This window comes from Cornus florida, unplaced genomic scaffold (genome assembly GCF_030987335.1).
Source record: "Cornus florida cultivar Cherokee Brave unplaced genomic scaffold, ASM3098733v1 CherokeeBrave_3.0.0_Hap2_Chr05, whole genome shotgun sequence".
Taxonomy (NCBI): domain Eukaryota; kingdom Viridiplantae; phylum Streptophyta; class Magnoliopsida; order Cornales; family Cornaceae; genus Cornus; species Cornus florida.
This window is the reverse complement of record NW_026775575.1, coordinates 23,976,805-24,048,893: the sequence shown is the minus strand read 5'-3', so window position 1 is coordinate 24,048,893 and position 72,089 is coordinate 23,976,805. Positions and strand designations below refer to the sequence as shown.

Below are 72,089 nucleotides of genomic sequence, written 5' to 3'. Positions count from 1 at the left end.
TCCGACTTTATATTCTTGATGTGCATGCCATATACTTTCACATATATTATTTTGAGAATTTTTGGACAAATTTGATTTCTAGAGAAATTAATTAATTAGGTTAATCATTTTTTACTTAGCGTTCTAATGAATTAGACTTGTAGTTCATGAGGCTTTTGTCTTTTTATCGTGTATCATGACTTGCTGCAACTTAGCTTCATTAACGTAGTTGATGAACTTGCACCCTTACATTGGAGTGATTTAATTGTTCAAGTGTTATTAAACAAATCATTAGATCATTAATCTTATACTAGTGGTATGTTTACATAATGGATTCTATATGCTATATATCCTAGTTTGTAGTCTATGTAGATGCATACTATGATTCCTTGACATTTCACATGCCATGATAGTTAAGAACTTAGGCATGACTTGTATGTTTCCAAAATCTTGGTTATACATGAAATGTGTTTAATGCATTACTTGTATCTGATGCTATCTTAACTTACACAACTTGTTGATTTTGGAAACTCGGTGATATCAATCAAGAAGTGACATGGTGTAATACCCCTAGTTTCAAAAGGATATATTTGGCAATTAATTATTTTATTTTATTATATTTTAGTTGTTTGTGTGTGCTTAAGTGTTTTTAATTAGTGTTCTTAAGTGTTTTTAATTAATTATTTAAAGGTTTTTTAAATTATAATTTTGACTATTTGCTTGACTGTCTAAATGTTTAATTGGTTAATTGAATTGTTTGTTTTAATTGAAATATGCGTTTAGGTGACATTTGAATGTGCAATTAAATGTGTTATTTTATTTATTTATCTTTAAAACGAGATTGGGCTTGGATAGGATTAACGGACTGTTTGAATAATGTAAATGGGTACAGTTTTTACCCATGGAAGTATATACATGTATATATGGTTATATATGTATATAGGGTAGTTTTAATTATTGGTATTTATTAATAATTAAACTAGTATTGTTTATCATAATTTAATATATGTTATAATTTTAGGGTTACGTGTATATTCTCACGTATTTAGCCGACTTGGATTATAACTTTTGTGATCATTCTTTTCTTTTTAGGATTAAAAGTAGAATTAGGGTTTTAGTTTTCTAAACCTATAAATATATTATTAGATGTCGGCTTAGGGTTAGGAAGCAATAAAACTTCATTCACCAACACTCGTTCACAAACAGAGAGTTATAGAGAGAAAACAGAGAGAAAGATTGTAAGGAAAACAGAGGGATTTGTCGTCAGGGTTCGGCTGCAGATTAAAGGATGGACCTAAGAGAAGGGAAGGTGGAGCAATAGGAGATTGACAGTGAATAGGACGTCGTCAAAAAATCTAGGAAGACGGCGACAAGGTTTTTATTCAAAAACCATAGAGGCAAGTTCTTTCCTTCCTCTTTCCCATTGGCTCGTGTTCTGTGCACTTAGATAGTCTCTAGGATTTAATTAATCATTAACTAAGTTTTACATGTATAAGATATGCTATATTGATGATTTGTATGTGTCGCAACTCACTCTGTTACAGTTCATGTTTGTTTAAGTTCCAATGTTATTCTTTAAGCAACTAAACTAGTATTGTTGAAATTAATGTAATTGCTTTTAATCACTGTAAACAATCCATGGGGATGCTACTGGGATTAGATAAGACTCCTAAGTTTAATATTGAAGAGGAACATAGGGGTTGGAATGGTCGGAGATGGAGCAGATGGGCTGAAACGGAGTGCATCGGAGCAGGAGGCTCTCAGAGGAGGTGAGAGTCGGCTCCATAGAAGTGGGAGCCGGCTCCCACACATATAGAGCCGGCTCCAATGTCCTTGGAGCCAGATCCAGGTTGATTGGAGCCTGCTCCCAAAGTTTTGGAGCAAGCTCTCTCTCAAAATTTGTTTCTGATGGTTTTTTTTTAACGCACTGTTTTGAACTGTGCAAGGCTTCGACGGTTCTGATGGTTTTGGGTCTTCACAGAGGACTTAAGAAGATGGTTTTGGGTACCATTAAGACCTTAAATTAATTAAAATTCAGTTCTAAGTACTTGGGACAAACCGTATCGAATTAGCGTAATTGTGTTAAACTGTTACCGGATGGAAGAGATTAATTGCTTAAACTAAATTTTAGCAATTTAATGGGAAACAATATGATTATAAAACTTGTTCTAAATGCATTGTAGGGTTATTGATGTATTGAATTTGATCTATGCATGCTTTGGAGGCTAATTGTTGAAATTTTAATATTTTTCTGTAATTACTTGGACTATGGATTTGGATTTTAATTGCTGGACTATAAAACTGTTTATGCAATTACTTGGATTAAATGCTTGGATTTAATTTGCTAGACTATTAAACTGTTTATGCAATTACTTGGATTAAATGTTTGGATTTTAATTACTGGATTATTAAATTGTTTATGTAATTACTTGGATTATGAATTTGGATTTTTATTGTTGGACTATTAAACTGTTTTAGCAATTACATGGATGGTATTTTGGGGATTATTGTTGATGTACTGTTTCAATTCTGTTTTATCAACTATTTGGATTATGTGGATTTATGTGATGTACTGATTGAGTTGTTGTATCATTTACGGATCATATGCATGGTATGTATCAGTATGGGACGGTGGTATACGGAGGGACGGATTAGATCAAAATGCTAATTCCAACCCATTCATACATACGGAATGGATTAACTAAAATAGTTAAATCCTACATGGATGCATGTTCTATCAACTAAAACTGTTGAACGACATAACGGATGGTTGTTTATATTTTCTGTATTGGGAAGGAGAGGGATTTAATTAAAACATTTAAATCCTAATTATATGTCGTGTCTGAGCGAAGAATAGTTGATCGGCACGACATTGTATTTGGATAGAGGTTATATATTTATTTATGATACCGCGATATGAGCTTGAGTCTCAGGATCATTGGTTAGGGTGCGCATATGCAGTGGATGCATAGCTGGTTATAGTAGGTTGAGGTGTACCTTGTTAGGTCTAGGTACTCATGCCCACCTTTGGGTGCGTTTTCGCATGTTTCTTTCTATTCAGGTTGAGACCCCTACTCTAGCTCAGTGAATATCCCTTAGTGTGGATATATATATTTTACGGACTATATAGATATGGTTGAGACATCTAGGATGTATCTGCGTATCGGGTCTCTGTTTGGATTGTAGTTAGGATAGGACTTGTTCATGGGCCTGACCCACTATTATTTTTCAGGTATCGGACAGTTGCAAGTTTTAGAGCTTGTTTGTGCTGAGCAGAGACGGTCACTCATTCTTCCGACGACGTAGGAGTTTCTTCGGGATTTAGTATTGGAGTTCTTCAGTTGTTGATTTTAGTGTTGGAGTTTATTAGGAGTCCACTAGATGGATTCCCGAGTTGTACTAGAAATGGAGAGTTGGATGTATCAGAATATTTCTTTATTTATAAAATTTTATTCTGAGGTTTCAATATTTGGATTATATTCTAATTTAGTTTCAGCAATTTTATTTATTCTTGTTTTCTTAATTGTATTCTCTGTTCGTTAATTGTTAATTGGTTTGATATCCTCGGGTAATCGGGGCGTGGGCCTAGTCAACCCGCATCCGGGAATTCGGGGGTATCACACATGGTTAGGACTTGGTTCTAGTACGGGAGATAGAGAGCTCCTTACACTATCGTGCACATTAGGGGAAGGTACCATTGGGTTAGTAGCCTTAAAGTAATCCCAAGAGAACGATTTTCTATCGTGCGCATTAGGGGAAGGTACCCTTGGGTTAGTAGCCCTAAAGTGATCTCAGGAGAACAATTTTCTATCGTGCGCACTTGGGGAAGGTACCCATGGGTTAGCAGCTCTAAAGTGATCCCAAGAGTACGGTTTTAATCTGGGCGATATCTAAGCATCCACATTGTTTGATTTCTCTTTTTAAATTTCAAGTTGCTATTCCTTGAAGATTTAAAACTCTTTTCATGTTCTATGAAATGTTCCAACCTTCTTTAATTGCATTGACATTATGCCTTATCCTTGATTTCATACCTTGTCCTTGTCATGTTAATTGAATTGTTTTAATCTTGTTAAATTTCTTAGTTATCTTGTTTCATGTTACTTTATGCTATCGTGACTTAGGAATGATCCTATACATGTAACTTAACTTAGATTCTAGGTGGCATGGACCACAAGCAATGATTTATATCAACATGTAAAATCTTTAAACCCTTAGATTTTAAGTGTTATCTCTTAAGAATCTATGAACCTCATCATGTTATAAGGAGCATTTATTACCTTATTTAATTGCATAGACATTATGCTTACTTCATGTATTTAGATCTCATTCAGTACACTTGAAACTGTGTACTTGCTTCTTTGATCAAGATTCCATTTAACATACTCGTGTCTTGTATACTTGCTTTGTGTGTTTCCGATTCAGTTTAGTATACCTGTGTTTTGTAGACTTACCTCGCATGTTTTCAACTTCGTTTAGTACACTTGTAACCGGTATGCTTGTATGTCGTGTATCTCATTTCAATTGCATGAGTAGCTTAGGATGATCCCTAAGTCTCACTTTGACATAGATGTTAAGTGGCATGTCCCTTTTCAATTATTTTAAGTTAATGTAAAAATCTCTATAGAAATCGAGTTTATGCATGCTCATTCTCTACGAGTAAACTTGTTTACTCATCCCGAAGTTACTGGAGGTTTTGTTCAGGTACGAAGACTTGGTTCGTGATGCTCATCATTCCTTAGATGATTTGTAGACTTGAAGGTTTGAATTTTTGTAAAGGTTGGCTTGAAATGCCATTTGTAGCCTTTTTGTCAAATGTGTATATTTGATTCCAAACTTGTAATGTGTGCCTAAGCACACTTTTTAATGCTTATTTCGTGTGTATAATATGTAGCCAAGGGCCGAACTTCATTTGAAATCTAGTATATTGAAAAATGTAGAATTTTGCCCTTAATGAGAAAAGTATAAAACATTAGGGTTTTAACATGTCATTTTTGCACCGGAGCGTGTATTGTGTATAAAATTCATTATTTGCCATTCATTTACCATGTATGAGATGTGGCCAAGAGCCAAACACCATTTTGTTTCCACTTTTGTATTCTTGTTCACATATTGCATTTTCGGGCTAAATAGTAAAATCTGAGCCTTTAAGGATTCATATTCAAATTGGGTGGCGTAAAGTGTGTTCCGGCATATCCACTAGGACCTATTCTATATGCAAGAAGTGTGGCAAGGGCCAAATGGTCATTTGAAACCATTTGATAATTTTGGTTTTCACATTTTCCATTTCAAGTTTATTTTTGCCTTTTTGGCCGTTGGGGGGTTAGATTTTGACTTGGCCATTTTCGGGAGCCGCAGACCATTCCCACGCGCTCAAAATCACTATTTACATTTGTGTGCATGATCGTTTTCATGAAAAACTCTTTCGTTGGTGAAATGAGCCTCCTACGACTCATTTCACATTTTTCTCGCATATTTTGGTTCAAAGGTATTTTGGAGATTTCTGTTGGGGAATAAATTCTGTTCTTGACTCTGTCACATTGAAAATGTGATTTTAGGAGGAGTTTCTTCATGACATTTTTCCTAAAAATGTCATATTGATCTCGAAAACCGCATTCTAAACTCATTTTTCTGTAATTACACTGTTTCTGCTGCATTTGTACAACTCTGGTCAAGTTGAACTAGTTTAAGAACGTTGAACCGGTTCAAGATGTCAATTTTGGTCTAGCATGGGCGTACTGCCCATGTTGAACTGGTTCAAGGAGGTTGAACAGGTTCAAGTCTTGCAGAACCTGTTTGCAGGTCCAGCTTTGGTCTTCCAACTTTGAACTGACGTAACTTCTTCATTTTAACTCCGAATTGGTCTGTTTTTAAGTCTAAACTGACCGCGTCAAAATAAGGTTTCCAATGGTACCAATTTTAGCTTTAGATTATTCTCCTAACTCAAGATATCCTTGTTTTAGTGAGATGGTGTTAGATTTGGTTCGAACCAGGATAGGGTTCATCTGTGATTTATCTTCCTTTGGCCTTGGGATTTCATATGAAGTTACTAAAGGATGTTTTTGGATGTTCTTGATCTCATTTGACTTGTTGGAAGTCAAATTCCTTCCTCTTAGGATTTTGATACCCTTATCTTTATTTTGCTTCCATTGAGCCTCAAAACTCTTTAAAAGTCCATTCTTGTGTCCTAGGGATAACGTACATTTCTATGGACTTGTTTTCGTTTTGCTTCCACATTCTGGATCCGCTTCGGGTCATCACAGGACATACTGGGTTGAAAAATCCAGGGTCGTTACAATTGGCAATTACAGAAAAGAATTTTGAACTTTTGCTACATGCCATCACCACATAATAGGGTTACCATAAATTAAAAACTTTACACATTGTTAACCGAATGAAGGATTGAGAAAAACTATTTTCAATCAATTTGGATAATGTTTCTTCAAATACTTCATTTGTTGACATGTTGAAGTGTCAATTAAATTTAAATGATGCATTGTTGAGTGATGGTAATTATTTTCACATTCGGTGTTGTGCTCATATTTTAAATTTGATTATGCATGATGGTTTAAAAGAAATTGATGAATCTGTCATTAAGATTCATGAAAGTGTTAAGTATGTTAAAGGTTCTCCGGGGAGAAAACAAAAAAAATTTCGAATGCATTTCTCATGTGTCTTTGGATTCTAAGAAAGGTTTGAGGCAAGATGTTTCTACAAGATGGAACTCAACATTTATTATGCTTAAGTGTGTCATTTATTATCGTCGTGCATTTTGTCACATGGCATTAAGTGACTCAAACTCTAAGCATTGTCCATCTAAAGATGAGTGGAGCAAAGTGGAGAAAATTTGCAATTTTTTAGGAGAATTTTATAATGTTACCAAAGTCTTTTCTGGAACAAAATATGCTACAACAAATTTGTACATTTCTACGATATTTTTAGTTCAATGAAAATTGCTAACTGAAAAGGAGAGTTTAGATGAGTTCTTGTCTAGTATGGCCACTAAAATGTATTTGAAATTCTCTAAATATTAGTCAGAATTTAGCATGATCCTTGTTGTTGCTTTGATTTTAGACCCTCATTTCAAGCTTTATTTTGTGGCTTTTAGTTACACCAAGATTTATGGTATGATTCTAGAGAGATCAAAAGGGTCCGTGATAACTTGTTTAGTCTTTTTAATGAGTATTTGCATGATTCTCCTTCTCCTATGAGCACAAAAGCCATTTCACAAACAATTGAAAGTTGTTCTTATGAAACAGAAGAAGCACTTTTTTAAAAATAGAGTTGAGATATCATGTAGGTAATTTGATATTTCATTTTTTCATTTAAATATTTTAACTAGTTATACTTTATTCTTGTAAAATATTTATTTGAGTACTTGCTTTTACTTATTTATTTATTTTTTATATAGGAATTTGATAGTTTTGAAAGTGATGAATTTGCTAGTGCTCAAAAATCAAAATTAGAAATGTATTTGAATGAGCCAAAGGTTGACAGGAAAATAGAATTTGATGTGCTTGTATATTGGAAGGCCAACTAGTTCAAGTATCCAGTACTTTCTCGTATGGCTCGAGATGTATTAAGCATTCCAGTGTCTACGGTTGCTTCCGAGGCTGCTTTTAGTGTTAGTGGTCGAATTCTTGATCAATTCTGTAGTTGTCTTAAACCCGAGAATGTGGAGGCTTTGGTTTACACAAGAGATTGGTTATTTAATATAAAAGGTAATCAATTAAAATTTCTATTAACTAAATTAAATTAAATTTTATTAGTATTTATATTAATTTTTCTTTTGGTGTTTTTAAATGAAGAGAACATGCAACTTCAATTGGATGACCTTGTTGTGGAGTTTGATGATTTGACCATGAGTAATAAAGAGGGCGTTACTTCAGCACATTATTTAAACACTTGTACTGATATGGTTCAATAAGGTATTAATGATGTTATAACTCAATTTATTATTAATATTTTAGCAACTAAATTGTAATACTGTTATAACTTATGCTTTTTTTTTTTTCCAGCTCTCTATTTGGTGAAACTTTTTTTAGTGCTACTACTAATTTGGAAGTTTTCTTTTAATCATGCCTTCTTCATTTAAACGAATATCCTCTTTAGTGGGTTTTGATTAACAAAGAGCATATAATTAGAGGTGGCCCTTTTATTAGCAATCTGCATATGATAAAGAGCAATATGACTACTCATTTTTGGAGGTCTTTTTTTGAGGTTGACATTACTGGATTTTACTGCTGCTACTCTGAGTTAAAGCACTAAAAGCCCTATAAAAACACATCGTTGTTGTTGTTACTCTGACAAATACTTGTGCTGATATGGTTCAATAAGGTATTAATGATGTTATAACTCAATTTATTATTAATATTTTAGCAAGTAAATTGTAATACTGATATAACTTGTGCTCTTTTTTTTCAGCTCTCTATTTAGTGAAACTCTTTTTAGTGCTACTACTATTTTGGAAGTTTTCTTTTGATCATGTTTCTTTATTAAAGCCAGTGAATTTCCTTTTTAGTGGGTTTTGATTAACAAAGAGCATATGCTTGGAGGTGACCCTTTTGTTAGCAATCTACATATGAAAAGAGTAATATGACTGTACTGAACTACTCTCTTTTTTGGAGGTTGACATGACTATATTTTACTGCTGCTGCAACTCTGAAAGGTAAAACACTAAAAGCCCTATAAAAACATATCTTTGTTGTTGAATAAAAGTTATACTTCTGACATTTTTCTTGATTTGGCGAATATTTGTTTGTACTAATTGTAATTTTTTTCTTTTTGGGGGACATTAGCATGCAATAGTTTATGTGGAAGGGTATAAGTTTTATGGAGCAAAAGCAACCATAAATGTTTAGGAATCCAAAATACAGCGGCCCAATGAGTTCAACTTATCTCAGCTTTGGGTTTTGGGTGGTTCTTTTGGCGAGATCTTAACAACATTGAATCTGGTTTGCAGGTAATCTTCTCACTTTAATTTTCTTTAATCAATTTGAAAGCAATAGAACTATTTGCATATTTTACTCCATTATTGAGCCTGATTTCAAGTAAGCTTTCAAAATTTCTATCCATTTTAACTTTTCTAAAACTATCTATTTATTAATTTTAATCTCTCTCTCTCAAAAATTTTCAAAGCAGGCCACCAGTTGTTATAATTTGCTCTGCTCAGGCTTCATTCAGATTAATAGTGAAATAGCAATGGGTTATGGGTGCAAGCATCTCCCCAGATTCTGCCTATTGCAATTCTCCATATGATATAACCATTCTTATCTAGAAGGTAAATTCTAAAGCACCCCTTTGGCCTAAGGTTGAATATCATGCACTGTAACAGACAAATAAAATGGAGAAATGGAGGTTTTTTATTTTTATTTTTATATATGCTATTGTCAATAATGGATTTGAGAATTAATGCAATATGCAAATTGCAAATGCATCCTTGGGAGTATATGCTGTGAAAGAAATAGTCGCATATATAATTGAGGTGGCAAACAAAAAATCATCATGGTGGTTATGAGAAAAAATTGTTTTGCAATCTTTGTTTATTCTAAAATAATTTTTCAAAGTTGAATCATGCAATGTTCTGTTTTACTTTCTCTATCATAGTTATATCTATTCAGTTATTTCTCTTTTTTCCACCATATTAGGATTATAGAATCATGTCTTGTTAAAAGACTTGAACTTTGACATTTTTGAAGTTTTTTGGAGCTATGAGAATAATGTAATTACTTTTTATTTTGTTGGAACTTTTAGATGGAAGCTACTAATATTCAATTTCAAACCAAAAGAAGCTGCAGAGTCAAAAAAGGGAGACCCTCTTATGTTTGGGGATTCTTTTGATATACTTCCTCTTGAAGAAGGTAAGGAACAAAAATGCAAGTGCAAGAAGTGTGGGACAAATTTATATGTATGAAACTTTGTCAGTTTTGGGTTGAAATTATGTTTACTAGTAATGCGTTGGATGGTTTGTTATTTTGGGTTGAAATTATATATATGTGTAATGTGATTATATGTTGGATGGTTTATTGGAACATATTTTGACTGTTTGCTATCAATGCTCACCTTCAAAAGGAAATGAAATCAAACATCCGCTGCATTCAACGTCTTGCATCAGCTGCTTGATCTACTAACCTTGTGCAACATTCTTGTTGTAATATAGTGGATCTGAAATGAAGTAGTCTACCTACTTGCATTAAACTGCAACCTAAGCTTCTAATAACTCCATAATTTTTGTAGTATTTGTATTTATTTAGATTATAAATGAGTTAAAATATCAAATAACATGTAATTGGGTTGTGTCAAACCCAATATAATAAATGGGTTAATTGGGTCGTGGTGTGTTCAACCCAACACGACCCATTTATTAAGCCAGTTACACGGGTCGTGTCGTGTCACCCGTTAATAAACGAGTCATGTACGTGTTGAGCTTCCTCGACACGAATATTAATTGTGTTGTGTATGTGTCGACCCAATTAATAGAATACCTATGCCTTGACACGACACGAACATTACCCGTGGACACAAATTGCCACCCCTAACTTTCAGTTTGGTGTTATCTTCCTGTGTACTCATGCGGATATTTGGATCCTTGTTTTAGAGGTGTGTAAGTTTGGATATTTGTAGTGCGTTTTTGTTTGCCAGGTAAAAAAAAAAAAAAAAAAAAGGTAATGGACTTGAGCTAGAAATACTAAATGGGCTTGACTTTTTTTTTAAAAAAATAATGGTAAAAAGATATTACATAGGTTGCGCTAGCCCATGTATTACATGTTCATGAATTTATAAAATTATGATACCATTTTGACGAGCCCTTAAACAAGCCTATTTGCGAACATGTTCACGAATAAACGAGCCAAGTATTGAGAGATATTTGCGATTGGTTCGTTTATAAAACGAGCCTATAATAATTGTTTGAGATTGATTCGTAAACGAACACGAGTTGAGCTATTATCGAGTAAAGTTCAAGCTATTTTTTTGAACGCTCGGCTCATTTACAGTCCTAGTAAAACACCCCGCCCTTTCAATTATCCATCTTACCTTGCATCGTTTAGAACAGTTATAGAGGTGGTTAAATGGTTTTGAAGCAAGAATGGGGATTCAGATTTAAAACCCATGCAATTGATGGGCGGGGATGAGGAAAGCCCACCCCACCCCGCCCACCACGCTATACTAATAAATTATATTTTTGTCACTATAAATTTATTTTATATATAAAAAATTAACTTAAGTTATCATGTCTTAATTATTAGATATCATGTCGTATTATTCTTATCAAAGAATCTTTATATATTATTCTTATATTTCTACAATAATATTAAATTTCAAGTTCCAATTGAGAATTTAAATCTTGTTAATATCTGCAAACGAAAAAAATGAATTATTACTATAGTTGAAAAATTATTTTATTATTTACGTTTGTCAAATTTATAACACAATTACAAAAATAACTTCATAAACCCGTCTCCACCTTGTTTTGTTTAATAAATAATTTTGGACGGGATCGGAGAGCTATGTTACACGAGGCAGGAATGGGATTGGGGTACGATGCCCCAAACCCACCTATTGCCATCCACATATATTAATAAAATCCTTTATTTTTTCTATATACTAGCAAAGAGCACGTGCAATACACATGATTAAAATTTTAATTAAAATTGTTTAAATTTTACTTAATGAATTTGATGTGATGGTGATCTTAATAAGAATTGTAAATTTAGATAAATTATTTTATAAATCAGTATGTGATGGTGATATAAATATAGATATAGATATATTTTAAAATAAGTGGAGGCAAATATTTGGTCTTATATCGGATATTTGTATGATTGTGTGATAGAGAATATGTAGACACTTGAATTTTATAGCATAAATTAGGTGCATATATATTTCTTTTACTTTTTGCATTGTGATTAATTTTGTGCCCTTTTAGAATTGTAAATTGAATAGGAATTAACAATTATAATTATCTATATTATAATTATGTAAATATATATTAATTTTACATTTTGTAGGAAACTTATATTGCAAACTAGTTCTATATGTATATAGAAGTGTACCCATTGCAATTGTGTATAATATTTAAAATGACTGCTTGAAAAGTTATTACATGTTGTAGCGTTAATTCGAGTAAAAATATAAAAATGAAATCAGGAACCATATATCTTGAGAGAGGATTCTCTTTTGATTTTGTTATACTTGAAAACTAGTATTTCATGTGAACAAAACTTGCCTGCAATGTAAGTTGAAAAATACAGTCACATTAGACAAACAATGTGAATGTAATTTTGGGTATACTATAACATTATTTTCAACTGATAAGTGCTTAAATGTTGCACATTTCAGCACTTAAGTTAGGGTATTTCAGTCTTTGCATCTATCTTAATTTCATATTTTAGTCCTAATTTATGTTTATGTGTATTTCAGGGCAATAAAGTTAAAATGAGCTAAGAATAGTCCATTAAAGCCTCTTTGGAGTCAAGTAAAGACATTCAGAAAAAGTTCAAAAAAATGGCAAAAATAGGTCGTAGCCCATTACTCGTATAGTGTGTTTATTCTTCAAAAGTGGTCAATCTCGGGCCTTTAATGATGTTCTCAAAGATGAAGAAGCAAACCAATGAACCTAGGGCCAAAATGGAGCTAAATAAAGCTTAAAGAAAATTTCCAACTCTTGGGGGATCGATCCCCAGGATGGGGGATCGATCCCCAGGATGGGGGATTGATCCCCCAGGACTTGGTAACATTACAAGATTTTCTTATTTTGGGCTTATTTTTGTAGTTTATGGGCTTTAATAGGGTTTGTTACTTAAGGCCCAGTGAGCCATTAGTTTAGGGTTAGTATTATTTTATTTAAGGGAGTTTTTAATTTATTAGATTTTTAAGTTTTATTTTTTTTTTCTGTACCGAGATATCACGTTCTCTTAGGAGAAAAGCGAGGGGGAGAAGAAAGAGAGGAGGGGAGGCACAAGGGTTTCAAGAACATCTACACACTCATCTTTCTTGAGCATAAAAGAAGAGGAAGAAGGAGCAAAGCATGGAGGAGGATCCTGTTGACACCTTGATCACTACAACCATGATGGGCTAGATCTCCACTTAGGGCTTGGTTGAGCCCTAAGTTTATGTATTTCTAAACCCTTGTATTTTTATTTTTGGGAAGATTAATATATTGTTGTAGTTGATGTTATGGTCTTGTGATTATATACTTGGATGTTCCAAGATTTTTGTTGATTAATCCTTCCATTATTTCTCTATTTTAGTTGCATGTCTATGTGTGATTAATTTAGGGTTATATAATCTTTAATAAATGTTAAAGATTAATTCTTTCATTAGTTCTCTATGTTAATTGCATGTCTATAAGTGATTATTTGAGAATTATACTTGAAGGCCATGACATGGTAATTAATGGATGCAATTGTTAACTAATTTGATGGTCTATGCTTTATTCTTGATGAGTTGTACTATGATTAGACAATTCACACTTGAAATTGATAGTCCACACTTATTATGTGCAATTTGTATCATATTCTTGATTATGAATTAAATGCAAATGGTCAATGAATTTGATGAGTTAGGCTTTGTCTTGATAGGTTGTACTACACCCTAGTTTACTTGTCATTAGGTAGACAATCTACACTTGATTAATCAATCCATCATCATGATTGAAATTGGTATTATCTACTTAATATGTACTCTCATTGGATGCATTTGTTGATTGGTAAGATAGGTTAGGCCTCAAGATTGGTGTGTTGTTCTACACTTAGTTTACTTGTTGGTTAGGTAGGCAATGCATTACAAATGAATTGGATGATCATGCTTACATATGCAAATTGTGCCATTGATTGTAGCTACATTTTAATTACAACAATTTTCTCCCCACTAATAGAAAACAAATGGTTAATTGCATGAGCTTAGTGGTGATTCCAACAAACCTTAAGAATTTTCTTCTATCTCTTAAACCCCTATCTCTAGCATAGTTTATTTTCATTACATTTTAATTTAATTGTTCACTAGCTTAATCAACCAACCATCTCTTTTATTCTCTCTCTCTCTTATGGTAATCACTTGTTAAAACCAATTATCTTATTTAAATCCAAGCCAAGGGTCTCTTGGGTTCGATCCCTACTCACTATATACTTCAACGTATAAGTGTCTAGCGGTTTTATAAATTATAAAATATGATGCCCACTTGACATTATTTCAAAACCTAAAGTGTTGTGCATTATTTTGTGCATAAGCTCGAGTCGCATCATCAACTATTGCAACGTGATATGTTTGGTGTCAAGGGTGGTCTAAGATTACATATAGAGTTGTATGTTGTTATCAGAGTATTATAGGTTGTACATACAGAATATTCCTATAACAAATCACTCATTTTACATATCCTTTAAGAAACTTCATCCATGCATTAACGCTACTTTGTTGGGAAATACGGTTGTTGCCATGCATCAGAGTTTTCAGAGACATGTTCAGAGATAGAATGTGCACGTGCACCTAAAAGACATAATACATGAAGACTTGCAACTACTTGGACCATTACAACCTACTATAGTTGTGATCACTGGTTGTGAGATGAAGAATTGTGTAATCGGTTATGAGATGAAGAGTTACAACTCAAAACCAAGAACATAACGTGTTTAATGTGAATGATTGCAACCCTTTAAAGTGGATGTGCCTGGTGACGAACAGACACTTATAAGTCTTTAAATACCCCAGGCTGCCACAATTCAATAATTCATTTGAGATAGAATTCACATTTAATTCTATGTATTCTTCTCTCCCTATCTCATGAACGTAAGTGGGTTTGAGTCATGGTCAAGTGGTTCGAACCACTAGACCCAAAACCAATAATGATAAGCCATAATGATATTGGTCTGAGCCAAATGGTTCGGATTGACCCCAATTCATTCTTTATATGAAATAGATGCATTTTTTAGTCAGATAGAGTATTACACAGTGGAGGTTCGTCGTATCCATGAGTTTAAAGTGTTGCTACTGGTGCATGGGGACCGTTATATCCTAAAAGACAATCGTAATGGAGTTCTTCAGCACCATGCGGGGCGTAAGTTGTCTTAAAGATATAATATTCAATACTAGACTCGATCGAGGTTTTTTATTTATTATTTTCTTTATTTTGCATATTTAATTAAATATGGAGTTACATATTTAATTATTTATTCATTTTAGCATATTATTAATTATCATATAACATATTAGTATACGTTTGTTATATCTTAAATATCACTTGAAGTATATATTTTTCAATAATTTTAAGAGAATTTATTCCTTGTGTTTCCCCCTGGACCCCTAGGTTCGACCTTAGAATTATTAGTGTGAACCTTAATGCTACACCGAACTTAATTATGGGAATGGTTTAGTTAATTCTATATTATATGTACTATAAATGATAATTATCATATTATGAATGCGAAATGTGTTATGGAACCACTGTTGGCTGACTATTAACGCAGTCTCACAAGCATTTATTGGCATGGTTGAGTTGTTATGTAAGTGGTTTGGTTGCAGGCATGGTTGTGTTGCCTATTTTCTTATGCATGTAATTGTTGATCACATATTTATGGGTATTGAGTAGGGGTTTATATTTGTTATTGTGTTGGTTTCGTTTGAGAAAATGGGTATACCTGTTCTTTGTTGGGCTGTAGTAGAGAAGACTTCCTTGTGGGAATAACCCACCTTTTATTGACATTTCAGGTCCTAGATAGTTTCAGCTATATGGTTGAAGACTCAGATTTCCATAACTTGTCGTGATCATCCACTTTTCTCCAGTTTATTTTAGTGTAAGGTTTATTATTACTTTTTCTAAACTTTAATGGATTATGCATAGTACTTATGGATTTGGAGTTAGGGGTCTTTGGTTTACAAGATTCCCGAGTTTTAATAAATGAGATTTATGAATATAAGATTCATTTAGTGATAGCATTTCTTTCCGCCATTATTTCTTTCATTTTTGGTATATTGTTTTTTGTGCTTATTTATTATCAAGTGTTGATGACTCCTAATTTTTATGTACAAGTCTGGCTAACTTATATATGAAAATTAGGGGGTGTCACACTAGCTAACTTTTGTAGATGTGAATCTCAAATATAAATACTAGTCAAAGTGTATCACATGTTAAGTTTATAAGGCAGCTTAATAAATGGGTCTATGTGCACCCTCTCAATTCAGGATAGAATCATTTAAAAGCAATAAATAGGTAGTTAAGATACAACATAAGTCAAATATTGCATAGATCGAGGTATCTAACTAAATTAGTGGTGAAACAATGATGGTGGCTATTAAAGACTTCAAATTCAATAGTGGATATGTCTTTAATATTAAAGGTGTAGTTGTATGTCCTTAGTATAAATCAAAACTAGAAACATTGAATAAATTAAAGAGAAAAGTCAACAAACTTCACTTTGATATTTCAAAGTAAGTCTACACTTGTGCCACTAAAGAAAATGATATTGTTATAAGCAATTTTAGGACACAAAGTATATAATTGCTCTCAACGAGGGAAATTTATGCAGAGTGTAATGTTTCTAAACATAACCTCGTGGCCACATATAAAATTGAGGGTTGTACTAGAAAGCAATTGTATAAGTTATCGAGGGGAATGAGATTAAAGCCTAAAATCCATCGAGCCACCTTAATGGAACTGTGACCAGAACCCGTGGGTCTGAACCATTAACCGGGTCCTTACCCGAACCCAAGGTCACCTAAGTTAATCCCTATCATGTCTAGCATCCACATGTCATCATTGCACCTTAAATGTGTTCCAAAAAGGCTTTAAGTAACTTCTCAAGGCTCAAGGATTAAACATACAAGAGGAGGAACAAAGTGCCACAAACAGCTACATTTCGGTCGACCGAAATGGAGCTTCTGTCGGCTGGAATGAAGTCTGTACCGGTCGGTCGAAGTGGCCATTTCGGTCGACCGGTTGTGGCCTAAACAGTATTTGAAGCTAGTGGAATGTTCGGTCAACCAAAATAGCCATTTTGGTCGCAAAATGACCCTGCGAGCTCTGAACTTGTTATTGGATTTGATGAAAATGATGAAAACATTGATAGGGACTAGGAAATTGATCTAAAACCTGTTTTAACATATTGAGATATTGGTGTGTTAGCTCAGAGGGTCACATAAAACAATACACAAAACCTTGAGTTTGGAAATTAGTGTCAAGTGAGCACCATAATTTAAATTTATAAACAGCTTAACACCTATACTATGTAGTATGAGTGAGAAGGGATCGTCCCAAGGGATTGAGTTGTCATACTAGCTTGAGGAATCAAAATTAGGGTTAGTAGGTCAAGTGATCAAAATAGTGGTTGGTTGATTGAATTAAACTAAATGCAAATTAAACTAAAGTAAATAATAATGCAATAGAGAGAATAAAAGATAGAGAGAGATCTTGGGATTTAGAGATCACCACTAAGTATAGTTTTTCTACACCTTCAATGAATGATTAATGAGGGGAAAAACATGTATTGCAATAAAGTGTGTGTGTGTGGTTGTTTCAACAAGCATGGATGACAAATTAAACAGATATTGTCTAAACAACATGGTGGATAGTACAACATAATAAATTAAGCCATTAATCATTTCTTTAAGCTCACAATCCAAACACATCACAAGGTTAGAGATACATGTTACTTGCTTTTCATAAGTATGGAACATCAACAACAAGCATGGATTGTCCTCCCATTTAACAACTACAGTATAACTAAGCTAATGACATGAAATTAAACTAATTAAACTAAGGGAGAGGCACAATCCATCAAGAAATGAGTATGAACCATCAAATAAACCACAAGAACATGGCATTAAGCACTAAGTCTTGACAATCTCTAGATTTATAGCATCAACACACATAGACATGCATCAATAACACAAGAAATAGAGACAAACACATGAACATCTATTCTAGCATACATAGACATATAAATAGAATGAAATGATCAATTGAAAGCATTAAACCATATAAATCATTGAAGAAACAAGATCTATATATATAAAAGTGTCAAGACATGAATCATAATACAAATCCCTTCAAAAATATATAAATCAGGAAATAGAAAGCATGCTTAGGGCTAACTTTAGCCCCAAGAGGATGTCTAGCCACTCATGGATGATGTCCTCCAACCCTCAAGGGAAAGCTCCACGGAAGAAATCTGCTCCTTGGTTGATGAAGAGTCTCCAATGGTGTCTCTAGCCTCCTCCTCTTCTTTGCTTCCTCACTAAGAGTTCTCTAAGGTATGGTATGATATGAGATAATACAATATGATCCTCTATGTTCTATTATACAAAAAGTAATCCTTATCCTTATATAGGTAGGTCAAATGACACCCAAAATGAGCTGGAGTCGTACAGCAAATATTCCCCAATGATTGGATAAAGGACAACTTTTGTAAGCTGGAAATTAAACTTTTTCACACTGGAGAAAGTTCGATAGATCGAATCTTGGACTTGGATCGATCGAACATGGCTGAGATCGATCGAACGGAAGTTGGATCGATCCTTAATGACGGCGCTTTTTGGATAAAAACAAATCCAAAACCATATTCCCATTTCTTTCCCATTAAAGTGCATGGATGCTTCTTGCTTCATATTTTCATGCATGAGTGTATTATGCCAACATTTATCATCATACAACAATTCAAGCTTAAAACACTTTGCATACTTTACAAAAAATTCCACAGAAATACAACATACTTTCATTCAATGATAGTTTAGCATGGTAAGCATATATACATGAAATTGAACTCATACAAGCATGTTATTTCAAATAAAATCAATTAAAACACATAGTCACATATTCCACTTACAACAATTTGCTTATTTAAAGGAAAATCAACATAATTAAGCATGCTTGACAACAAAACAAGAAAGATAATTCACAAAGGAGCAAGAAGTTGTGGATTAAACACCCCTACCTTCAAATGATGAAAACCCCCCCAAAAATCCCTAGAATTTCGAAAATCCTATGGTTGGCCAAATGGTGAATGATGTGTCTAATTTTACCACTCGCAATAGTACGATTCCGTGTAGGATAGTGCTATAAAGAGAGGTGTCGAACCTACGGAGAGATGAGATTTATATTCAGTTTTCAATTTAGTTTTATTGATTTAAATGTAACTGGTTGAAGAATTTTTTGGTTGTCATGATTGAAAACAAACTAAAATTAAGGCAAAGTATTAAACTAAAGTAAATTAAATAATCAGAGAGATAAATCTTTGGGCTTTGACTTCACCACAATCATCATAATATGGTTAATTGTACCAACTCTGGGGATTTACCAATTATGTTTTTCAAATGAATTGAACTTAATAACATTCGTTCAATTTGGGTTTTAAAGAAAGATGTTTTACAAAATTCAGTTAACTATAACCTATCTGCGGTTAACGTGGACTATCCACCTACCTACTCTAACTACTTTAACTACTTTATAAACAATACACCTTTCCTAAGCATAGACTATGAAAACATTCTTTTGCAAAAAACATTGGAACACCATTATATGACCTCTATTCTCATGTCCGGCAGGGCTCCACCAGATACTGTATAATAAGATAGATTGAGAATATAAAACAAACAATTATATCTAAGACAAGGTAATAACAGTTTGCAATCTATTGAAGCATGAAAACCAATTGAGTTATCTCAATTGCTCATAGTCATATAATCAAGTAAACATAATATATTAAAATAATCCCAAAGTTAAAACAATCAAACCGTAATACTAGATTGGGTTACATCAGTGCCTTAAGAGAGGAATTAGCTACTCATGACGATGTCGGATATCATCTGTATAGGAGTTGTCTCCATCATCACGGACGACACTTCTCTTCTCAGGATCTTCACCTTCTAAGGTTGTGGAAGTCCTAAAAGCCACCACAGTATCAGCCTTCTGAATAACACGACAAAAGGACTTGGAATTTTGGTCCTCTTCTATTAAGGCTTAAGCCTTCTTTTATAGAAGAAAATAAGGATTTGGTGGGCTTTTAGGTCTTCTGGCCCATCTGGAATGAGATACGGCTTGAAAAGGAAGCAATCCCGTAACTTTAATCTGACATGTCATGGAAGGCTCGAGCTTTAGAAACAAAGGCTTGAGCTTTGAGGTTCATGCTCGCGCATAAGAAACAAGGCTCAAGCTTTTCTGGATAAATGCTCGAGCTTCAAGAATTGATACTCGATCTTCACTTTGACACTTAGCCAAATTTCTTCAATTATTTTCTGACGCGTCATTTTCTTCAATACTTAGAATATTCTTGGGATTGAAATCTTTTAACATTGCTCGATTAAAGCTCCATGGGCTCGAGTACTAGGTACTATGCTCGAGCATTTGGTTCTCAAGGCTCGAGCTTTAATGGATGGTGCTCGATCCTTGGGTTGAAGCACGAGGTTTGGGAGCTTGGAAACCAACCCTTCAAATTCCGACGCCTTGTGCTCAAGTTTAAGGGTCAAAGCTCGAGCACCCTATGGTCAAGCTCGAGCATCCTTTGTTCAAGCTCGAGCCTGAAGGTACAAGGCTCGAGCATTTACTGCCTTGTTGATTTTTGTCTTCTTTGACTTGCAAGGCTCGAGCCTCATGACTTGGGCTCGAGCTTTGGACGCTGAATTCTTCCAAACTTCACCATTTAAGCTCTCGGCTTGCTCTGGATGACCGGCAACGACTCTGTAAGCTTTGATATCATCATAAAATCCTGGTTTTAACCATTTCTCTGGGAAAGAACCTATAAACACACATTAATCATAAATCAGTCTAAAACAGGATAGATATATCACTTTAGGCTGCAATGTATGTCTATTTAGGGGCTCGAATATGCAAATATTCAGTGCTCATCAGTGAATTGCTTACATCAATGTGTAGATCTCAACAAACTCTCCGTTTTGCCGCAAACGGCACCAAAAATCTCCAAAAGGTTGAAGATTAACCAAAGATTAAAGTTTGAAGCAAAAAGAAAAGAGGGGAGAGAGCTAGTGCCAGGGAGAGAGAGAATTAGAGAGAGAAAATTGAGGCCAAAGTTGGCCTCTTGGCCTAAAAATCCCTCATTTTTGCTTTTATTTTCTACCACACACATATATATACACACAAACTATATTATAGCCACATAAAACACATTAATTAAAATAAATAAAATGAAAATGAACCCAAACAAAACCCTCACACGTAACAATTTTGGTAGCGGGTCCCACCCGGGACTTTTCAGCCCGAAAAATGGAAAAATGCCAAAATGGAAACCGTTGCATTTACAAGAGCCTCTAATTCAATGGAATGCCCCAACTAACTCTCGGACACACCTGGCACACCTTACGGTGTCCGGCACACAAAATAAAAAAATACATAAATGCCTTTGCAAAAATAGAAAATTCCAGAAAATGGAAAATGGCAAAAATCAGAAACATTACAGGAACCCTATCTATGATGACACATTACTGCCTTTCGCGTGGTTCGGGATTAACTATGCTTTTAATGACTCATAAAATGGGGTATGACAGGATACTCTTAAATAGGAAGTTACCTATGTGAGTGTGAAATAAGCTGCTTCTATTAGAACCTTAAATGCTGGGTTAATCCAAGGGCACTCGTGAATACTAAGGGTTGTTCAGGGCCAAAATGAACACAAAAATGAGAACTAACTTTGTGAAGAAGGGCACTGTGAGTTAATTGCCTTGGTTTACAAAAACGGCTAAACAATTTAAGGTATCATGTCCATGTGTTAGCTAATAAATCCGATAGCTATACACTAGAGAAGATGCAATGCCAAAAGCTATTTATCCTAGTACAATAACTTTCCAACTATGCTATATATTGTGTTTACATTATCATTTACATTTTAGCAGCCAATTTCCATTCATGTGGGGGATTGTTGGAAACTAGTTCTAAAAACTTGTATTTCGTGTGAATGAAACTTGTCTACAATGTAAGTTAAAAAATATAGTTATGTTAGACAAACAATATGAATGTGATTTGGGGTGCCCATGTATAACACATTAGGCTACAACATGTTACAACGTGATATGTCAAGTGTGAAGGGTGGTTTGAGATTACATACAGAGTTATATATTGTTATCAGAGTGTGTTATAGGTTGTACATATAGAATCTTCCTATAACCAACAAGTCGTTTAATGTATCCTTTAAGAAAATATATCCATCCATTAACGCTTCTTTGTTGGGAAGTATGGTTGTTGCCATGCATCAGAGTTTTTAGAGAGATATTCAAGGAAGGAACGTGCACATGCACCACAAGGAAGCTTCGGCAACCCCGTATCGATCCTGGTGTAAACTACGAATTGAACCTTCAAGACCCACCAAGGTTCTCCCTCTTCCTCATTCTTGCTATCAGAAGCTTCAATTTTAGATGTTTTCGTAAAGGAAGCACTGAAACAGGTAATGTCAACCCTCCTCCTTTTCCAACTCAACGCAAACCCAATTGTTTTTCCTTATTGAAGACACCTGATAACGTCCTTACATACATATATATAAAAGATGTGCCCAATTTTAACTCAGTTTCTATGACGACCCAAATTTCAAAGAACCCGGTACATTAGCGAGTAACCCAAAAACTGACCCGATAACGAGTCTGAAACATGGAAGCAATGAAAAGAGAAGAGGCCTCTGGAGATGGACACCACCTCTAAGACGACAAAGTGACCTCCTAAGAAGACACGGAACTAAAAAAGGAAACGAAAGCAGAAGTTAAAGGTTAAAACAGACCAAATATAAAAATAGGGGTAAAATGGTTATTTTTTCCTACGATAAGGAAATTTGACTCCCAACAAGTCAAATGAGATCAAAATAACCCAATGATATCCATTGGTAATCTCATATGAAGTCCTAAGGTCATTGGAAGTAAAATCCCACGAAAACCCTATCCCGATTCGAAAAAAATCCCGACACTATTCCACTAAAACGATTATATCTCTCAGTAGGAATTGAATCTAGAAATGATATTTATACCATTGGAAATCCAATGAAAAATTGATAAATTTAGGCTCAAGAATCACTTAATTTGGACTTACAATGAGTGAGATATGCAAGTTCAAAGTTTGGCTAAAAAGCTGCCAAGAAAGCACCCTGCGCCTAGGTGCGAACGATCGTAAATGAGTTATGATCGATCTTAAAGGATGAAAAATAGGCACAAAAAATGGTGCTCAGGTGCGATCGATCGTAAATAGGTTACAATCGATGGTAAATGGCTGGGCTGCAAGCTGTGATTTTTTGAAAATGTTAGAATTTTAATGCAAAAATGGGAATTTTTTGAAAAAGTTTGTGAAGCAACTCCCCCTCTCAAAATTGGTTCTAAAATCACATATGGTCCAAACCAAGAATAAAAAGCAAATTGAAATGATGGAAATACCCTCGAGTGCATGATATGTCAAAGAGATAAAAACATGATACTAAATGACATAATTCATAAACATTGAAGGGCTTGGCCCTTGGTCTCATTACATACATGATAAGTTGACATAAAAATAAAGTGTTAGGGTACATATTATACACACAGAAGGAAGCAAGGCATGTTTCTAATTACATTACACAATGTCAACTTCAAAAGATAAGTAAATCATGCTAACACTTGCATGCTATAAATATATAAAAGATGACCAACGGAAACACAAGCCGAGCTATGGATGTTGTACATTCAAGAAGAGCGTCTCCTTGCCTGAAAAACAATAATCAACTAGGGTGAGTAATCAAATTACTCAGTAGGATAATGTGTATAACCTAAAGTTTTAATGGTTTTGCAAGTGTAATATAAACGAATACACGTGGATCATGCCCCCTAACGTCTCAGTTCGAGGTGAAGCTAAGGGATCATCCTAAAGTTACATTTGAAACATTTTAATCACAATCCACAATAAGCAACGTAATTAAACAATAGGAATATACTTGCAAAAATAAAAAATAAAAACTACTACAAAGCTAGAAGGATAACAAAGTTTACACCGCTCTAAGAACTATAACTCAACCCACACATAGACTCCGCTATGATGTAACTCACGCATGTGACTTCATGATGCAATGTGATGTTATACTGGATATCTTATATAATTAAACAACTGATGCACTTTTGCATTCCACTGCCTAGTGTGAATAGGGAATTTTAGCCCTTGGACTCGATATCCACTTCTCAAGTTCGGATAGCTTATATCCTTCAATCATTTTATGCATGTCGTACATGCACAACTTATAACCTCATGAACTTTATGAACAAAATGATGACCACCATGCTCCTAAGACCAAAGTGGCACACACACACCTTGATGCATTCACATGGACAATATATTAATAAGTTCACAATACTAAAACAATGTAGACTACTCAATAGTCATTCAATCAAGTCCTTAATTTGCACACACTTAAACTAACATTATGTTATTCACATAAATGATTTAATCATGCTAGTATTGTAAGCCTTAAACATGTAACCACGCAATCCATACTCTAGGTCTTTAAAACTACAATGGCCTTTGCAATGATAAGTTCACAATGTGAATGAAACTATACTACTACAAAATTGTCAACATAGGAAATCCATTCATGCTAATATATAGTGAGTTTCAATTCCTTAATCATACAACATAGTATAATATCAACATAGTAAAATTGTCAACATAGTATCAATTTCACAACTAATTCATTGGTAAGAATCATGTAAAAAGTCTATAGTTACACTATAATAAATCACTAGATTTTAATTCTCCACCAAATGAAATAACATCCATATAAGAAGTAAATCACTTACAAGCCTTGAACAATATGAAACCCTAGGTTAGTTACATACAACTTTCATCTATATGCAACCCTAGAATTTAAATAACATGCATACAATGTATATTAACCTCAAATAACACATCAAAACACTACGGGTATAGACATAAAACACCCCCTACATCACTAGAGAATTGTATCACTAGAAACTAATGGAAAATGGAAGTAACGTGGAAATCCAAGACAATGTGTGATAGAGGAAGGTGAGGGAAAGCTTTTGTCTTCCAAGTGCAAGACCAAAAGCTTAGTGGAATAGGGTTAGAAACAACCTTTCAAGGTTAGGGTTTCAAGTCTCCAATGGTGGCTAGATGAGAGCAATGTAGAAGACAATTAAAAATCTCTAACTTTTCCACTAACTCATTGTCTTGCAAAGCATAAAAACTATACTAACACTACCTCTCTCACACACACACGCATCACACTCCTCCACTTGTCATGATCCTAGGCCTTCTCACAAGATTGAATCTCCACACTAGACTTGTCACAATCCTATGCTTCCAAGTGTCTCCAACCAAAAGTTAACAAATAGTCCAAGGAAAAGGTGACACTTATCACACTTTTCAAAAATTACAAAAAGGTCCCTATTCTAAATATGTCACAAAAATAATTACAAAAAGGTCCCTAAGTCAGAATATATCAAAAAGTTAATTACACAAATAACCCCAAAAAATGAAAATATTTCCGAAAAAATTACGCATTCTTACTCCTAGGAAATAAAATTAAATAAGCTTATTTTTCTACACAATTAATTTAAGCATTAACAATAATTTAAATTAAAGTGAATGCATGCGATGTCGGAAAACATTTCCGAACATAAAACCCTAAGGCAACAAGAAAGGAAATAAATAAATAAATAAATAAAATAATAATAATAAAATGAATGTCGACACGGTTATTACAACTTACCCTCCTTAAAGATATTTCATCCCTGAAATCAAACACGTCCTATGGAAAACAAATCAAGGACCAACATAAGGTCACATCCAGAAACACATCATCAAGTTCTAAAGGACAACTCCTAAAACCTTAAAATCAAACGAAGGAATAGGGAACTACAAAACCGTAAAAGACGTCTCTAAACGAATCAACACACAATCCAATGACACTCACGGAAAGAACTCCATGACAACAACACACCGAATCAAGGTATCTAGCTAAAGGCAACATGACATAATGAACCTGCCCACAACATACTCAAATGTATGATAGCATGACAGTGTCTAGAGCTCGCCTACACTAACTCGTCAGTAAGGTAGCATTACCGGCAACTAGTACCCACCCACAACTCACAATTTTGTACGGTAGCATGACAATATATAGCCCTAGTTTATAACATGCCCCCACTAAGTCTACCCGTGAAATTTCTCGATACAAATGACATCAATGCCACAAAACAAATATTACCAAAAGCATTGTGGTAACCAGACATCCCGTGAGAGTTGGGGTATGGTCAAAGACGTCCGGTCGGACCATCTTGGGTAATCCTAAAACTCTGACAACAATGTCATAGGCACTGTCACGTTTAAGGCCTTAAATCCTCAATACAAAGAAAATTGACAATTCATGAATCATAAAACACATAGATCATAACGCCCCACCAAATCAAGGACTCCATAAAATACCACTGTCAAATAACTCTCAAACGCAAATCCAAAGCCTTACAAGTATGTGCACTCAAGTGACAATGGATTGAACTCCACAAAATTGTAAAAACATCAGCATCTCCCAAGTCACAATGATCCTTACTACAAGACAATACACTGAAAATCCTTCACACAGAGTCTCCTTAATACAACAAGTCTCTAAATCGAGTATCACTCCTCAAACCTATCATTTAAACAAAATCTCTCTACAAGAGAATCAAAGAAAGATGTCATCACAAAGTAGTCACCTAACACCAATGTGACAAACCCCAAACGAATTAGAAAACAGAAGTGTTGACAAGTCTCCCAAAATAACTCAAAAGCCAAACTCTCTAAAGAAGCCATCAACGGTCACAAAACTAGTCTCCGTTACAAGGAATCACACCTAAACCCATACTATCCTCAACCATACCTACTACGAGGCTGCACAAGAAAACTTATAACACCAAATCAAGGTCCCTATCATAGACAACCTAATCCTCAAAAACCTAAGTCTACCACGTAGCTCACACATCACAATGCCGACAGCCAAGTTCACAAAACCCTATGCATCAGTGTATGAACAATAATATAACATGAACACCATGTAATGATAAAACCCGTCAATAAAACACCAATAAGAAAATTATAACATAGGACCATGTCCCTCATCATAAAACAATCATATATATAGTGACAACATCATAATCTCAAAATAAATGTACACTATGTATGCAACTCTAATACAACACAATGTACCCATGTATGTACTCAACACTCACATAGCACATACCCACAATATCAAATCATATAAACTAAATAACACATCACAAACACACCGCATAGCTTACATAAGGCAATCAATTAATCCACCTATCACATAGGGACCAAGTAAACAACGACACGCTATACATCATTAATGATACTAGCATGTTAAACAAATATAGCATATGAACATCATCTCTATTATCACACAACCCAACACGTAGCTATATATCCTAAACATATTTGTAAGGCATGCTCAAAATGATAAGGCATATAAACATGTAAGGGTGACTATAAATAATAATGCCACAAAACCACAAGTAAAATGGAATGCCTCTCAAAAGGACCATCTCACAGAAAATGTACCCCAAAACATAGATGAGTCTAGCCAAGACTCCACAAGTCCTAAAATGACCCAGAGGTACCATGAACACACTTCTTCAAAGGACAACTTCGTTTGAAGTGTCCCGTTCGACCACACCTATAACATCTCTTTGCCCTAACCATTGATGAAGACTAAGAAAGTGGGCAGTCAACCGCATAATGTCTAAACTGCCGACAATGAAAATAAACCACATTGGTCCACAAGGACCCCATAGGCACATGCCCAGGTGATGCTAAAGATGCCAATCTCCCATCCTTACGAAGCATTGCCAACTTTCTTTTCTCTTTCCTTTTCTCATTCTTTGTCTGTCTAATCCATTTGATCGTCAAATCCTCCATCTCGATTAATAGTGCCCTCTCAACCACTGCTGAGTAAGTATGCAAATTCCAAGCCACAATCTCTCTCCTTATACCCAATCTAAGACCACTCACAAACTTATCAACTTTTAAGGCCTCCGTTTACACCATCTCTAACGCAAAGCGAGACAAGGAGGTAAACTCTGTCTCATACTCCGTAACGTTCACCATCTCCTGAATTAACGCAATGAACCTCCTCTTTAACTCCTTTTTGACCGTCGATGGAAAATACTTATCAAGAAATAATTCCTGAAAAGTTTCCTAATTAATCCCCTCAATGACAGGAGTACTGGCGATCGACTCCCACCAAACACAGGCTACACCCCTGAGTTGTGAAACGGCGAGTCTAATCTTCGTGTCTCCATCTTTAATCTATAACATCCCAAACGTCCTCAAGATTTGATCCACTCACTGGATCACCTCCAAGGAACCCGATTCACCCGCATACAAATGAGGCTTTGACTCCAAGAAGCCAAGCAAAATGGTCCAAGCCCTATCCTTAGCAACATCCCTCGTCAACTCGTACTCGTCATATCTATACTCTACAATGACACAAGAGCAAGTGATTAATTATACCTATGAAATTAATTACTTAACTTAAACACCATCACCATTCCATGACATCAAAACCACTAAATTGTCAAAACAGACAAAAAGGCTCCCACCATGAAAACCTTGCAAAACAAATCCCTCCTACCCCAAGGAGAAATCTTAAATGACCAAAAACATATCTAAGGATACTATGGACCCCAAGAGACAGTGTCTTATCATTTTTCTCACCCAACCGAGCATGAATAATGCATAAGGTCAACACAGACACTTAACACTTAATCATGCTTAACAATTAGCATACATCATAAGGCATAAAACACGTAATATGCAATGGCCAAAACTATCAACTAGCATACTTTAGTAAAAAGTTAACTCAATATTCCAAGTATCTAACCAACTTGCATACAATCATATTAAGTCACGTAGTAAAAGCACCAAACAATTTAGCACATAAGCATACATGTCATATAAAAGATGCTTTTAAACATATAAACACTGAAGCACATAAGCACGTAAACATGTGAACATATCAAAACATGTCAACAAGAAGCATGAAATGAACCCAAAACCCGTTGTCCTAAGGTATTCGAATCCAGATGCTCTGATACCATTTGTGACGACTCAAATTTCAAAGAACCCGGTGCGTTAGTGAGTAATCCAAAAACTGACTCTATAACGAGTTTGAAACATGAAAGCAATGAAAAGAAAAGAGATCTCTAGAGATGAACACCATCTCTAAGATGACAAAGTGATCTTCTAAGAAGTCACGGAACTAAAAAAGGAAACGAAAGCAGAAGTTAAGGTTAAAATAGACTAAATATGGAACTAGGGGTAAAATGGTCATTCTACCCCAAAAGAAGGAAATTTGACTCCCAATAAGTCAAATGAGATCAAAATAACCCAATGATATCCTTTGGTAACCTCATATGAAGTCCTAAGGTCATTGGAAGTGAAATCCCATGAAAACCCTATCCCGATTTGAACAAAATCCCGACACTATTCCACTAAAACAATCATATCTCTCAGTAGGAATTGAATCTGGAAATGAAATTGGTACCATTGGAAAGAAAACAAAATTTAATAAATTTAGGCTCAAGAATCACCTAATTTGGACTTAAAATGCAAGTTCAAAGTTTGGCTAAAAAGCTGCCAAGAAAGCACCCTGTGCCTAGGTGCGATCGATCATAATTGGGTTACGGTCGATCGTAAATGATGAAAAATAGGCACAAAAAATGGCTCAAGTGTGAATGATCGTAAATGGGTTACGATCGATCATAAATGGCTGAGCTGCAAACTATGATTTTTCGAAAATGTTTGAATTTCAATGCAAAAATGGGACTTTTTGGAAAAAGTCCCATTTTTGTAGCAACCCCCCTCAAAATTGGTTATAAGATCACCTATGATCCAAACCAACAATAAAAATCAAAATGAAATTATGGATATACCCCTGAGTGCATGGTATGTCAAAGAGATAAAAATATGATACTAAATGACATAATTCATAAACATTGAAGTGGTTGGCCCTCGGCCTCATTATATACATGATAAGTTGACATAAAAATAAAGTGTTAGGGTACATATTACACACACAAAAGAAATAAGGCAAGCTTCTAATTACATTACACATTATCAACTTCAAAAGATAAGTAAATCATGCTAACACTTGCATGCTATAAATATATAAAAGATGACCAAATGAAACACAAGCCGAGATATGAATGTTGTGCATCCAAGAAGAATGCCACCTTGCCTAAAAAACAATAATCAACTGGGGTGAGTAATCAAATTACTCAGTAGGATGATGCGTATGCTTATAACCTAAAGTTTTAATGGTTTTGCAAGTGTAATATAAACGAATATACGTGGATCATGCCCCCCAACGTCTAAGTTCGAGGTGAAGCTGAGGGATTATCCTAAAGCTACCATTGAAACATTTTAATCACGATCCACAATAAACAAAGCAATTAAACAATAGGAATATATTTGCCAAAAAAAAAAAAAAAATCTTACCATAAAGTTAGAATGATAACAAAGTTTACACCACTCTAAGAACTATAACTCAACTCACACATAGACTCCGCTATGATGTAACTTACGCATGTGACTCCATGATGCAATGTGATGTTATGCCGGATATCTTATATAATTAAACAACTGGTGCATTTCCACACCCCACTGGCCTAGTGTGAATAGGGAATTTCAGCCTTTGGACTCGATATCCACTTCTCAAGTTTGGATAGCTTATATCCTTCAATCATGTTATGCATGTCGTACACGCACAACTTATAACCTCATGAACTTTATGAACAAAATGATGACCACCATGCTCCTAAGACCAAAGTGGCACACACACACCATGATGCACTCACATGGACAATATATTAATAAGTTCATAATACTAAAACAATGTAGACTACTTAATAGTCATTCAATCAAGTCCTTAATTTGCACACACTTAAAGTAACATTATGTTATTCACATAAAGGATTTAATCATGCTACTATTGTAAGCCTTAAACATGTAACCACACAATCCATACTCTAAGTCTTCAAAGCTACAATGGCCTTTGTAATGACAAGTTCACAATGTGAATGAAATTATGCTATTACAAAATTGTCAACATAGAAAATCCATTGTTAAATATATAGTAATACATATATATGTACTTATATATATATATATATATATATATATATATATATATATATATACGTGACTTTTGGTTTTAAGTTGCAACTATTCAGATGATACGTGACTTTTGTTTTGCACCTTTGAATTGGTTGCAACTATTAAGACGGTACATGACTTTTAATTTGTACCTCCTGAATAGGTTACAACTATTCAGAAGATATGTGACTTTTGGTTTGCACCTCATAAATAGGTTACAACTATTCAGAAGATATGTGACTTTTGGTTTGCAACTCTTGAATAGGTTACAACTATTCAGAAGATATGTGACTTTTGGTTTGCAACTCCTGAATAGGTTACAACTATTCAGAAAATATGTAACTTTTGGTTTGCAACTTTTGGAAGTTTATAAATAGCAATGGTGCAGTACATTCTGAATATACTTTTTCTGTTCTCTTTTTTGTGTTGTATCTAGTCATAACAGTTTCAATGAGTGTTTAGGGAATTCCTTCAGTATTGCTAACTGCAGGAATTCAGACTTTGTTATATCCTGAGAGTGTTTTGCTACAGAACCCGTTGGCAAACTTAATTTGAGTGGGAGCAAATAATACTTTAAGGAAAGTGAATACACGCCTCAAAGTCTCTATTTTGTTTCACCTCAGTGTGCTTGAGAAGGTCTGATTATCTCCAACAATTTCTGGATCAATTGTTTCAACATCCATTCATGCTAATATATAGTGAGTTCCAATTCCTTAATCACACAACAACATAGTATCAATTTCACAACTAATTCATTGGCAAGAATCATGTAAAAAGTCTATAGTTACACTATAATAAATCACTAGATTTTAATTCTCCACCAAATGAAATAACATCCATATAAGAAGTAAATCACCTACAAGCTTTGAACAATATTAAACCCTAGGTTAGTTACATACAACTTTCATTTATATGCAACCTTAGAATTTAAATAACATGAATACAATGTATATTAATCTCAAAAACACATTAAAACACTAAGGGTATAGATATAAAACATCCCTTACCTCATTAGAGAATTGTATCTCTAGAAACCAAGGGAAAATGGAAGCAAAGTACATGGAAATCCAAGACAAGGTGTGATAGAGGAAGGTGGGGGGAAGCTTTTGTCTTCCAAGTGCAAGACCAAAAGCTTAGTGGAAGAGGGTTAGAAACAAGCTTTCAAGGCTAGGGTTTCAAGTCTCCAATGGTGGCTAGGTGAAAGCAAGGTGGAAGACAACTAAAAATCTCTAACTTGTCCACTAACTCATTGTCTTGCAAAGCATAAAAATTATACTAACACTACTTCTCACACACATACACATCACACCCCTCCACTTGTCATGATCTTAGGCCTCATCACAAGATTGAATCTCCACACTACACTTGTTACAATCCTATGCTTCCAAGTGTCTCTAACCAAAAGTTAACAAATGGTCTAAGGAAAAGGTGACACTTGTCACACTTTTTAAAAATTGCAAAAAGGTCCGTGTTCTAAATATCCCACAAAAATAATTGCAAAAAGGTCCTTAAGCCAAAATATCTCAAAAAGTTAATTACACAAATAATCCCGAAAAATGAAAATGTTTCCGAAGAAATTATACATTCATACCCCTAGGAAATGAATTTAAACAAGCATACTTTTCTACACAATTAATTTAGGCATTAACAATAATTTAAATTAAAGTGAATGTATGTCATGTCGGAAAATATTTCTGAACACCAAACCGTAAGGCAACAAGAAAGGAAATAAATAAATAAATAAATAAATAATAATAATAATAATAATAATAATAAATGTGTCCAAAAAAAGGCCAAATATGACACAGTCATCACAGTTTCCCTCTCTCTAAATTGATTGGTAACAGAGAGGCAAGAGATTGGGATCAGAGAGATAGAGCTGGAATAAGCTGTGCCCAGTCCTTTTTGCCATCAAAATTGCTAGCGAATGGTGGACGGCGTGTTCATCCTCTTCGCCATCAAGTGGGTCTCTGTTTTGCCCAGTCTTGTATCTGAATCAATTGATTGTTGGTGTCTAAGGAACCTAATGAAGAGAGAGAGAGCGCGCGTAGTGTTTGGATTTGGTTCCTCATTATTTTTGTTTGGGTTGAGAGAATTAAAAAACAATGTGTTTATGTCCTTTTAGGCAATTTCAAATTATATATATATATATATATTTTTTTAGTAAAGTGGGGGCATTTTTGTCTTTTCATTCATCCAGTAATTGTATTTTGACAAAAAGTTTTTATTTGCTCACTTTTACTACTGAGGTGAGATTTGAACACGATAATGTTATTAACACATTTTTCAGATTACAAGAAGGTTTTTTGTACTTTACTGTATTTTTGTTTATAGATAGTTTGTTTTAAGTTTATTAAAAAAATAAGAATAAATGAGTCAATTATGTGTTTAGAGTTCGAAAAATAATTTGACATTGTAAATGAAAGTTAAAATGAAAATATTACTATACATGAAATTTGACCTAATTTAGACTGTGAGTGTCTTTGATTTAATGAAGCAATTTGGTGACAAACTTTATCACATTGGAAAGTTTTCATGTGACCTAATCTAAGAGACTGAGTGTCTTTGATTTAATGAAGCAATTCACACTGGAAAGTACCGCCAAAAATGTTGTTCAGAAAAGAGAGATGCTCAATTTTGAAGAACGGAAAAAGTGAAGGCGAGGATAGAGGGAAGAGGCAATCATGTTCATTGGTACTCAAAGATAACCTTTATACAGATAAACAACCTCTATGCATCCACAACGTGTGAATGCAAGAGATCTCCTCACGTCCTTGCTCTGTCATTGCTCCAGCGTTAAGCACCTATCGCAAATCTATGGCTTCATGGTTCCAAGAGGTCTCGATCAGGACGCCCTCCTTCTCAGCAAATTCATCCATGCTTGCTCTACAATGGGCTTTTTGGGTTATGGGTTTTCGGCTTTCACTCACCATACCCACCAACCAGACATTTACCTTCACAACACTATGATCAAGGCTCTTTCTCGCCAACCACACACTGCCAAAGATGCCATCTTTCTCTATAATCAGCTTCAAGCTCTCGGTTTGCGTCCCGACAGTTACTCCCTTCCGTTTGCCCTGAAGGCTGTGGTCAGTCTACCTGCTGCGATCCAAGTGGGTAGAGAGATTCACTGTCAAGCCATCGGCACCGGCTTAGACTGTGATGTTCATGTGGGAACGGCTCTCATTCAAATGTATTCCACGTGTGGTTGCGTCTCTGACGCTCGCAAGCTGTTTGACGGAATGTGCATTAGAGACGTGGCCTCTTGGAATGCAATGGTTGCTGGGTATGCCAAGGTTGGTGAGGTGGACAGTGCTCGCAACTTGTTTGAGTGCATGCCCGAGAGGAATGTGATTTCTTGGACTACTGTAATTGCAGGCTATGTTCAGGTGGATCGGCCCAGTGAAGCAATACTTGTCTTTCGGAGAATGCAGCTTGAGAATGTGGAGCCTGATGAGGTTGCGGTGTTGTCTGCGCTCTCAGCTTGTGCCCATTTGGGGGCCCTTGAGTTGGGTGAGTGGATCCATAACTATATTGACAAACACAGATTGCGTAAGACTATACCCCTTAGCAATGCCCTTATTGACATGTATGCAAAGTCAGGCAACATAAAAAAGGCAATAGATGTTTTCGAAAACATGAATGATAGAAGCGTTATAACTTGGACGACAATAATTGCTGGGCTGGCATTACATGGGCTTGGAAGAGAAGCTCTTGAAATGTTTACTCGCATGGAAAAGGCTCACATTAAGCCAAACAGTGTCACTTTGATTGCTGTCCTTTCTGCTTGTAGCCATGTTGGGTTTGTTGAAATGGGTCGCTGGCATTTCTACAGTATGGAGTCAAGGTATGGGATTAAACCAAAGATCGAGCACCATGGATGTATGATCGATTTACTAGGACGTGCTGGTTGCCTCCAAGAAGCACAGGAAATTGTTAGGGAAATGCCATTTGAAGCAAATGGAGTTATTTGGGGGTCCCTTCTTGCCGCCTCTAGAATCCATGGGGATGTTGAGCTTGGGGAAAGAGCTTTGCAACACCTAACCAGGGTGGAGCCCCATAATAGTGGAAACTATACAATTTTATCTAATATATATGCCACTGTTGGTCGGTGGAAAGAAGCTGGGATCATTCGGAAGGTGATGAGGGATAAAGGCCTTAAGAAGATGCCGGGTGGGAGTTCCATTGAAGTGAATAACAGAGTTAATGAATTCAATGCCGGAGACAGATCACATCCTCAATCTGAGAGGATATACAAAGTTCTGTCCCTCATAAACAAACAGTTGAAGATGGCAGGGTATGCGTTGCATGAATTTGATGAGGGATCAGGATGTTGCTCATCTTCTATTGTGCACGATCTTGTTTAAAATTCGGTTTGAGTAAGGACATTGCAAGATAATCAGCTGAGGTTACAACCAATTTCTTGTTGGAGATTGACCAAGTAAATTCAGTTCACTTTGAGAAGGGGTACTTTTCAACCAACTGAGATCTACCTATAGAACATGTTTGCAAAAAAGGTAGAGAATATTGACTTTTCGAGCAGTGGCAACTTTTTTCGCATTATAAGATCAACTCAAGGACTTGGCTTGACATCTTGGTTGTTTGCATGGAGCTTTTCTGCATCAATTTTATATTGCCACTCAGTTAATGGCAGGTATGATACGAATCTTTGTCTTCTTTAATTTATTGATAGTCTTGTTTACACATTGTTTTCCTCCCCTTTCACTGTTTCTTACATTATATTATTATTTATTTTGAAATGAAGCAACTCTTTTAAACTATTTCTAATCGTTTGCTTACCTTATATTGTCCTGCTATCGGTCCTTTAAGGCATAGTTCAAAAGTGGGCAATGTAATAAGGAAGACAAAAATAAAACATTTTGATATGTTGTAATGACTCTGGTGAACCTCTTCTTGTTAATGTTTCCCGACTTAAAAAGCATGCTGAGGTTGAATCACCATCTTACATGTACACATTGCTCCATGACCGGTAAGTAGTATCTGTCAACCAACCACCATTTTGTTGATGTAGAAAAACTGGCTCATGCATATATGAGCATACATGATCACTGCAAGTCAGGGATGCCGAAACGGTAAGGAGGGAAATAGAAGATATTATTCTCCATTGCAAGATTTAAGGAGGATTCAGAAAATAAATAAGAAGATTTGGTGTAGTTGCCAACAATCAAAGATATTATTCTCTATTGCAAGATTTAAGGAGGATTCTGCTCCATCAAATCTCAGATTTCCCCTTTAATATTATTTCATGCATGTTTTATTTTTATTTTATTTTTGACTTGCCTATATAAAGGCAAGAGATGTAAGTTTGCAAACATCAATATAATTCTAGTTTCTCTCTTGTGAGTGTGTTCTTTGTGAATTCAAGGGTTTAACCCTGTTCTTTAGCGTTTTCGCTATGTTAGTTGGTATCAGAGCAAGGTTCCGAATCCAAGATTCACCTTTGTTTCGATGACCGGTTCATGAAATGAAAGCAACCCCTCAAGCGACGGTGATCGTGATGGAGTAGCTCTTTTAAGGGTTGAGTTTACTGAGTTCCAGACCAACGTTAATCGAACCTTACTTGATATGCATGAAACTATGCGTCAAGTATTGGCGAGATTAACAACGATAGAACTTAACCACGAGAACAATAGGCTGCCCAACGACGGTGATCATGGACGTCCTGCTGGTAATCACAACCCAAACCCACCGATTCGGCAACCAGTCTATGAGGAAAATGTCGGTTTTGGTAACAACCGAGCCGTACAGGTGTTTGGAGATTATCGAGGTCAATGGGAAATTGATGATTCCAGGGATTTTCGTATGAAGATCGACCTACCCACCTTTCAAGGTCATCTTCGTATTGAAGAATTCTTGGACTGGATTAGTGAAGTTGAACGTTTCTTTGACTATATGAAAATCCAGGAGGAGAAGCAAGTCAAACTAGTGGCCTATAAGTTGAAAGGCGGCACATTAGCATGGTGGGATCAAGTGCAAACTACCCGCGCATGCGAGAGTAAGGATCCGGTACGTACATGGGTTAAGATGAAGAAGTTGACGAAAGCTAGATTTTTACCCCCTGATTATGAGCAGGTTTTTTATTAGAAACATCAGTCCTGCATGTAGGGAAGTAGAATGATTGCTGAATATGCTGAAGAATTTTATCGGTTGTCATCCCGTAATAATCTGATGGAACCCGAATTTAGCATGGTGGCCCATTTCAAAGGCGGGTTACGATGGGATATTGAAGAGAAAGTGGAGCTGTAACCGCTATTCAAACTGTCTGAGATTGTTACGGTGGCATGGAGAGCATAATTGTTACTGGAGAAGTCGAAGAATCGGTCTCGTAGTTCATATAATACCCTACGTCCTACACATGACACATGTAAATAGACCGCGGTAGCCCCTGTTCCAATGACATGGCGAGGCATTGGAGATGGTCCAACAATGGCCAAAAACATAGCACCCATAGGCCTTACTAGAAGGGGAGCCCTCGCTGTGAGAGAAAATCCCTATGCACACCCAAGTACGGGCAAGTGTTTTTGATGTGGAGAACCTGGCCATAAATCCAACAATTGCCTCAAGCGACTGACAGTAAATCTGGTAGAGGAAGGCAAGGGTGAGGAAGGTGAGTTCCTTACTTTTGAAGAAGAAGAGGTGATTGAAGGAGACAATAGCGAGTTGTTGTCCCACTCTTTAGTATTGAGGGGTTGATGTTCACACCAAAGAAGGAGGAGCATCCGCAGCGTCATAATATGTTCTGTACACGTTGCACTGTCAACCATAAGGTATGTGACATTATTATTGATAGTGGCAGTAGTGAGAACATTGTTTCCTTTACAATGGTTCGAAAATTGGGACTTAAAACAGAGAAACATCCCCATCCATACAAAATTGGATGGATTAAGAAAGGCTCAGAAACGCGAGCAACTGAAACCTGCACCGTTCCATTCTCAATTGGGAAAATATATGCAGAGGAGGTGCGTTGTGATGTAGTCGACATGGATACATGCCATATGATCTTGGGCAGACCATGGCAATTTGATGTTGTTGCCACTCACCGTGGTAGAGACAATGTGTATATTCTATACAAGAATGGTCAGAAGATTGTTCTGGGTCCGCTGAAAGAAGTCGAATTTCCCAAAGGAAATTCAGTTATGTTGATCAACAGTGAGGAATTTCTGGGCGAAGTAACAACCCCTAAAATTTTTACTGTTATGTGCAAGGGGGAAGTGGTTGAACAACCTCCTTTTATAGTACCAACAATAGTGTAGCCATTACTGCAGGAGTTTAGTGAGTTGGTGTCGGAAGACTTACCTGATAGTCTCCCTCCTATGAGGGACATTCAACACCACATTGACTTGGTGCCTGGGGCGAGCCTGCCAAATCTACCACATTATCAAATGCGTCCTAACGAGAGTCAGATCATACAAGAGCAAGTGGAAGAGTTGCTACAGAAAGGGTTAATTCGGGAGAGTATGAGCCCATATGTTGTTCCGACCCTGCTAGTACCGAAAAAAGATGGCAGTTGGAGAATGTGCGTTGATATTCGCGTAATTAACAGAATCATTGTCAAGTACATATTTCTCATTCCACGGTTGGATGAAATGCTGGAGATGTTGGCGGGATCGAAAGTCTTCACCAAAGTGGACCTAAAGAGCGGATGCCATCAGATCAAAATCCGCCCTGGGGATGAGTGGAAAACGGCGTTCAAAACAAAGGAAGGACTATACGAGTGGTTAGTCATGCCGTTTGGATTATCCAACGCGCCGAGTACTTTCATGCGGTTGATGAATCAAGCACTCAAACCATTTATTGGTTGATTTGTAGTTGTTTATTTCGACAATTTTCTGGTTTACAAAATTTTTCTGAAAATCCTTTAAATCTCTGGAAACGAAGCCCTCGTTTTTGCTGGTTACAGCTTAAGGATACTAATGTCATCATTCGGGTAAAACCCATGATATATCTCAGAAAAGATATAGATGAGTTCGATGACCAGCTTTAGGACCTTTTTGAGATAAAGCTCATTGAACGGACTAAAAGCCCTCACAGTAGCCCTACTTTTATGGTAAGAAACTATAGTGAGGTTAAAAGAGGAAAAGCCCGTATGGTATTCAAGTATAAGCGGCTTAACGAACATTTAATTTTCGATGGTTATTTCATCCCTCGAAAAGATGTTCTTATAAATCAAACTCGCGGAGCAAAAATCTTCAGCAAGTTTGATTGCAAAGCAGGTTTTTGGCAAATAAAATTAAGAAAAAAGTCTAAGTCATTAACTGCTTTCAATACACCACGAGGTCATTATCAGTGGACTGTAATGCCATTCGGTCTCAATACTGCACCTCAAATATATCAACGATGGATGGATAAGATCTTTAATGACCTTAAAGATTTTGTTGTCAAACAGAGGCAGAACACCTTTTGCACTTGAGAGAGGTATTAATAGCTTTGCAGAAAAATAAACTGTTCATTAATCTAAAAAAGTGTAGCTTTGTGACCCTAAGCCTAATATTCCTCGGCTCTATGGTTTATAATGATGACATTCAAGTAGATGAGGAGAAGGTGATGGCCATTTGAGAGTGGCCTACGCTGAAGAATGTGGGAGAAGTACGCAGTTTCCATGGCTTAGCCATGTTCTATTGAAGGTTCATCAAGAACTTCAGTTGTAATGTGGCTCCCATCACAGAGTGCATGAAGAAAGGAAAATTCCAATGGGGAGAGGAAGCTGAGATGAGTTTTGCCTTGATCAAGGAAAAACTATCAACAGCTCCAATCTTAGTCCTTTCAGATTTTGAGAAGCTATTCTAGGTGGATTGTGATGCCTCAATAGTGGGAATTTGAGCGGTTCTATCACAAAAAGGAAGGCCAATAGCGTTTTACAGTGGGAAGCTAAGTGAAGCACACAAGAAGTGGACCACCTATGAGTTGGAATTCTATGCGGTGGTGCAAGCTTTGCATACGTGGGAGCATTATCTTATCCGGCGAGAGTTCATGCTGTTATAGATCATTAGGCACTAAAGTCCATTAACAATCAAAACAGTGTTAATCGGATGCACACGCGATGGGCGGCTTTTATCCAGCGAATCACCTTCTTGCTAAAACACAAGTGAGCCCAATAAAGCAAAGTTGCAGATGCACTAAGTCGGAGAACAGCTTTCTTAGTGACTATGAGGGTTGAAATCACAGGGTTCGAGTGCCTGAAGGAGTTATATGAGGCCGACAAAGATTTTGGCCAAGCCTAGGAAGCGTGAAAAATGAGCCAATCCTTTCAAAGGGTTGCACATGCAGGAAGGATTTCTCTTTAATGGAAATCAGTTGTGTATCCCGCGAAGCTCTTTGCAGGAGCAAGTGGTTCCTGAATTGCATGGAGGAGGATTAAGAGGACATTTGGGGCATGACAAGACGCGAGAGCTGGTGGAAGAACGATATTATTGGCCGCAACTTAAGCGTGACGTGGGGAACCATGTGCGGTGGTGCTCAATCTGCCAAGCTAACAAAGGCTAATCTAAGAATACTGGCCTTCACCACTGCCTATTCCAGATGCTCCATGGGAGGATTTATCCATGAATTTTGTTCTAGGGTTGCCGAGGACACAACGAGGAGCAAACTCTGTTTTTGTGGTGGTCGATCGATTTTCCAAGATGGCCCATTTTATTGCATGCAAGAAGACGAACAATGCAGTTCAAAATCCAAATGGCCAATATGTTCTTTAAGGAGGTGGTTCGTTTACATAGGGTACCATAGTCCATTATCTCAGATCGTGACACCAAGTTCTCGTCTCACTTTTGGCGGACTTCATGGAAGAGATTCGATACCTCTCTTAATTTCAGTAACACCAGTCACCCCCAGACTGATGGCCAAACAGAGGTGGTGAATAGGACTCTTGGAAATCTAATTCGCTGTATTTTTGGATAGAAACCAAATTAATGGGATCTAGCTGTTGCCTAGGCAGAATTTGCTTACAATTGCATGGTTAACAGGTCCACTGAATGGCTGAGCACATTAAGACTATTCATGAGAGTGTTAAAAAACATCTAGAGGAAACTTATGCCAAATACAAGGTTGCAACTGACAAGAGACGAAGGAAAAGAGTATTTGAAGAAGGGGACCTGGTTATGGTGTATTTAAGAAAAGAGTGGTTTCCAGTGGGAAAATACAAGAAGCTGAAGGCCAAGAAATATGGTCCGTACCAGATTCCAAATAAAATCAAGGACAACGCCTATGCGATTGATTTACATGGCCATTTCTTCTACCTTTAATGTGGCTGACATATATGAATATTATCTGCCAGATTCGAGTAACTCAAGGTCGAGTTCTTTTCATGCAGGGGAGACTGATGTAGAATGGCTGGCTCATGCGTATGTGAGCATACATGGTCACAGCAAATCAGGGAAGCTGAAATGGTAAAGAGGGAAACAGAAGATATTATTCTCAATTACAAGATTTAAGGAGATTTGGTGTAGTTGCCAATAATCGAAGATATTATTCTCCATTTGCAAGATTTAAGGAGGATTCAGAAAATAAATAAGAAGATTTGGTGTAGTTGCCAACAATAGAAGATATAATTCTCCATTGCAAGATTTTAAGAGGATTCTGCTCCATCAAATCTCAGATTTCCTCTTTAATATATTTTAACGCATGCTTTATTTTTATTTTATTTTTGACTTGCCTATATAAAGGCAAGAGATGTAAGTCTGCAGACATCATTATCATCAATATAATTTCAGTTTCTCTCTTGTGAGTGTGTTCTTTGTGAATTCAAGGGTTTAACCCTGTTCTTTATCATTTCCGCTACGTTAGTTTCCAGATGCCACTAAGGCAAGAGAAGTCACTTTTTATGATTTGTTGGCCATCATTCTCAAAATGCTTGCACATAGCACATTATTCTTGGAAGGTCTCGAATACATGTAGCAAGTATTCTCCTAAATTTTACTGATTTGTTAGTAGACTTGACAAATCCTTCAGAGTCACCTAAGTCACGAGAAACGGTGTAAGTTGCATCGTTCATTGAACAAACATGAAATCAAGTTCCTAAGACTTCAGTACTTGCTCTGGTTGCCAAAAAATAAATAACACTCTTACCTGGGTCCTCATGCTTGTCAGCTCAAGCTTTTATCATTGCACCAATCAATGGTTAAATCTTTTCAACTATCAATTTCTAAACAGTTTTACAAAATGCTTTTGGTTAATAGATTGTTTCAAGTTAGGAAAGGGTTCTACAATCCATACATATCAGATTTAGGGTCAGGGATGGTAGGGGTATTTTCTTGTGGAGGACATCTGTTGCGGTGATCATTTGTTGGCATGCTCTTTTCATAGACTTCTCTAGATTCCTTCAGATAGGCACGCTTTGGTGGCCGACTGTTTTCGGCTTGATAGCGGGAGGACGAAATGGGACGTGCAGTTTGTGAGGCATTTTCAGGACTGGGAGGTGGATGATGTTTTTTGGCTCTTGGAGATGTTGTATTGCCAGGAGGTTGTTGGTGGTGCTACTGACTCTAGAGTATGGGTGTTATCTTCTCAAGGGGGTTTTGATGTACACTCATTCTATAGGTTTGCTTTCCAATGGAAAGCCATTTGGCGCATGAAGCCCCCTCTTAAGGTGGCCTTCTTTGCTTGGACTGTTGCCTTGGGGAGGATTCTGGCACTGGAGAAGATAGATTGTTGTGAACTGATGTTGCATGTGTAAGAGGAATGGAAAGTCGGTTGATAAACTTTTGTTGCATTGCCCTGTGGCTAGGGATAGCTGGCGGCTGATCTTGGCTTTGTTTGGAGTTCAATGGGTGATTCCTCGGTCCCCACTTAGTATGATCAAGGCTTAAAGAGGGTGTATAGTGGGTCCCTAAGCCCTTGTCTTTTGGAGGGGAGCGCTATTGTGCATCTGGTGGTGCCTATGGAAGAAAAGGAATAGGAGATCCTTTGATGGGGAGGAGACTCCTATTTAGGAATTGAAATTCTTTATCATTAATTCACTTTTTTGTTGGGTTCATGGGAGGAATTGTAAATCAATTGGGGAGATTGTTGATTTTTCGGATAGTTTTTGAGAGGTTAGGGGCCTTATTTGGTCCTTGTTTGTTTTTGTGGGCCACGTTCCCCATTTGAACACTCTTTAATACAATATTACATATCAAAAAAAAAAAAAAAAAGAATTGGTAAGGGGGTTATCTTTGTTTGTACGTCTTTCTATTTTTGACTATGTTACATGGACTTGGGTATGTGTGTCGGGTATGGGTATACATTCATGAGTCGGATGTGTCAAACTCCCAAACAGGACATATGGACATAGCTAAATATTCATTTTATTTAATATTTTTATTTTATTACTATAAAATAATGTATTTATGTAACATTAGTGTTCAATATCGACATTTCACTCATTTTGAAATAATAACATAAAATTATTGGACATGCTTTTTAGGTGCATGTCCAACACTAAAAGTGTCAGATACATATCCCATACCCATGTTCGAGTAATATGTGTTCACATATTTTTGAAGCATCCATGTAACATAGGTTTTCGATAAAGTGAATGCTTTACATTGCTTATTTACAAATTGTAAATTTAAGTGATAAAATAATCAATTACTTGATGTAGGTTTCAGAAGTCATTCTGAATTAGCTAATAAACCATTTAAAATTATTTTTATGCAATTACAATAGAAACAATATACGAAAAAGTAGATCAATGGCAAAAGTTCTGTATACGAGACAGTACTGAATTCTCTCAACTTGTTTAGACATATTACTATAACCTCTATGAATCTACTACATACATACATACAGAAACATAAGTACACTAGGCACACATATATGTCCTAATAATGGCTGTCCAATTTTATGCTGTCCACCCAAGCCCAGGTGTTCTTCTTCAGTTTGACAGTCCCAGCTACATATGTTGGCCCAGAAGTTCATAAAAACTCTATATATAGTGAATGAAAACATCTTGCATGCACAGTTGCTTGGTGCATTACTTTGAATTGTTGAAGGTGGTTAGCATACACATAGGACAAAAGGATTATGCCACTGTGGTTTTTTAAGGGTTCAATCTCACACTAATCTGGTGACCATATGTGCATGCATAGTGTATTGTTCTTAGCTTGTTTCCTAATTTACAGGACAGATGGATCATGGGATTGATTTTTGTGAAGGTTTGTTCACTCCCAGTCTGTCCTAGATGACTAAAATAGACAATAAGTGTATGCTCAATGACCTAAATAGTCTTATCATCCGCTATAGGTACTTCAAAGCATTAAGGCATAGAAGAAGTCATCTCCAAAAAAGCTCTGGAATCCCAATCCAAGAAGAGCACTGATGCAAAAAATCTGAATTTTTTGTTTAAGGAGATCATATATTCCTGACAAAAATGCAATGAGAACAACTCGTAAGATCATTAAAATTATAGAAATTATTAGATGTTAATTGGTTATTGAGTTCATTATTTTCTCAAAAGTTGGCATGAATTACTGCTGCTTGACAGATGGATAACATGGTCAGTGAAAGAGAGAGAGAAATAAAATACGTTGGGACCACAAAATTCTCACCTGTATGTTGTCCATTTTCTTGTAACTTAGTGAAGGGCATGGTAAGATCCTCTTCATTTGCTGTATCGATAAGTAAACCTCTATGAGATCTCAATTTGTACAGGCAGGATGTGGTCCCAGCCTCAGATGGTTGAGCAGAAACATTCAAGTCTTCATCTTCACTGTTTTTGCCCACTTCATTAGGCACCATTTGACACTGTGATATTAGTTCTGATCCTGAGACGGGAACATTTAAGTCTTCTGTCGAGCGAATGAGACTACGGTTAATGTCTGATGTATAAGAACTGCAGCCCCAGCTTTTAGTTAACATGAAAGCCTCTAAACATTGTGTTTCACATGTTATCTCTTGCATAGGGATTTCATTCACTCCATTATCATTCTCTTTTTTATTTAGTCTGCCACACCACTTATCAGGTGGAGTAGAGGCACTGCATTTTTTGTCCTCAATTAACATGTCCTCTGCCACACTTCGTGCTTGCATCATTATTATGCCATCACTTTTGCAAGATTGGAAAATGGAGTTGGATCTGGAGTCTTCATGGACAAAATCCTTCAATACTTTTGGTGTTATATCAGTCACCGTTTCTGATATAAGCCTTCCAGCTGTCTCCTCATCAGCGTGTTTATTAAATTTATCAAACATTATCTTTCTCTTTGTGATCTGATAATCATAAAGTTTGTCATCAGGTAATTTCTCTTCTGTTCTCTGCCCATTATCCTTATTTTTCTTCTTTGGGGTGGGGATTGCTAGAATCCGTTTACTCTGGTGATTTTGACTTCTAATACTAGGTGTGTTCTTATGCGATTGAAGCCAATCTTTAACCTTCAAGAATTTTGGGAAACTGTTTCCATGTCCCTCACAGTAAACAAGCTTAGCTGTCTGATGATTTGAATTCCTCAGTGATTGGCCCTGCTCTGGGAAAATAACCATTTTGACATCACATTCGGATGTATCTTGACTGTTTGCGGTTTCATTATCTGCAGTACATTTCAAGTTCAAACCCACAAAGCAGCTTGTTCTGGATATACTGCTATCTGAATTGTATTCTGATAAATCCTTTATGGGGAAAGTCACAGATTCTGCATGTTGAGATGTTGACCTTCTCCTTTCAGGAACTAGGTCTGTCTTTTTTAAAGGAATGTGATCTATTCCAGATTTTCTTCTACTGCAAATGGTGGACCTCATAAATCTTGGTAACTCTGATGAGGGAGCTGCTGCAACATTTCCAATTTTTTCCACTGGTTCTATATTAAGTTGTGGCACTTGGGATGATAGATGGGTATCCTCCAGTTGATCAGTGGAAGGTGGTGGTGTCCTTAAGAGATTTTCTAATTTCTCCTTCAACTTCTTAATTTCCCTTCCAACTTCATGGCGCTTATTTTCAATCTGTTTCATCTTCTGCTGCAGATTGGTCATTGCAACTTCCTCTTGAGCCCTTGCTTCCTGCTTAGCAACATTTCAACTCATTTATTGGTATCAATGTGTTAAACATAGCTTTAAGGGGACACAAATTTTTATGCATATCTGGTGAGGTGTCTGCGATGGCAATCCAGGAACGTTAGCTGGGTGAAAATCTAAAAACTTAGTTGCTTAAAATAGAATTCAATTTACATCTATAAGACTATAACAATCATTGTGTTTGATAGCTCTTGATGGAGATATATGTGGATGAAGGTATGCAAACTGATCATGTAACTTATTACAATCTAGTATTATGTGAAAGTATTTAATGACGTATCTCTGGATCTGCCTTACCCTTATCTGTAGTTCCATTATAGGACAATCAATACTAGGCCAGACTGAACACTTGTTCTATATATAGAACTTATCTAGTTATTTAATGAATAAAATGACCAACACAATGTTTCCATTACTTACAGTTGATTCCTCATTCCCTTGGTGAATGCTTCTCACTCGTGTTGCAAAATTTAGAGTACATACTGTCTCACACAAATCTTCTTCTTTGGGACTGACATGGACAAGCATCAGTGTTTTCGAATCCTCCCCTGAAATTAATAAAGAATTTGAGTTGAGAAGAATTTATAAATCAAGATGAGGAACAAAAGAATCTGTATTTGCCAGATGAACCAGAGACGATGTATGTTGATCAGATACTTCTTGCCTTTTGAGAAGAGTTATTGCTTGCAAAATGATATAGGTGGCTACCCTTGGAAGGTAACACCGAATGTCCCATTTTGACATGTATGTATATAATAAAGGTGATTGGAGGGGGTCTCTGTGTTCTTTTTCCTTCCCTCAGATATTTTGCTTTGATTACATTTATTATGTTTAATAACTAAAATAATCCATTGTTAATACACATAAAAAGAAGGAACAAAAAAAGTCATTAAGCTATATATCATTACCTATGGAATCTTTAAGAACTTGTGTCAGCTTGCTATTCCTGAAAGGGAAAACTTCAAATTCAGGAATTGATTTAAAATTCTGAAGATGCTCTTCTAACTATTTACAGGTACCATGACTCAAGAAAGATAGCTGTTCTATGTATGTTTGGAAGCTTGGCGTCTACTTGAAAAGCTAGCTTTATGAAATGTTACTTCTTGGATTTGGTGCCGAAATCTTCACCAAACTGAGCAAAATTTGATGAATTTCAGTACAATGGTCAGTGTGAACCTTTTCTGGTTCAGATACCTGTAAGGTATGTGGAACTTTTTACTTTGGAGAGCGTTGATGACATCTCCAAGGGCCGAAAGAGAGAGGTTGATGGCTTTTCCTTCTTCAAGTCTTCTTCCGCATGCTTTTGTTTTCAGGATACGCTCGCTTCCCCCAAGGTCTACCATCCATAATTTGTTTGTTTCCCTTCGCCTCTCCGTAGCATCAAAACAAGTCATTGACATGCGAATCATACTGTAAGGAGCAGATGCATATATATATATATAAACAAGCTTAGAACCACAAAGATTCTTATTATTACTTTCAGTCAAAAAAAATTCAGGTCCTGTTTTGTTTTATTACTTTTTCTATGTTCTTAGGTCTCATTGAACTAAATTGACTAGGTCAGGCCCCAAGTCAATCTGTAATTCATGAATTGATGCTATTGTTTTTGTCAAGGAAAATACTTACCAGTGTGATCTACTTGACGATATGTTGGAATTCGTAGAAGCAGTAGATCTGAATCGACATCCTAATCTATAAATCTTTATTGCTTGGTTGTAGTCGTTCACTTGGATAGTCACAAGGTTGTCAATCTCTATTTCTCCCTTGGTATCTGTGTGGATCGAAAGGCTGCAATAGACGGGTAACATCAGAAAATGGAGCATCTACAGTAACAAATAAAAAGGTAAATGAGTATTCTTTTCCCATTAGCTTTGGTGTTTATGATAATAGCGAGAGGCCAAATTGGCTTATGATGTTTTTAAAAGCATATGTAGTTCATGTTTTAAAATTTTCTCGTATTGAGCTCTCGAATAGCATGGATGTGTCTTTACCGTGCATCCCATCTTCTCTTTTCGCTGTGGATATCATGTTTACATGGAAAATGAATATTTTGTTCATGTGAAATACTTCTAATTTACAATCTGTGTGGTGTTGTTATTTGACTTTAAAGACATAACTCAAAATTCTGGACTTTATTTTATATGAGCGATAATATAAATCACAAATAATACTTATTGAGGATAATATGCTTCCTAAGATAATAGCATAGTTATAATAGTCAATGGTTAAGTGTACTGCAAATGGATGATGTAAAGACTAGTGAAGGATGTTGTTCTTACCTGCAAGCTTAATACTCTCTTTCTATGAGTGGTTTTAGGGTCACCTCTCAAGTCAATGAATGTTAAAGAAGCTAGGATCTACAACAAGAAGAAAGAAGCCAAAAAGAATGTAGACCAAGACGGTGATAACGCACATGATGGTTTGTGATTTAACTGAGGGCATGCATTAAAAAAGAAAAAGAAAAAAGAAACGAAAAAGGAGAAATAACTCTATCCCAAACATAGAAATTACTGCTAGTTACTTTGGCATTTAAAAACATTTCAAAATCTCATTAAGATAGTTATGAACACGGTTGCATCTTAGTTCACTTAACTCCCACTTTCTTAATATGTGGTGTTTTAGTTAAAGAAAAGAAAAACATGATTGCATTCTAGTTCAAGTTACATGCTCCAAGCTTAGATTTTTATACATACTTGAAAATATTAAGGGAGTATATTGTAACACTAGAAAATTACTTGCTAATGTTCACGTGGAAAATGTGAATAATGAAAACAAATTCACAAAAACACATGCAGTAGCTAAGCCATGCAGAAAATGGGCCTCTGCAATCAATTAGCTGTATTTAATAAGGTACATACTCACCAAGGTGGCATAGGATCTGTTACTCTTGTTGTCCGAGGTATGAGCAAATCTTTTAGATGGCCCCTGTAAATCTCAATCATACTGAAATTGAAGAGAAATGTGTGGTTACTATCCGATGCTTGCTTGAAGAGCGCCTCAATTGCACGGGGCACTAATCCTGGACAATCTGGAGTGCCTTCCTATAATTTTTACACCAGGAATTAAGCAATTAGAACATGCAAAAATACATGGACTGTAAATGTAGATATACACACATCAGATTCTGGAAAATGAATTCCCTAATTCTGATGTAGTGTTGGTTACGTATGCTAAAATCCTTGCTTCCTGGGGCATTGACATTGGAAGCTCCTACCCTGAAGTAAGTCTTCTCCCTCTGCCCCTGAAGCTACTCATAAGCCAGATCCAACCCTCTTATTCAACAAAGATTATTTTAGTCTTTTAATGCATAGAAGAAGAAAGTTGTATCTTTTCATAATGTTGACTAGATTCCGTTGATCCTTAATTATGAAAACTCATGCAGACCTTGGCATGCCATTTAATGCGAGTTTACTGAAGTAACACTCTCATGGAGGTAATTTTCATCTATTAGGCATGTAATGTGGCATGCTTGGCTGTGTCATGAGTGGCTGGTACTGATTTATAACCATGTTATAAAGCCATGGCATGAGCCTCACCATTGTGAAAGTTTTTCCTGTGCCTGTCTGCCCGTATGCAAATATACATGCGTTATAACCATCCAAAGCAGATTTGATAACTGGCTCAACTTCCTCAAAAATGTCATCTGAGAATTTACTACTATTAGATCATAATCAAAACAGACAAGGACTTGCATGTGTTAATATTTCAATATAATTTGTCTAATATTCTGTTTAATGTGTAAATTAAAGAAGAAGAAGAAGAAGAAGTTGCACCTTGTGATGAACTAGGATGGAAAACCCTGTCAAAATTGTAAAGTTTACTCTTCTTCTCGGCAAACTTTAGCAGCACGCCATTTGAATCCAAAGCGGCTACTACTCTTGGATTTTCTAAATTCTCCCCAATCATGAAGGGTCTCAGACGGCAAAATACACGAATGTTCCCTGAAATGATGAAAATAAATATTGTGACTGCAATTTGTATTTTTTATTTTCCTTTACTTCCCTTGAAAACATTGGTAAATGTTTTGGCAATATACTATCCAAAAACATATACAAATTCATGTGTTGATCTGGTTTGGACCAAAAGCTTTTATGGGCAGAGTTCCAATAATGGCTCAAGATCATGGTTTAGCAGAAATCAGAAGGTATTCTCTTGACATTTACTGCTATACTCCAGTATTTTGGAGCTTCCATGGGTGACCAATTTTTTATATTTATTTTTAATTGTGAACACAGAAATAACTAACCTTTCAAGTCCAGAAAATCATTGAGGACCTGCCTTCTTTGTATGTTCAATTGGTAAATGTTGGTCGTTAAGTTGTCTAGTTCATCTGTTAACATGCCAAAAAAGAAACTGCAAATGAGAACAGACATGCAGCTAGATCAACATGGCACAAATATATGCACGAAAGCAATCGATTACCTTTAATCTTGAAGATGGCTTTGCCCAAATTAGCATCTTTGTTATCGTTCTTATTGTCTTCTGATGGTCTTTCAGATGGTAAGCTTTTGATTATGCTGCAAACCGAATCAGCCCAGCTGGGAGTATGATGCTTCTTCAATCCCAAGAGAGATTGGATTGATTCGGCAAGCCTCCCAACAGATCTTCTGGAGTCCATGGCCATCGTCGTCTGAGAATGAAGTACTTTTAAAGAAGGTAATGTCCTCTCTCCCCTTCTCTGCTCAGTTCCATGTCCACATCCTATAAGTGAACCGTTCGATGTTCAGATTAAGTTTGGGATGGCTAGAGTGAATTTTGTGCTGTCTTGAGCAAGAAATCAGATTACTGATTGATATGAAAAGGAAGGAGAAGGATGTCAATAGAAAATCAGAATTTTCTCTAGTTTTTGTAGTGCTACAAAAGAGAATAGACTTGATTTTTGTAATTTGATGAACTCTGTTTTGGGCTCTACGTGGTGGTTTAGTTGTTGTTTCTCTCTGCATTTATTGGGAATAGATTCTTGAGAGAAAATACCAATTTCTCTCTCAATTTGCATGCTTTAAATCCGTAATATCTAGACAGATAATACAAGTGATGTCCTGTTTCTTTTCTAGGTTAAAACTGTAATTTGTAAAAGAAACCCTAAACATATGTAAAGGAGATATGCAGTTTTTCATGTGGAATGGAACAGTAAACAAATGAGAGAGTGCGCTCCACCACCATCAAATATTCAAGAATAAGTGTGGTGTGAAGAATTAAGTTGTCATTGTTGAAGATTATACTAATTTACACTATTTTTATTTATGATTAGAGCTCACCAACCATGACCCTTTCATTTCATTCTCTTTCTTTTACTCAATCTATATATTTATATATTATGTGTAAAATATACGCCAGCATGGACCAATCATTAGGGCTGATGACAATTGAAGCTCAACTTTTGAAAATTAAAAGAAAAAAAATTGTGATCATCAAGTTTAGTAAATTAAGAAATAAAATTTGGTGAGCCTTGGAACATCATGGTTTATGATCTTGTACCAAGAATGTTTGGTGAAGTAGCCCATTATTTCATAATTCTAGATTAATAAAATAACCAATGCCTCGCAGAGCGCAAATCACCTGCTGTGCAATTTCCATGCTGTTTCCTACAGTGAGCAGTAAGTGGCCATGGTTTGGCCACGTTTTACTCCACTTAATAGACACTAACATTGTGTTTGGCAATTGCACCACTATTTATAAGTAATATTTCACTACCATTTTTAAGTAACGTCACAGAAGTCTAAAAGTAATATCACATAGTCTAAAAAGTAACATCACTACCATTTATAAGTATCTTTCGCCCTCAAAACGTGGTGATGTTATTTTTTAGACTATGTGATATTACTTTTAGACTTCTGTAATGTTACTTATACATGGTGATGATGTTACTTTTACTTATAAATGGTGGTGATGTTACTTTTTAGACTATTTTTACACTTCATCACAATTTATAAGTAACATCACAGAGTCTAAAAAGTAACATTATCATTGGTAAAAGGAAACATCACTGTTTTTTATTTCAAATAATAATATAAATGATATGTTGAATTGAGTTATGTTTATATGTGACATTACTTTTTAGATTATGTGATGTTATTTATAAATGGTGGTGAAATGTTACTTATAAATAGTGGTATAATTGGCTAAATACGGCCTTAGTGTCCGTTAACTAAAGAATAATGTGATCAAATATGATCCACTTAAAAGTTACAGCAGAAAATTACATGGGAGCTTTACTGCAAGTGATTCGCGCCCATGACTCGCAACACTCGTGGGGTTGCAAATGCATTGTGACCCTTTTTGCCTTTTGACCTTTGTCCCCGTACAATAGGGCATTTGCATTTATAATAGAACAATTATAATAACTCCTACTATTTAGATGAGTTAGTGGTCTAAATTTAGAAAAAAGTTATTATGAATTCTAAAAATTAACTAGGTACCACTTGTGAATTGTAATTTTAATAGACAATGCTTATCTCTGGCATTAAAAATTCTTTTGTGTAAATATATATATATATTTTTTGCACAACTCTTTTACATTAACACATTCATATATTTTCTCTCTTCTTCCTCTTTCTCATTTTATTAATGAATTAACCCTATATTAAATAAGTTTATAAAAATTATGTGAGTGTGGCTATAACATATGGTTGGTTATTATTAGTAGATATATTTTTACACAAAAGGTATAAAATAATTAGTCCAATTTTTTTTTGGCACCGTTTGAGATGCTCTTACTGTGGTTCAATCTTATATCGACACATTACCTTTAATTATTAATTAAAAATTGAAAAGAAAAATGGAAGTGATATGTGTGCATTTGTGATTGGACTGCATCAACAATAAATAGGTAAGTATTTTCCATTCTGTATAACCAATTAATCATATTCCAAGAGTACAATGAAAAAATAATTCAGATTCCTTAGTTACTCACACACACACGCCTTCACTGAGATTTAAACTTCTGACCTCCATTTGAGAAGTAGGGACCTTGTATCGCTAGGTGTTACAAAGGTCATTTTTCCACATCGGATCCGGATGGGAAAACAATTGGGGTATAAATGGGTGAGTATGCAACATTACTTAACAGCTTGAGCTTTTATGTAAATAGGCAAGCGCTTACTCGTTACAATTGGTATCAGAGTTAAACTTAATATTTGATCCAGTGCCACGCCAACTGCCTGGCCCGGAAGGCGTCTGGGTGAGCCACTAGGGGTAGGTAGGGTGGCCCGATCGCAACGACGGCATGAACAAATGATTGGGTATAAATATGTGGTTATGCAATACTACTCAACAACTTGAGTTTTTGGATAAATGGACAAGCGTCCATCCGTTACACTAGGCCACTGGGCTATTAGATAGCATGTCTTACTAATTTTCTTCTTGATGTATTATTTTTTCTTGAATATTTGCTCCTACGGTTATATTTTGTCTTTTAAATTGGTCTTTTTTTTTTAGGAGTATTTTTTAGTTTTTCTATAAAATCTTTAGGATGAATAAGCCAACAGAATTGTGCATTCAAAATTTCTACATTCACCTCACCATTTCCTTTTGAATTCAAGCTTAATTAAACTCGCAATAATTTGACATCTTTATTAGAGGATGCCATAGAATGCTGGTGATTTGTTTTTCTTTTTCAATCTTTAAATTATTTCACGGACTCCATGTGCTATGCTGTGCAAATGGAAATTGTAATATGTAATTAAAAGTAGTGTTCCATGGTGGACAATGGTGAATAAAGTAGCAAGATGATATATGAGCACTCAAAAAAAAAACATTGTAACTCGATGAAATCTATATATCAACTTAAGGTTGCTTTATTATAATTTGGAGGTCATGAATTTAAAATAAGAAAACAATAACAGCCTCTTCACATGCTACATCTGAACCTCCTAGATCCACAGTGGTCTGAATGCACTCATTTACCCTTATATATATATCTATATATCTATATATCTATATATCATGGGTTGGTGTTTAGCAATCGAAGGCAATTATTTATTTATTTATTTTTCTTTTTCATTTTTTACCACCCTCACCCAAAAAAAATTCTGGGTCCGGCAGTTGGAAGGTTGAGACATGAGTCCACACCAATGCCAATTTTTAAAGGGGAAAAAAAGTAGTGCCTTTTGCAGAGAGTATCTTAAGCGCAGGCAGTGGGGAGAATCACTCTCATAGATAATCTTTAACACTCTCCTTTTATTGTTATTTATTTAAATTATATTGACATCCCTTAAGGGTCATTTGGCATTGCTACACATCATCATCATCTTTTTCTTTTTATACCATATGTATAGAATCAACTTCATGAATGTTATTTCCATGAAGTTGTTTTGAAAAAGACTGGTTAGGTTTGTTTTCATCCGCAAGAGAGAGTGATTTTAAAGTTTTGCTCTCTAAACATAAGAGAGAATAAGAGAGTCCTACAATAGTTTTGAAGTCAAATCCAATAGACAAAAGAATAACAAACACATTAAAGCGGTGTTACTTTTCCTCTCATTTTATTAATATTTCTCAAATTTTATTTCTAATTTATGTTGCTTCAATGATCTCCCCAATGTGATAGTTTCTTATTTAACCTTTAGGATATCACATATCAATCTTGATATTTACATTTCTGTCACACTCACTTTATATTGTTTTCTACCCAACTTTATATGTCATAAAGTATATGACTATTCTATTATATGTTCGAACATCCATATTTTATGACACAAAATGTTGTGGAACTAATACATGCAAAAAGTGAAATTGCTAATATATTTCTTTACCAATTAGATAGCTTAATAATTAACTGTAAAACTTTGTCATTATCAATATAAACATAATTAGTCATTACCAATATAAACATGAATCATACGAATAGATGTAAATATATATTAATAAACAAAAATATGATCCCATCAGTACTAAATATATATTAATAAACAAAAATATGATCCCATCCGTACTAACTTCTTATATTTATTATTTTGTTCAAATATTAAGTTTTTATATTTTTTGTATTGTTCAATTTTTTTTTTTTTTTTTCACTGTCGCCTATCGAGTATATTTATATCTCCTTTCCTGTCTGCTATCCAAAACAATAACAATAACACCGTCATATGATAATAAATTACAAGAGTTCAGACCATACCATAATGTCATTTTTTGCTGACTATCCCAAAAATTAAAATTGGCAAATCTCATTCGTTGCTAAAGCCTCCATAATGGTTTAGCCACATACATTCACATACTATATTACATTGTACATCCTATAAAGGAAAAAATATTAAATACACTGGAATAGGATCAGTGCGAACTGTTGAATCATGAATGTGGTGGTGAGTCCAGCCACATCCAAGGGCTGGGATGACCCCAGAGCACCATACCTACCCCGAAGTCAATGGGACCCATTGGATAATGAATGTGGTATTCAAGGGCTGGGATGGACCCGGGTATCATACCCAGGGGTATTTAATACTTTATCCCTATAAAAATGAAAGGTCTACATGCCTCCAGCAAAAGAAGGCCTGACAACATATCTCTATGCATCCTTTTTAGGCCGAATCTCCATGCCTTCAACAATGAGGCCAATCTTGTTGCCAAGGTGTTTGATCTCTATTAGTCGTGATGAACGCTAAAAAGTGCGCATTTAAACCCCTTAAGCTTGAGTGTTCTAGGACGTTTATCTATCTTATTTTCCCGTTTTAGACTAATTTCGTGTTATTGCCCTTTTTAGGTGCTTATCTCCAAAATAAGCTAATTCAGCCAAATAAGAGCTTAAAAGGAGCTAACTCAAGCTGGATGGAAGAAAGGAGCAAAGTGGAAGCAGATTGAAGCAAAGTATGGAATTCAGCAGGTTCGATCGATCACAAGGATACTTCGATCGATCGAAAGATCATCGATCTAAACTCTCCGAGATGGATCCAAGCTCTTTTGTCCTTATCCAAAGATCCCACTAAGTTCGATCGATCCAACAATTCTCAGATCGATCGAAAAGATTCCATCTTATCCTGTTGTACCACCCCACCTACCACTTTTGTCTCTTTCCCCAAAATATCTCAGATTTGTCCTTATCCAAAAAGGCGCCGCCATGAGAGGATCGATCCAACCAAAGTTGGATAGATCTCAGCTATGTTTGATCGATCTCACCACAAGTTCGATCGATCAAACCCTCTCAAATTCGAAAAAAATATATTTCCAGCTCATTAAAAGTTGTCTCATTATGTAATCATTGGAGGAATATTGATGTGCGAGCCCAAATTATTGGGTGTGATATTTTAACCTACCTATATAAGGAATATGAGTCACTTTTTACATATGCTTAGAGACATGCTTTTGGTAGAGAGTTTTTAGAGACAATTCTTAGAGATGAAGAAAAGAGAAGAGGAGGTTAGAGACATTCTTGAGAGGTTTTCCATCTACTTCAAGAAGAGGAGCATTTTCACTATGGAAATAGCCCTTGAGGGTTGGAGGACATCATTCATGAGTGGATAGACATCTTCTTGGGGCTAAAGTTAGCCCTAAGCATGCTTTCTTTATCTTGATTCATGTATTTTTAAGGGAATTTGTGTTGTAATACATGTTTTGACATATTTATATACATAGATCTTGTTTATTCAATGATTTGTGTGGTTTAATTCTTCCAAGTAACTATTTTATTCTATTCATATATTTATGTATGCTAGAATAAATGTTCATGTGTTTATTTCTATTTCTTGTATTGTTGATGTATGTCTATGTATATTAATGCTATAGATCTAGAGATTGTCAAGACATAGTGCTTAATATAATGTTCTTGTAGTTTATTTGATGGTTCTTACTCATTTCTTGATGGATTGTGCCTCTCCCTTAGTCTAATTAGTTTAATTTTCATGTCATTAGCTTAGATGTAGTGTAGTTGTTAAATGGGAGGATAATCCATACTTGTTGTTTGATATTCCATACTTATGAATGCAAATAGTATATTTATCTAATTTGGTGATGTGTTTGGATTGTGAGCTTAAAGAAGGATTAATGGCTTACTTTGATATATTATGCTATTCATTGTGTTGTCTAGACAATATACACTTAATTGGTCATCCATGCTTGTTGAAACAACCGCACACATTCACTCTTGTTGCAATATATGTTTTTCCCTCATTAATTGTGAATTGAGTGTAGAGAAAAGCGATGCTTAGTGTTGATCTCTAAGTTGCAAGACCTCTCTCTCTTGTTTTCTCTATCCTTTAATTACTTGCTTGATATTAATCTTGTCTAGTGTTAATTATAGTTTAATCAACAAAATAACCTACTTTTGATCACTCGACCTACTAACCCTAAGCCTTGTTTCCACTACTTGTAACCCTTCAATCCATTGGGACGATCCTTACTCACCCTATCTATAATTTTAGTTAGAGGTAGTAGTGACATTTATAAATTTAAAACTTGGTTACATTGCACATTCAATATCTTTTGAACATCTTTTAAGCGTTGGTGCGACGGCACACCAAGTCGCTGTTCCACCTCATCACCATTGCCTTCAGCATTGAAAAACTCACCCAATTCGATCTCCATCCACCCATCCTCTCTCATCCGTCCAAGCATTCGTAGTTCAAACAGATTCACAGTGGTGGTGGCCTGATCATCAGCCTCGTTCCCCTCTGTTTCATTAACAAGTCTCGCATATACTTCTGCATGCTCTAGCCCATAAGACCTGTTCGCAATTTTGTACACTAGGTAAGCTGCATAAGTTGTGTTTGGGGACAACAGTTGAGTTTCCATCCTGCTTCCGATATCAAGCCAATAAACAGAACGAAGCTTGGCAACCTCTGCGAATCTGCACATACAAAAGGAACACACTGCGATAAGAAGCATTGATTCAACCATGCAACCTTGAAGTCATGCGCATGAATGCACCCATAAATACACACATCAAAGAGGAAGTATGTGCGCGCGTGTATATATTATATATAAAAATATGTATATATATAAAGAGAGGGAGAGATTGAAGGGGGTGGGGGCTGAACCTTGAGTCTGGGAGAGAAGTCCATTCCCAGTAACTAGGGTTATCTCCCCATATAATCCAAAGCTTCCTGGCTCCTAACATATAACATTTCTTCCCACTCTTTTTATCTAATGCGAAGCTCTGCTTACAAGCATTGACAAAATCGTGTTAAATGAAGCAGAACTGAATATGAAATTCTAAATGACGAGAAGCCGCAGCAAGAAAACTGTTCTAGTTGTGTGCAAATTCCTCCCCGTATCATTCAAGATTTGTGCGACATTCACAATTAGTACTTTTTATAGAAGGCAAATGGAAATACTAATTAAAAAACTAATGCATGCTATGATAATTAAAAATAATACATGTGTTCTAAATCTGAGAAGAGTGGGATAAACATGAAAATTATTTGCAATAATGGAATGGTGCAAATGATCAATAAGTATCAAAATTAAAGATATATATATTCATGTTAAAATTATATTAATAGTAAAATTTTGGCGACATGGAAGACATCTTCAATTTTGCTTAAAAATTTTAAGCAATGACTTACAAATTTTCATCAAATGTGCTACAACATTAATTTTAAAATTAATGAAGTAAAACAACCATGAGGCTCTCATACCTATATCTCAATGGCAAAACATATGTGCAGTTCAAATTATCGAATCCACGAAGAATCAAGAATATCACAACATTTTTAACGGACTTAGTCTTCACTCATTTGGATAAATGAATATATTTAAAAGGAAAGGATTGAAGTTCAAATATAAAATTGCTTATGCAAGTTGGATCTCGAAACTAAAGGAGATATTAGTTTTTGAGGTAGGAGAAATATTTTATTATGATCATGGTATGTTAGAATCCTTAAGGATCTTGCCGGCATGGATTTCAAGACTTCTTCAATTATTATATTTGAATCCATGCATTTTTTTTAAACAAAAAAAATAATAATAAAAAAATTCCATACATATAAGATTCTCAAATCATTGTTAAAACTTAAATCACTCACTCTAAATAATGCTATAATCGTTTAAATGATTTAACATGAATCCATCCCATCTTATATCCTTCAATTCAGATGGAACCTTTAAGATTTATCTTTTTCAAGAATGTAAATTTCCAGTCCATTTCAATCACCATTTATAAGATGTAGGTGGAACCCAATTACTCAAACCAAGATTTGACTGAATCAAGGAAAGGCGATTAAAATAGTTGATGAATGCACAATTGTGAAGAAACCTTAAATCCTAATCAATGCAATCTTTATAGTTTTCCTTTATTTCCCTAGTAATCAAGGAATGTGTCAAAACATATGATAAATTTTTGATTGAGATGATGATTTAATTAAAGAGACCAGCAGGTCAGTGGCTTAACCGTAACAGGCTCCTACTTTTTTTTAAAGAGAAGTCAGGATTCAAGCCTCGATGGAGAGGCGTGTGTGAGTACCGATTAAGAAAAAAAAAAAAGATTTAATCAAAGAGCACCAGAGTGTTTAAAACGTGCAATGTTTGGGAGCACCAAATCCACCATTTGGGTTTGGAATTGGAGACCAAATCCAAGTTCGGAACTCCCAAAGTCAACATAAATACAATTGCAATTACACACACACTCTCTTCTTCTATTTTTAATATATATATATAATCAATCACTGACTTCAAACCACCTCAATTTAGACAAGCAATATATGGGTACTGATACGAAGTGATTGATAATAAAAACATTTCATCACAGTAGTCAAAGAACAGAAATGGAGTTTAAGATTTGTATCATTTTACCCATCTTCCATCGTCAAGGAGGATTGGAGAGTCGCAGAGATGAAAGTAGAGTTGTTTCTTGGTGGAGTAGTGCAGTGGAAACACTGATCTGGAGATGATCTCCTGATAATCAGACAGCAGAAATCTCTCCCAGATGATGTCAGACTCGACTGCCTACCTGAATCCCCGTGAAATAGTTGACGACCTGCACGCGTCTCCCGAAGTCGTCAGGGACAGAATCTTTGATGTGCATCCTTCCGGCAATGACCACAAATCGCCTCGCAATTTTCTTCGGCCATCTCCCTCTACTATTCTTTCTCTACAGACACGCATCATCTGTCTGGCTATAAATACTACATGGACTTGGTCCCGTTGGAGTTAGAGTCAACATTTGACCAAATTTTTTTTATATCCATGATTTTATATTCTTTTTTAGTCCACGCAATAGTCCACGCAATAAGTTATAGGGTTAAATGTAAAAAATTCCCTGGGCAATCTGTAACAAAGTCCCTAAACCATAAAAGCCCTTAAAAAAATCCCATCAACTGCACATTTTTGTTGCAGATTGTCCCATCTCATGAAATTTCGGTCGAATCTCACTGTAAAATATCATGTGGTCACATGACACACAATATACAATTTAATAACTATAATACCCTTGTTAGCAGGAAAAGACTCCATTGACCCTTATTATATCCACAACACCCAAACACACCCTCATCCCTTATATCTATACATCCAAACATACACTGATCTCTTAGGGTGTGTTTGGATAGATTAGAGAAAAAAAAAAAGAAAGGATAATATTAGTTAGAAGACAAAAGAAAAGAAAAGATACTAATAATTTCTATTCGTGTTTGGATACATAGGGGATAAAAGAAAAGAAATGATATTTATTCTTATTTGGATAAGATAGAGGAGAGAAAAGAAAAAAAAAAGGATAGTGACCAAATTACTGTCCTACCCTTTCATAACCACTTCACACATTATCCATTACTATTTCACATAGGATATTTTGAAATGTTTCTTTCTGATAGTTCAATGCAATGGGTAAATACAAAAGTAAAAAAGAAAAAGAAAAAAAATAAAAATAAAAGTAAAGGACAATTAATTTGATTTTCTTTCTGTCCCTTATAAAGAGTAATTAGGAAGGATGAAAAACTTTCTAATATTTTTGACCATCACTTTGGAGTAGGGGTGCACACGATTCCGGTCGGAATCGGAACTGGAACCGTTCATGACGGTTCCTTGAAAACGGAACCGGAACCGGAACCATATAATATGGAACTGAACCGAAACCGAACCGTAGAACCGGTTCGGTTCCGGTTCGGTTCCATGAGAATCATTAACTGTTTGGTTTTTTTCCAAATTAGCTCTAAGTAGTCATCACCCCATTTTCTTTCACTTCTTCAACTGAAGCTTTCTTCTCTTTCACTTGTTCAATAGACTCTCTCTCTTTCTCTTTCTGTTCCTTCTCAGCCTTTAGTCTCTCTTGTTCCTTAGCTTTCAACCTTGCTTCCTCCTTCGCCTTCTCCAAAGCCTCAATCAAATTCTTTAGGCAAGTTTCAATATCATCCTCAGAAGACTTGGGCATCAAATTCTCAGTAACGTCAGCCGGAGTAATATTGTTCTCCAACAAATTTCTAATAGTTGCAAACAAATGGTGTGATTTGAGATCCATGTAGTTCTTTGCAAGCAGTTTAAATGCTTCAAAGCAACAATAGGACAATTCAATGTGCTTGACTGCTTGTCCATGCATCCAGCGACTCCAGCCTGAGATAGTGAGAGATTTAGGGTGAGAGATTTTTTTACGTGTTTATTGCCCAGCGACTCCAGCCTGGCAGCCTTATCTTTACTTCTTTTTTATTATAAAATTAAATATATAATACATATATATATATTATATATATATATATATACGGTTCCGGTTCTTACCGGTTCCCACGGGTTGGAACCGGGACCGGAACCATATGTACACGGTTCCTAAATTCGAAACTAGAACCGGAACCGGAACTGTGAGAACCAAAAAAAACGGTTCTAGTTCTCACGGTTTCTGTTCCGGTTCTTTTGTGCACCCCTACTTTGGAGACCAATGAGTGTGATAAGAATGAAACTGGAATGTGTTTACTAGTGAGTGTGATTAAAGTTTAAAAAAAAAAAAAACTTTCAGCCTTTCTGTAACAATAACAAAATTTATGAAAATAAAAAATAAAAAAGGTTTAATTTATTGATAATAGTAAACTGGCTACATTGCAATTTATTTTTTAACATTTATAAACCAAACAGCTGACAACTTGGTTGGCACAATTATACGCCATACAAGGAAGTTTCTTACACTAGTTACGTACCAGGAATTTCTTGAGTCTAAAGTCAATGAGACCAAGAAAAAATGATCCCTAATTGATTAAGAACAAAAGTAGCCTTAAGCAAGAACAAAACAAGGCTTAAGCAAAAACAAAATTGGGAGAGATATATAATTGGGACATAAATGAAATAATTTTTTTTTTATATTGATTTATTGAGGGTATTTTTGGTATTATTAATGAATTACTTACTCCACTATCATTTTTCTCCCTATCTTCTCAAATTGGGAGAGAAACCAAATGAGGGAGAGGGAGGGATAGCTATCCCTCCCTATCTCTCCCTATCCTCTTTTTTCTCTCACATAACCCACTCAAACACACTCTCATCCTATCCTTTCTTTTCTTTTCTCTCCCTATCCCTCCAAATCAACCCTACCAAACACACCCTTATATCTACATACATAAATACAGGGAGGGGGAGGGGGAGGGGGAGAGATAAAACACTAGTCATCACTGAACCCAAACATAGCTCTGTTCATCACCTCGTTCCTCAATTTTGGAACCATCACCACCCTGGTTCTCCACCCACCACCACCATCCTTACTGCTGCCAAACCCCTTCTCTACTGGACCCTTTTTATAACCCCCTTTGCCACCTCATTCTTCACCGACCGATTAAAACCCACCATCGACAGCAACGTCAAAGTCCCTGCCAGCGAATTCTAATTCCCTATCGGTGGTTATGAGTCAAAGATCAGACAGGCGAGTTGTACGTGTTAACGACCACGGCGACCTTGGATGATGGAAATACCAGATTTTTTCAATAACTTCCCTAATTTGCAGAAATTCAAACTGTCTTACAACAATCTAACTGGTCAATTGCCGGGCAGCAAGAATAGGAGATATTATGGTTGCGAATTGATTAACTGAAACTGAGTGGTCAATTTCAGAGTTGGTGAGAGAGATTGTGGTGGTAGTGATTCTAGTGAATAGTGATGGGCACAAGAGGAAGACCCACTTAGGTCTCTTAATGGAGTTATGATGAGATTGGGCACCTAGAGAGAAGAATGAACAACTATACCCAACCGAACAAGAAATCTAGATGTTTTTATAGAAGCGACACCATCCACGACTTGATCACTCCAAAATTCAAAAACTTCATGAATTGCTTTAGATTCGATTTTGCCTCATCAAGGACGAATTGCTCCAGCATATTTTCAGAAACCCTTTTAATTGATAGCCATCACACCTTTACGCAGTTCAGAGGCCAGAAGAGTAGCCATCGAAGTCATAGTTATTGAATGCTAGGGTTTTTGATTTGGGATTATGGATTGAGAATTGTTCTTCAAAATGAAGGACTGCAGAGTAGTAGAGAGAAATAAGTTTAATTCTCTGCATCAGTGGGAGGCCCAGAGAATTAACCTCTGGCAGAACGGAGGCGTACAACGCTGACAACCCAGAAGAAGAAGATGATTTGATTGAAGAGGCTGATTCGTACCAAGAGAGTATGGATTTGAGGAGGTTCTATAGAAGATGATGATGGTCTCTCATAAATGTTGCCTCTTTGCGGTTCTTTTTCTTTTGCCATGGATGTCGTTTCTTGAGTTCTCTCTCTGGTCCTTTCTTTCTTTCTCTATCTCTACGCATTTCTTTCTCTCTCTATCTCTATTTTATTAGTTGCGTTTGTGGCTTTTTTTTTTTTGGCCTGACAAAGCCATACGACACCTACATAACATAGAAAGAGGATAGCATACATGTCACAACCCTGACCACACCATAGAAACACAATACAAACTCCATGTGGATAATATATATCAGGTAAAGAACTAGATTGTAAGACTTGGGTATAAGTTTAAGTTTAAAATAATGTAGTTTTTTATAAGGATAAATTGGTTTTTCTCACTTTACAGCATCGGATTTTTTTAAAGGATTTTTTTGTAGTTCAAGGGAGTTTCTTGCAAAACCTCAATAATTCAGGAGGATTTCTTACATTTTACCCTAAGTTATATTATCATAATGACCCAAAATACAACTACAATAACATGAATTAAACAAAATATAGCCCACCACTTTCTTACAAAAACTTTAAATATACTAACTTAAAATATATTCTCCACCACTTTCTTACAAAAACTTTAAATATACTAACTTTAAATATATTGTTTTTTAGTCCATGCAATAAGTTAACAGATTAACATTCTCAAATTGACCAATTCTACTTTCTTTTTCATTTTTTTTTCTTTTTTTTTTTTTTTTTTTTTTTTTGGACATTTTTCTTTCTTATACAAGTCATCTAAGAGATATGGATCCATGGAGGGTTCAATTCTCATTGCCAATAAAAAGAGTAAAATGAAATTCTGTTTTTCAAATATCAAGGACATGCCCAACAACTTTGAAGTTAAATTAATTTTGTGCAAAAGCTTCGCTTTAAAACTTGATAAAAATGTTCATTGAATTTGACTTTAAAAGACTTTATTTTCCACTTATCTTAAAATAAATTAAAAAATTTGTTTTTTCTTCTTCTTCTTCTTCCCTTTTTTTTTTTTTTTTTGGATAAAAATACACTATATATATATATATATATATATATATATATATATTTGTGAGAGGTTTGTTTTACGTTTAGAAACTCTCCCTCTCTCTTTCTTCATATAACATGCTTTTATAGCTATTTAGTCTGCACAGTGCAGTAGAAGTATATTTCATATATATTTACACAGCACTAGGCACCAACAAACCTCTCAAAAACCGGTAGAAAATCACCTCCAGTGAAATAGTAACCCATTTGCTCCATTTTGAAATAAGTGGAGGAGAATTGGCCACATCAATTAAAAATATTGAGTAACAAAATTTTCACCACCCTTGTATTTCATATATAAAACCTTTAAATATTTTATTCCATATATATAAACGCATTTAAATATTGTATCCAAAATACGCCGTCTTCTTCCAAAATACGTCGTCTTCTTCATTTCTCTCTCTAAAAGCTTCATCAGCTTCCATTAATAGACTCTCCAAGGACTCACAACAACTTTTGAACTTCAAAAACTAAACAAACTCCAAAAACCCATGTGTTGACCATAAGGACTCCATCCAAGGAAAATCTAGGTGTTTTAATGATAACAAACCATTAATAGTGTTTAAGGACTAAAGTCTACATTGAGTGTTATAGATAATTTACATTCAAAGAAGAACCTCAATGAAGATCATAAAGATCATTCCAAGTATTCCATTACTCAAGATCACATCAATAAAAGAAATGGATACAAAGAAGACTTCAAGTTGCAAGGAAAGATAGCTTGGACTACAACGAGCAAGAAAACAACTCTAAGAAAGAAACAAAGCATGACATCCTCAAAGCCTACACGATCATGAACAAAGCATGAAGAAAGGGGTAGATAGGTTGGTGAGTGTTTAGGATTCATTGTCAAGGTATTTATGAATCCATTTGAAACTCGTCTCTATAGGACCATACATATCATACATCATTCATATGCTCCTATATCCATTAGTAATAGACTATATGTACTTCATTCATATATTTGCACATGAAGTCATTGCAAAAAAAATGAGTTAGTTCAAGCTTGCATAAGCTTAGAAAGAACTCATCACTTGTGCTAGAAATGTTAAGACGACACACAACAATCACATGATTTATATTGGTCAACGATTAAGGCATATGGAGCCTTTATTACCATGACTTGGTAACGGACTTTAGGACCCTACGCATCATGAAAATTGTGTTTTTGGCTAAATGTGAAAAATGGATTTTTGAAGAAAACATTTTTCCAAGATAATTTTTCCTGATAATTACTCCTTACACTTCAAATAGCCTAAACTGATTTTATGGGATTTTATTATCAATTCTACATTAGCCTACACAAAGGTAAAGTTTTACCAAAACAGTCAGGAACCCCAATTTGTACTAAAACTGAATTTTCACATTTTGATTTAGTTAGATTTTGTAATGACCCGGATTTCCACGGATATTTTTTTTTTCCGTTGTCTTTCCTTTCTGAGTTCAGTTCCTCTTCACTTAGTATCGTCTCGAGTGCTCTGGAGTGATTTCCGAGACTCTTTTCTGTGGATTGACAACTTCCTTTGAGGACCGAGTTGTTTCCACATTTTTCGTTTTTCAACACTATTCACTTTTCGTCCTTTTCCCTATTTCGTCCTTTTCCCTATTTTGTCTTTTCCCTGTTTGACACTTTGTTGGCATAACCACACTTCTTGTGTTCAAAGTTAGTTTTTGACTTCATGTATCTCCATCTTAAGTGGTTTCCACGAAATACGTATCTTTACTTTTGCAAGAAAGTACTCTGGTTGCTCCTGGTGTCCATAGGGGCATGGATACAAAGTTCTTTGAAATTATATTCTTTTCTTGGGGTGTTTTTCATAAATATATTTTGAAGATATTTTATTTCAGGGGTTTTTAAGAAAATATTTTTGGAAGATATTTTCATTCTGGGCATTAGTACAGTTTTCACTTTTTGGGGGGGCCATTGTGTAATTAATGAAAGTTATTGCTAAGTGCCTTGTTTTGAGCCTGGATCCTCGTACGGAATTTATTTTCACTTTTCGTCGAGTCGTGTACTCTTAGAAATTCCTTTTGGTCATTATTTTCCAGTTTCAGGGTTTCTAGCCCCGGTTAGCGCCAAACTTGTTTGGGGCATAACTTTCTGCTCGGGATTCAGTTTTTGACGCTGTTTCTTCCGTTGTTCATATTTTCTCATTTTGAATCTTTTTTGTTCACAGAGTTTTTGTCATTTGAGCGCATCTGCTCAAATTTCACTTTTTCGGACCGGGCGGGGCCCGTTCGGGGCACTTTTTGAGATTTCTATAAAAGGGGGGTGAGATATTTTATTTTTTCATCTTCCCCACTCTCTTGCACGACCTGAAGCTTCCATGGCAGCCCAAGGGAGGCTGCCACCTTCTCTCTCCTCTTTTGAGCTTCATTCCCTCGTCAGAATATAGAAGGGCCTTTGCATTTAGTGTTCGTGTTGACTACGTGCTTCTTTTAACCTTATTAGAACTCATTTCTGACCACTCTTTGAGTTTGGGTTTGAAGTCAAGTTGTGATTTTGATGGGGCTTCCTGGGGGTTATGTGCACGGTGTAGTCCCCGACAAAACCTAAAAGTTTCGTCGGATTCGGAGCGGTTTCCATTTAGTGGATTTTGAGATTTTTATCTCAAATTGAGGTAGGGGATGTTCTAGACTTTTGTGTGTGTTGTATTGAGTGTTTAGCATGATTATACAACTTAATTGCATGCCTTGTATCAATTCTAGAAAATTAGTATTAATTATTTATTTGTATGAAATTTAATTCACAAGGATGTGTATAACTTAAAATGGAATTGTGGTATGCTAGAAAATCATGTTTTAATATGTTTGTTAACATATATTAAATTGGGATTAATTGAATAAGAATTGCACTTTTTATTTAATATTTATCTTTGGTGAAAGATTAAATCCCATGGCCATACTTTTCATGAAATGAACTTGTAGTATGCTTTTAAATTAAGTCTTAGCATGTTTATTAACATACTTTAATTTGAGAGTATTTGGACAAGTATGAAAATCTAGAGATTTTAAATTAAATGATTAATTAAAATCTATTTAATGGTTCCCTTGGCGCAATTAAGTTTTTTACTTGATAATCATGATGACTAGGACTTGTGTACTAGTATATATTAAATTGGGACCATTTGAAATTGCTTTGAAATTTAGAAGTTTAATTATCGTAATATAATTAAATTCTACCTTATTGTGCCATTGGCCTAATTGAGATTTTAGTGAATGTATGTATATACTATGCTATATTGTATAATATGCATTGATTAAGGGCCATTTGATTGAGATTTGAAAGTTAGGGAATTTAATTAGTTTATTTGATTAAATTCCGTTTCTATTGCTTTAATGATCAAATCCTGAAATTGGCATTGATAGTATGTTTAAAACATGATTTTAGACTTGTAATAGATTTATAAATATTTTCAATATTGGATTATATTGTTATAGCGTGTAGTGAATCGCACACTGAAGATTCGACATGTGATGTTATTATAACGCGTAACGAATCGCGCTCTGAAGATTCGACATTGTCATCCTATAGTTGTTGTGGATTTAGAGCATTTGTTGTGTGGTTACAACCTACTTGTGCATGAAGGTAGTTTCGTGTACTGTTTAATGCGTATATAAGTTGTTAACTTATTTATTTTGGAGTTGCTTGGGACATTGTTAAGTTGTGATGGCTAGGGTTTGGCTCTAGTACGGGGACAAGAGTCCTCTAAGTCAAAAGTTTGCGCGTTGGGTAGGCTGCCTAGGGGTTAGTAGCTCCAAATTAGCCCTATAAAGTTCGCGCGTTGGGTAGGCTGCCTGGGGGTTAGTAGCTCCAAATTTACCTTGTCTTGGCGGAAATCCGAGCTGTGATGTCCAAGTCTTCCACTATTTGATTTCGCATTCAATTCCAAGTTGACAACCAATGTTTAATTATGACTTGTGGTTTTGGTAATTGGCGATTTGATGTTGTTAAGTACATCAATACTAAATTGATATATTTAGTTGATTTCACACTTTTAGATTGCTAGTCGATAACCTAGAGAATCTATGTCTTGATGTGTGGTATTAGATATTCTAATAATGCTAAATTGTTATATTTAGTTGATGTTGCATTTTAGACTTCAAGTTGATAACCTTGAGAACCTCTATGTTGTTGCTTTGTGTAAGCATGTTCCTATGTTGTTATTTTGTGTAAGCATGACCCTATATTGTTAAAATTGCATGATTGAGGTGATTGATGTTAGAAATGATCTTAGGTAGCTAGGATACTCCCTGAGTCTCACCTTGACATAGACGTTAGGTGGAATGAACCACAATAATTAAATCATGTAACTTGTAAAACTTTAGGTCGATGCATGCTTATTTCCTACGAGTAGCTTTATGTTACTCATCCCTATGATACTGGGGCATATTTCAGGTACAGGATACAAGATTGGAGATTGTAATTGCTTGGGTGATTTGCTGAGTTGAGCTTCTTTAGAAGCATTCTTGTTCACATGCAAGTGTTAGCATGTTCATGATTTGTCTATGAAATGTAATTTTTCTAACTTGGAGGTTTGACATGTCAAATGTTGTAAATGTATTGTAATGAGGCCATAGGACATTGTAGCACATTTATTTTATCATATTACATACACTTGCATGCTCACTTTGGCAAACAATACCTTCCTTGATGAAACAAAAACTCTAAGAAGCATTTTTAGGGAGTTTTACCCTATTCTGTTCCAGGGGCATTTTGGGTATTTCACAATACATTTTTTTTTTCATTTTTCCTCAAGAGTCACGTAGAAAACTCAATTTTGAGGGGGGTTTCTTCTTTGTGTTTTTCCAGAAAACATCATCTTGGCCCTCAAAAATCAATATTTTTCCGAAAAATCCTTGCTGCCAGGTTTTGCAAATTTTTAGTATAAATGTAGTTGGTACTATTCATTGACTTTTTTTTAAAAATCGTCATGACCGATTCGAAACTTCCGGAGGTCTTGTGGGTGCATTTTAAGATTGCATTTTCAATTTAGGCAATTTAAAAACCTCCCGAAGCCCTATTTCCAAAACTTGGGCAGTAGCTCGGATTAGTTTTTTTCCTCTTGACCTGATTTTCTTGGGGGCATTCTGGTCATTTTACAATGCATTTTTTTTTTTTTTTTGTTTCCATTCGTGATCGGGGTAGTAAACTTGATTTTAGGGGGGGTTTCTTCTTTGAGTTTTTCCAAAAAAGTCCGTTTAGATGCCCGTTTTTACTCTCAGTTGCAGTAGTGGTGGGTTGTCCTCGTCGGACCGCCACGACATCATTTTTGTTTTTGACCTTTCTCCCCCGTCCGGACTCCAAATTGAGTAAATTTTTTTTGAACTTGACTAATTTGTCATTGTCTTTTTAGCGGTGTGCTCGATAGCACCTGAATCCACTTTTTTACAAAATGACCATTTTGCCCCTAGGTTCTTTTTGTCCGTTTTTGAAACGACACTTCTGCATTTGTTTCCTTTGGGTTCCGTGACCTCATTGAGGGTCACATTGGTGTCTTAGAGACGCATTGTATCTCTAGAGACCGTTGTTTCACCTTTCGCTTCCGCATTTCGGATCCATTATTGGGTTATCTTTTGGTCATCACTGACGCACCGGGTTTACAAAACTTGGGCCATCACAGATTTCAATTTTCTTATTTTTTTTTATTGAATCCAAATGGGGGGTACTTCCTTATTTATATTGTAAACTTAAAGTAAATGGACATATAAATACTGTAAAGACATTTACTTAAATGTTTTCAATGGAAATAAGCTGTGTGCAGAAGTCCTGTGCAGATACCTGTTACAGATTAAAAATAGTTTGAATTTCTGATATAATGCAACTGTGCCGACTCATTTATCAATCCAGCCGACTCAGTATCCAACTGAGCCGACTCCCTCTCTAATTTAGCCGACTTGATTAGACCGAGGTTCATCGCTTTCAAAACCCTGAAATTGGACAACTCAGCCGACTCTGTTTTCAACTCAACCGACTCAGTCTTGAACTAAGCCGACTTAGTTCACAACTAAGTCGACTAAGTCCTGAAGGAATAGCTAACAACTATATTCCTTCTGTGTCAGAGTTGCGCATCTTCTTTAATACTTCTGCAATCTTGCTCCAGGCTTTATACAGATCTTTATACACATATTTCGAGCACCTTTGTATTAGATATATATATGCCCATCAAGTAGAATCCAAAATAACGGTCATATTACATCTCATGAACTTTATATATATGCTTCAGTTTTATATAGCTGAAAGTAAGTGAAGAGAGAGCCATATTCGTGAGCTTTAAACAGAGCTTTTGTTCTGGGTTTCACTTACCATTTAAAGAGCTTTTGTTCTGGTATAATCCATCTTCAAAGGAGCCTTTGTTCCTAGCTTGATTGATCTTAAGAACCTGTGTTCTGATTGTTTCCTCATCATCTTTCATACATTTCATACTTAGAGTTTGAGCTTCACTTGATTTCATATATACTCTATTGTGAGGTTTGATTTGTATCAGTTCTTGAGGGGATTTCTTGTACTAGAAATTCTATCTACAAATCTGTTGTAAGCCTAAGAGAAGGAGTTCTTTTAGGAAAGCTATTATAAGGACTGGTGTGGCCTATGTAAGACTAAGAGAGGTGGTCTTTTAGAAAGGATATTGTAAGGGTTGGTTTGGCCCAAAGGAAGTCTAAGAGAGGGTGTCTCTTAGCAAGAAGAAGCAAGGGAGTTGCTTTACTACAAGGTTTGCTTTCCACCCATAAGGAGAAGCCATAGTGGATTGGGAAGTCTCAAGAGGGGTCTTAAGCCGAGGAGTAGGAGTTTTCATACCTCGCTAAAATCGCTGTGTCTATGTTTGCAATTTCCCTTCCCTTATCTCTCTTATTATTGTGCTATTAACTTCCTGAATTTATATCTCTAGTATTGCACAATAGCTATAATTTAGTTGCTAGAAATTGAAGTTGCATAATCTGAAAATCAGTAACAGTTTGGTACTACATGTATTTGCTGATTTTGTTTAGCTCATACTTGTCAAATAGAAATTACATCTTGCATATCTACTTAATTTTAAATCTGCCATTATTAGACAAGGACTCTATTCACCCCCCCTCTAGAGTCCATTCTTGGGCAACAAGTGGTATGAGAGCCTAAACTCTATCTAAAGGACTTAACCGTCTTAGAGTACGATCATGTCTAACATTGGCACATCTACTTCCTTAGAAAGATATTTCATTGATAGACCTCTTTGTTTTGATGGAATTGATTATATCTATTGGAAAATTAGAATGAAGGTCTTTCTAGAAAGCATTGATATTGTTGTATGGGATGTCATAGAAAATGGTGATCATATCCCCACCAAAGTTATTGAATGAAATGAATTTCCTAAATCAAAAGAGGAATGGACTGAAAATGAGCATAGATTAATTCATTGCAATGCTTTTGCTATATG

At 35.6% G+C, this 72,089-nt stretch overlaps 2 protein-coding genes and 1 pseudogene across 2 annotated transcripts; 1 reads left to right on the top strand and 2 right to left on the bottom strand.

Moving 5' to 3' along the window:
* Nucleotides 1-33,427: 33,427 nt before the first annotated feature.
* LOC132306200 (pentatricopeptide repeat-containing protein At5g56310-like) lies at nucleotides 33,428-47,291 on the top strand. The gene is made up of 2 exons (XM_059803517.1): nucleotides 33,428-35,744; nucleotides 47,106-47,291. Exon 1 carries the CDS (start codon nucleotides 33,823-33,825, stop codon nucleotides 35,455-35,457), a length of 1,635 nt encoding a protein of 544 aa, XP_059659500.1. The 5' UTR covers nucleotides 33,428-33,822; the 3' UTR covers nucleotides 35,458-35,744; nucleotides 47,106-47,291.
* LOC132306202 (kinesin-like protein KIN-14T) lies at nucleotides 43,743-50,824 on the bottom strand. Its single transcript, XM_059803518.1, has 11 exons — nucleotides 50,513-50,824; nucleotides 50,337-50,420; nucleotides 49,864-50,031; nucleotides 49,627-49,733; nucleotides 48,953-49,131; nucleotides 47,717-47,878; nucleotides 47,285-47,500; nucleotides 46,999-47,036; nucleotides 46,511-46,638; nucleotides 44,632-46,075; nucleotides 43,743-44,444 (listed from the first exon to the last, which is right to left on the bottom strand). The coding sequence occupies exons 1-11, from the start codon at nucleotides 50,712-50,714 to the stop codon at nucleotides 44,332-44,334; spliced, it is 2,841 nt and encodes a 946-aa protein (XP_059659501.1). The 5' UTR covers nucleotides 50,715-50,824; the 3' UTR covers nucleotides 43,743-44,331.
* Nucleotides 50,825-57,438: 6,614 nt separating this feature from the next.
* Nucleotides 57,439-60,124, bottom strand: LOC132309096 (F-box protein PP2-B10-like; annotated as a pseudogene).
* Between the last annotated feature and the right edge of the window lie 11,965 nt (nucleotides 60,125-72,089).

Excerpts from the sequence above, each read along its gene's own strand:
- LOC132306202 (XM_059803518.1), bottom strand. The coding sequence starts at position 50,714 with ATGGCCATGGACTCCAGAAGATCTGTTGGGAGGCTTGCCGAATCAATC. Across the intron at positions 50,421-50,512 it reads AGCCATCTTCAAGATTAAAG|ATGAACTAGACAACTTAACG; the intron begins GTAATCGATTGC and ends GCATGTTAACAG. Across the intron at positions 47,037-47,284 it reads AAGTTCCACATACCTTACAG|GAATAGCAAGCTGACACAAG; the intron begins GTATCTGAACCA and ends TTTCCCTTTCAG.
- LOC132306200 (XM_059803517.1), top strand. The coding sequence starts at position 33,823 with ATGCATCCACAACGTGTGAATGCAAGAGATCTCCTCACGTCCTTGCTC.